Source organism: Haemaphysalis longicornis, unplaced genomic scaffold (assembly GCF_048455015.1).
Source record: "Haemaphysalis longicornis isolate Haplotype H1 unplaced genomic scaffold, Haemaphysalis longicornis Haplotype H1 scaffold_2, whole genome shotgun sequence".
Taxonomy (NCBI): domain Eukaryota; kingdom Metazoa; phylum Arthropoda; class Arachnida; order Ixodida; family Ixodidae; genus Haemaphysalis; species Haemaphysalis longicornis.
Window position 1 is genome coordinate 39,892,849 of NW_027526295.1, and position 72,089 is coordinate 39,964,937.

At 47.3% G+C, this 72,089-nt stretch overlaps 1 protein-coding gene across 1 annotated transcript; it reads right to left on the minus strand.

The window, feature by feature from the left end:
• Positions 1–20,728: 20,728 nt before the first annotated feature.
• LOC144167069 (uncharacterized) lies at positions 20,729–51,014 on the minus strand. Its single transcript, XM_077696461.1, has 6 exons — positions 50,836–51,014; positions 46,606–46,688; positions 31,533–31,646; positions 27,382–27,420; positions 24,122–24,166; positions 20,729–21,186 (listed from the first exon to the last, which is right to left on the minus strand). Exons 1-6 carry the CDS (start codon positions 50,975–50,977, stop codon positions 21,142–21,144), a joined length of 468 nt encoding a protein of 155 aa, XP_077552587.1. The 5' UTR covers positions 50,978–51,014; the 3' UTR covers positions 20,729–21,141.
• Between the last annotated feature and the right edge of the window lie 21,075 nt (positions 51,015–72,089).

Sequence of the window (72,089 nt, forward strand, 5' to 3'; positions counted from 1 at the left end):
GTCTAGGGAGGAAACGAATTCGGCACCCTGAAGACAATCGAGAGCGTCATCGATCCGAGGCAAGAGATACACGTCTTTACGGGTAACCTTGTTAAGGCGTCGATAGTCGACAGAGTACCTTAGGGACCAATCTTTTTTGTAACCAAAACTACTGGCCACGACCAGGGGCTTTGTGACGGACGAATGACGTCGCGTTGCAGCATGTGTTCGACGTGTTCATTTATAATACCGCGTTCTGACTCCGACACTGTGTAGGGTCGCTGCCTAAAAGGTGCTTGCGTCCCAGTGTCGATATGGTGCACTACCGTTGACGTTCCACCCAAGGGAGCTTGTTGACAGTCAAATGAAGAGCGGAACGCGCGCAAAAGGTTCAGTAGCTCCTTGCGCTGGGTAGAATCCAAAGCGATGTCGAGAGAATTCGTGAACACGTCGTCCGATAGAAGCTGGTCGGTGAGACGGGATGATGTCAGGGCGGTTAGCGGCAGGGTAGGCGGGTCATTGCAAATGTCGAAGCTGAGAATGGAGGAAGTAGGTTCAATTTGGCAAATCGACTCGCTGCGAAGCAGACTGACAGGGTTGACTGTGAGGTTGGTAATGAACATCGTGGTGTGTTCAGCACGCAGCGTAAGGACGGCGAATGGAAGAAATAAATTCTTTCGGCGAACAAATAGTCGGATGGCGTAAATAGAACATGGCCATCCGGCAGGGTACCACAAGAAAGAACCACTAACACTGAACTTCGCGGCGGAATATCGACGTCTTCGGAAAGTACGAGTTTTGTGTCACCAGAGACGTCACACTGTGGAAAAAGGTACACTTCCGCTCGGGGACAGTCGATAACTGCGTGATCCCATGAGAGGAAATCCCAGCCAAGGATGACATCATGGGAGCACGAAAATAAGACAACAAATTCAATGGGATAGCAGGTGCCTTGAATACTCACTCGAGTAGTACAGGCTGCTATCGGGGACACGTGTGCTGCACTTGCAGTCCGAAGCGAAAGTCCAGAAACCGGCGTCATTACTTTTTTCAGCGAGCGGCAGAGTGTAGCACTTATAACAGATATGGCGGCACCGTTGTCGACTAGAGCGAGGGCAGGGACTCCTTCAACAACTACATCTATAATGTTTGGTGGATAGGCACGAGGACTTTGAATTTTCGCTGAGTACGCAGTTCTTGCCTCTGAAACTGTGGGCATTAGTTTCCCACTTCCGGAGGAGCAGGCTGACGGCACATAGGCGACAGGGAGCGGCGGCGGGGAGAAGGCGATCGGCGACTGGTGAACGTCGGCTGGTCGGACTCAAATGGCGTTGGGGATGGCCTCGAGGATACGCGATGCTGAACGTTCCTAGGTGTGTATCCTGGAGTGTTGAAAGCTGCGCAGGATGCGGCACCACACGGCGGCAATAACGGGCGACATGTCCGGCGTATCCACATGAGTAGCATATAGGGCGATTGTCTGCCGTGCGCCACGGATTCGATTGCTGCGCGACCACTTGCAATGGACGTTGAAACTGGGAGACTTGCTGATAGCTTGACGGCACAGTCGCTGGGATGGTTGGTTCGAACGAATCGGTAAACGGTCGGGGAGGCTGTGTGACACATTGAGCGTACGTCAGGGGACAGGTTAATGCAGCCGGTGAAGCCCGGGGAAGAGCAACAGTAGCTACCTGGGGAACAGTAAGGGTAGCAGGAGCTGCTACCACTTGGCGAGTAGTTGGCAGGGCCTCGATGACCTGTTCCCGGATGGTGCGCTGAAGAGACGGAGGAAGGCATGAAGGCGGTACCTCCGTCCGGTTGCGTGGCTCTTGAACGAACGGCACAATCGATAGTTGGCGTGCTACTTCCTCACGGACGAAGTCCTTTATCTGCGTATCAAGTGAAGAGTGCTCGTAGGTGAAAGTCAAACCGGAGAGTTCTGCATTTGTCCGCAGAGATCGCCAAACCAGGCCTCGTTGCCTGCGCAGCTCATCAAAGCTTTGGCAGAGGCTCACGACCTCCGTCACGGTCTTCGGGTCCTTGGCAAGCAACATAGTGAACTTATCATCATCGATGCCTTTTAAAATATGCTTCACGCTATCTGCTTCAGACATGGCCACGTCGACGCGCCTGCACAGGTCTACAACGTCTTCGATGTAGCTGATGAAATTCTCCCCCTGCGTCTGAGCTCTTCCGCGGAGGCGTTGTTCTGCTTGTAGTCTGCGTACGGCCGTGCTGCCGAATGCTTGAAAGAAGCGGGTCTTAAAATCGCCCCATATTTTGAAGTCACGTGCCGTGTTCAAAAACCACGTGTGAGCCAATTGCGTGAGATAGAACTCGACGTTGCTTAACTTGGCGGGATCATCCCACTTGTTGTGAGCAGTCACCCGCTCGTATGTCGACAGCCAATCCTCAGCATCATGATCGCCCTCGCCATTGAAGAATGGGGGATCGCGCTGACAGATGGAACCAGCGGAGAGGATCTGTGGCATCGCTGGTGCTTGATGATCAACAGCGTCAACGGGGGTAGGGAGCATTGGGAGCCTGCGCCTTCGAAGCTCCATGATTCATGCTGGTTGATGTTGAAACCGCACCTCCATCACTTCCAATGGTGTTTAATTCCATCAGTTGTCCAAGCGACAGGCGGGGAAGAGCAGTCTCTTCAAAAAACGGCGAAGCCAGAGATAAACTTGCAAGACGCACAGACAGGCACTAATGATGACTATCGCAGGTCCGAAGCTCATACCCGCGCGTAGATTGGCCATGGTTCCGCACATACCACCGTTCCCTGCTGCAATTGTTCATTACAATATATATATATATATATGTGTGTGTGTGTGTACTCTGAAAAGATAAAAACTCACACAGAGCGCGAAAAAAATAAGGTTAGTAGAGACAGAGACAAACGATACAGACGTATTAAATAGAAATAAGTTTACTAAATATTTCAGAGAGAGGACTCCATTTCTTCAGAGTACTCTGAAGGGTACTCTGAAGAAAGGGAGCCCTCTCCCTGAAACGTCAGTAAACTTATTTTTAGTTTCTACGTTGTTCTCGATTGTCTCTGTCTCTACTAACCTTATATATATATATATATATATACATATATATATATATATATATATATATATATATATATATATATATATATATATATATATATATATATATATATATATATATACAGAAAGAAATGCCGGCAGTCTACAACGCCAAAGAAGGCATAGGGGAATGATTATTAATTACGTGAGAAGAAACAAAGAAAAACACGCGCCCAGAGTGGGGACCGAACCCACGCCTTTCGATTAGATCTCGAATGCCTTACCAATTCGGCTATCTGGGCGACTGTGCTATATATATATATATATATATATATATTTATATAGATGGAGAGAGAGAGAGAGAGAGAGAGAGAGAGAGGGAGAGAGAGAGAGAGAGAGAGAGATAGAAAATATAACAGCGAATACGGAAGCGACTGCCCGCTGTGTGTACAGACGCGTAGTGACCCACTCTCCTCACACGAAGGTCATCGTGTGGAGAGGGCGCTGCGCAAAGGACGCTTCAAACTTGTCACCAGGTTAACGTCGGACAGGTACATGTGATACGTCATGAGGAGCTGAACAACCCAGGCTTTTTTATTCCTATTGGGTAAAACTGTGAAAGTTAAAAAATGGCAATATTCAGTAGCTCGGCCATCAGCACAAAGTATAATTTGCTGTATGTGTACTGTGATGTTTCAGTCAAAATATTTTAGGCGAGGAAGAACGCTTTAATTTGGCAAAATAGCGAAAAAAATAAGTTACCAAGAATGCCTAAGAAAATTAGTATTTTAACCATCGCAAAATAAGCCCCTAAATTTGGACCTTCAGGCTGCATATGTTGCCCTACCATGTTTTGCTAGTCCCCGTTCCGTTTCACAAGGTTTCAGACAAGAGTCTAAACTGTAAAGTAGTTAAAATCCGTAAAAAACAAACCTACAAAACAATTTCAATTCAACTCACTTCATTTTTTATTTTCCAGAAAAAGATTGTCTGGTTGGTCGCCAGGTCTAAAAGCTGAAAACGAACACTCAGTCCTAACGCAAATAATTTTTTTATTTCCTTATTTCTTATTCAATTCCTCAGCATCATCGTGATCATCAACCTACTTAGGCCTACTGCAAGACGAAGGCCTCTCGCATTGACCTCCAACCGCTCCTGTCCGGCGCTGCTCAAGCCGACAGTTTACCATGAATTTCTTTATTTCGTCCCTCCATCGAGTTTGTAGCCCTCCCCTTATTCTAGATCCATCTCTTCGTATCCACTCCGTTACCCTAATTGTCCGCCGGGGTTCGGATCGTCTCACTACATGGCCAGCCCAAGTCCATTTCTTTTAGATGCAAAGCATCTCTTGCTCCCTGCTCTGTCATCCGCCGCCCGTCGTCCCTCCATCCACCGGCCCAGAAAGACACCAGCAACTCTTCCGCTCCAGGAGCCCCTTAAGGGGAAGCGTGCTCGTCTCGTGCCGGCCCAGGAAGACACCGGCAACACTGTCGCTGCAGCATCTCATGGTCGGGGCTTTAAGGGAGGCGTGCTCGTCTCGTGCCGGCACAGGAAAACAGCGGCAACACTGTCGCTCCAGAATCTCATGGTCGGGGCTATGTCACTCCCTTGTAGTGGCGCCGTCCACACAACCCACTGCGCATGCTCGGCTCATCTCGGGCCGGCCCAGGAAGACGCCGGTAACACTGTCGCTCCAGGAGCCATTAAAGGGTAAGACACCACCGGGCGCTCAGCAAGCCGAGCATGCGCAGTGGGGGTGTGGACGGCGCAACAACGACAAGGGAGGCACATAGCCCCGTCGCATCTAATAAAATTACACCATCTTCCCGTAGGCGAACCCTGAGTAGTATGCGAAGCAGCCATGGACTCAACGCAATTTCCTATTTCGTAGTTCCGGTAAGTGAAAAGTGTGGTAGTTACCATGGAAACCAAAATAAATATAACGGTAGCTACTTACCTCAACCTAACGGAAACGACGAACTGAAAACTAATGGGCACTTGAATCGACCTCATGGCTGCTTTGCATACTACTCAGGGTTCCCCTACTTGAAGATGGTGTATTTTTTTTCTTTATTTGAACTACGATATCTCCTACCCTAGTTTGCTCTCTGATCCACGTAGCTCGCCTCCTGTCCCTGAGTGTTATTCCTCACATTATTCAAGCCCTGGCCCGTTGCGCCGACCTAAGTTTCCTTTCTAGTAGTTGTTTAGCGAGCTGCCAAAATTGAGCTCCGTATGTCATCACCATCAGTATGCACTGGTTATAGATTTTTCTTTTGAGTGACAGGTACCTTAATTTTCATTACTTGGGAGTGCTTGCGGAGTGCTCTCGAACCCATACCTATTCTGAGCCGGATTTCTTTATCGTGGTGGGGCTCAGCCCTCAACATCTGTCCGAGGTAGTTATAGTGTTTTACTTCTGCTGGCGTTTCGGTTCTTAAGCTGAAGAGGGCGTTTTTGGCATGCTTATTACTCATTACTTTAGAGTTATTCAGGTTTATTTTTAGCATCTACGGCCTTACGTTCTTATTATAGTTCCTTGCGCATTGTTCGCAGGCGTTCTTCACCCTCACCCAGCAAGGCTGTGCCGTCAGCTAATCATGCAGTGCTCAAGTATTTCCCGTTTCTCCTAAATCCTCTATTTTCCCAGTCAAGCTTGATAACACCCCCTCCAGACATGCTGTGAATAGATTTGGCGAAATGGTATCTGCCTTTCTTAGTCTCCTTCGGATCGCAAATTTATCGCTTAGTTTGTGGAGGATTACCGTGCCCGTGAATTGCGTGTATATGTCTTGTAGAAGTCTTGTGTACGTTTCCTTTATGTCCTGGTCTTTTAGTGATTCTAGCATGGCTGTGGTTAGTACGGAATCAAACGCTTTCTCATAATCCATAAATGACACGGGAAGGGGTCCAGTTACTCTGTGGATTTTTTTTATTACTTGATGGACGACATGGATCCGTGGTTGCGTACCCTTTTCTAAACCCAGCCTGCTCTCTCGGTTGTTTGCAATCCAGGCTGTCACGTATGCTGCTAATTATAACTTTTGTAACCAGTTTCTAAACAACTGAGACTACGCTGATGGATCGGTAATTTTTGGGAGCCTTGGTATCTCCTTTCTTATGAATCGGAATAATGCTGGCGTTTTTCCAGCGTATGGGCACTTTTTGAATTTTCAAACATTCCAAAAACAGTACGACAAGCTTTTCAGGTAAAATATATCCCCCCTTCTTCAAAACATTCACGGATATGCCGTCATAAAGTTACAGCCAAAATCCAAAGTGTAAATAAATTCAATCCCTGCGTGAATATAATTTTGGTATAAATGTCCTAATACCCGTAAGGTTGGGTTGATTCTCAAGACCTCTGTGTCAGAGTACGTCGCCGCGGATTTTATCTCTGCCAACGACAGTCATGTGTACACTCTCGACCAAAAACAACTACTGAGGTGTGTTTTAAATTTGGCACATATAAAGAATCATCAGATTGTTCGAAACTTATTCTGTAGTCGCGGCAGGTCAAAGAACAGGTGTAGTATTATCGTGTAAAATGAAAATTTCTGATCTAAGCCCATTCGTCGGAGCTTAGTATTTAACTGTTTCTAATGTGTATCGCTTCAGATGTCGGTTGTCCCAGCTGCAGTACCAGGTGACGCGTTGCCTACGTGGGCAAAGCCACGCGCCCGGACGTGTTCCTAGACTGATTCAACACAAGCGTATACGCCACCGGCGAAAAGAAAGAAAATAAAGGGCACGCAAATGTGAACCTTGCGTGACCGTAGGGTGATGATTACCCACCCACCAAAAGGGATGACCGTGGCACGTTTAGACATGTTTCCGGCCGTGGTTTATTGAGAAACAGCCGAACATAAAATTCCAAACAACAACTCCAGCCTGGCGCGAATGTATTTCGGGCGTCCGCCTAAAATGGCGAAAACTCGCATTCTGAAACTGCTCCTAGTTACTGGGCGTCAAGGGTGACCTAATTTTAAAGAAAGTACAATTAAATGGTGCAAAGCACACAAACATAAGACCTGGATTTTCTTAGATAGCTGCCGCGGGAGAGTCCTGTTTCCACCCGTCACCCATTTGTGCTCAACATCATGACTGTGATTATTGCCTGTCAACTAAAGCCGTAACTGAATCACTCATGCCAAGAACCATTCTACTGTAATGTTATCACCTACAACCCCCCCCTTCAATTCCGTGATCACTATTCCATTCGAAGGTGATTTACACTTTAAAGCTAATTATCTCGCCCTCACATCAGCCGTCACTTATCTCCGTAGCACGTACTGTTACGGAAGAATATTTTCGACTGCGGGCAGCATGGTTCACTGAGCAGAATGATGCTGTACCCGACGACACGTTTATTGCGGAGTAGGGGGGTAAGTATAGTAGCGAAGCATACAATAGTGGTCAGGAACAATTAGGCGCCTCACCACCGTCCTTTCCTGCTTTCTTAAAATTGTTTGGGCTACTCTAATCATGAATATCAGTCACTTTGCTGAAAAGATTGTTACCTCACTGAGCTTGTGTAGCAGAAGTATACAAAAACATATAAAAATACATGGCAGCCGTGCGCCTACTGGGTGGACAGCTTAGACATTCTAGCACATTCTAGGATTATAAAAGAATTAAAATACACGATATTATATATAATAAGGGATTCTGGCACTTTTCTATTTGTTATAAAAAAGCTCAAATACTATTGCATATGAGAGTCTTGTAGTTCATAGCAGACGTACGTCAATATTTAGGACGAAATGTCTGCTCACCCACAGGTAAATCATTATGGGACGGGCTGCAAAGCACAGTTACTCTGAACTACTTTTCAGCGTATAGGTTAATGACGGTAAAAATGTAAAAACAACCACTGAGTTACCATTTCTGTTGACGGCGCGACATGACCTTTTCTTACACCGGCGTCAAATTTAACTTTAAAGAACGAATACTGCCCCTACTGAAATCAGTAAATGAACTATGTGCACACTGCTCCATTTTATAAAACAATAATAAAGCTATTTTGTCTGCTCAAGACGAAAATGTACCGACTTCTCATATCATTAGGTACAACTCACCAATGGAGCCCCTCACTGCGAACAAACATTCGGAGTAATCCTCACAGAAGAATTCATTGGAATGGAGTGTACGTCTCATGATACTTGTGCTATAAAGAAACGTCTGAATAACTTCGTTTACACGAGGGTATTGCAGACTTCATTCAAAATCCTTGGCTCTGAACCGTTATTTCCTCCGCATTTTGTAATTACCATCGTTTGTGCCACAACACAGGTCTTACATATACGCACACTCTCCTCTCTTAAATTAAAGTACTTGAATAAATTTTCCTAATGTCGCTTTTTATGACACCTCCACCGAGCTATTTTCTAAAACATAACTCGAGAGAAGACAATTCAAGAAAGCTTGGAATCACCGCAAGACTAGAATGGCGACGCTGTTGTAGGTGAGAATTGCCGGACACGTGCTTAAGTTTCAGTATCAGTGTTTATTTGCATACTAGCAGTGTTAGTAATTGTCGTAATATGCATCGCAGAGGTCGTCGTCATCTCCGCGGCAAGTGCTAGATGCAGAATCGTCCTCAGCATTGTAGACTTCCACCAGCTATTGGTCATCGACTCGAGAAAGCGTTGACGGGATCTGTCAGTAGTCTCGGAAAGGGATGGCGCACACGTAGCCGTTTGTCCAATTATATATAATGGCTTTTAGAGAATGCGGAGGCCGCGTCAACCTCTCTCAAGCAGGGAGTCATTTATACGCTGCCCCGCGCGAGCTCTTCCATGGCACCGAGTGCAGGCTTACGACGGCACGAGGACGAATGAACGAAGGGCGTACAATGTAGCTTGTCTTTGTCGTTCCGAGCAAGCGCTGCCACGATTACGGCTAACGCTGAAGGTTTTCGTTTTTTTATTTTTAAAGCCGCTAGTCTTTCTTCGGCTACCTAAACCCAGAAATTTTCGTCTGTCTGTCTGTCTGTAACTCGATTGAGCAACCCGGCCAAAGTAAAATGCTTACTCCTCAATAGGCTTATATACTCACAGCCAAATGTAAACGTCCAAGCCCGGTTTATATGTTCATACATTCACAGGAGACGAAAGATCTAATTAGGAAACGGCAAACCATGACAATCTCTACCGCAGCTGACAGAATAGAACTAGCGGAGCTTTCGAAGTTTATCAATAAGCGTAAGACAGCTGACATACGAAAGTATAATATGGAGCGAATCGAATACGCTGTAAAGAACGGAGGTATAGCCTGAAAGCAGTAAAGAGGCGTCTTGGCGTGGGGAAAAATCAGATTTATGCACTTAAAGATAAGCAAGGCAAGGTCATCACAAATAGGGATAAAATAGTCACAGTGGCCGAGGAGTTCTACAGGGATGTGCACAGTAGCCGGGACATCTAGGATAATGCCGAACGAGACAGTAGTTCAGAGGAGATAGACATCCCACCAGCAACGACCGAAGAAGTAAGGAAGGCTTTCAAAGAAATGAAAGGGGGCAAAGCACCTGGTGAGGATCAGATAACAGCAGACCTCTTGCAAGATGGCGGAGAAATTGTACTTGAAAAACTGGCAAGCCTGTATACGCGATGCCTAATGACCGCAATCGTACTGAAATCTTGGAAGAACGCGAACATCATCCTAATCTATAAGAAAGGTGACATGAAGGACCTGAAAAATTACAGGCCGATCAGCTTGCTGTTTGTCGTCTACAAGGTACTTACCAAGAAAATCGCTAACCGAATCTCTGCAACCTGAGATTTCAGTCAACCTAAAGAACCAGCAGGGTTCCGTAAAGGTCCTTCAACAATGGACCATATTCACACAATCAATCAGGTGATAGAGAAGTGAGCTGAGTATACTGAACCCCTATATATAGCCTTCATAGACTATGAGAAAGCATTTGACTCGGTCGAAACCCTAGCAGTCATTCAGGCATTACGGAACCAGGGGGCAGGTGAGTATTATGTAAGAATACTAGAGGATATCTACAATGTGTCTAGAGCTACCAGCATCCTCCATAGGGAGAGCAGTAAAATACCTATAAGGAAGGGTGTCAGACAAGGAGACACAATCTCTCCAATGTTATTCACAGCATGTTTACAAGAAGTATTCAGAACGTTGGATTGGGAACAGTTGGGAGTAAGGGTTAATGCAGAATACCTCAGTAACCTCAGATTTGCTGATGACGTTGCCTTGCTAAGTAACTCGGGCGACGAATTGCAAAGCATGCTTTCCGCACTGGACGAACAGAGTAGAACCGTGGGCTTGAAAATTAATACGCAGAAAACTAAAGTAATGATCAATAACCTCGGGACAGCACAGGGGTTTCAGATAGGTGGCGAGGCAGTGGAAGTGGTAAGCGAATATATCTACTTAGGCCAAGTTGTGTCCCCAGAACCCAACCTTGAGGCAGAGATAATTATAAGGATCAGAATGGGGTGGGGTGCATATGGGAGACATTCTCAGATAATGAATAGCAGCCTACCATTGTCGCTGAAGAAGAAAGTGTATGACAGCTGCATCTTACCGGTACTCACCTACGGGGCAGAAACCTGGAGGCTCACTAAGAGGGTTCAACTTAAATTGAGAACGACTCCGCGTGCAATGGAGCGGAAAATGATAGGTGTAACATGAAGGGACAAGAAGAGAGCGGAGTGGGTCAGGGAACAAACACGTGTTAAAGACATATTAGTAGAGATTAAGAAAAAGAAATGGACGTGGGCAGGGCATGTAATGCGAAGGCAAGATAACCGCTGGTCATTAAGGGTAACAGAGTGGATCCCTAGAGAAGGCAAGCGTTGCAGGGGCGGCAGAAAGTTACATGGGCGGATGAGATCAAGAAGTTTGCGGGGATAAATTGGTCACAGTTGGCACAGGATCAAGGTAATTCGAGAATAATGGGAGAGGCCTTTGCCCTGCAGTGGGCGTGGATAGGATGATGATGATGATGATGATGATGATGACTTGTCAACTTTGTTGAACAAGAAAAGACATTGCGCAAATATAAGGCAGGAAATTATAAACAAAAATATTTACAGTGTTCCTTTATTAATAAATTACTGGATGCTTGGTTTTTCGATAGCAAACCATATTCTACATCTACTGCAGAACAATGCGTACCGCTTGCTGTTGCCTGTGCCACCTCCGGGCAGCATATGAGAAATCACGTGGCAACAGCACAGAAAGGTTCCACTAGCTTGGCTTCACGTTCTGCTTCGAACGCACGTGGAATACGGGAACGCGGTTATATAAACCTTGAAGTCGGCGCCTCGATTCTCTCGCGTTGCCGCCGTACTGCAGAGTTGGCATCGTGGCCTCGAGGACCCCGGCCTGTAGCAGTGGAACGCGGTAAATTCAAATCGCCTTGAGCAAACCTTTAGTGTGTTTACCTTGGGATGACCGCGACGGAACAGAAACAGCATGAGAGGTGAGCGGAAAGCGAAGGGGGGCATTTCCTTGGCAAATCTCTACAAAGGAGTATTGTCTTTTGACGACATTTGCAACGAAAGGAGCAGATACGAGGCCAATTTTTTGCTAAAGGGACTGGGGAGCCGGGGACCCTGCGTCCTCCGCTACGCAAGCACTGACGACCGCTCGGCATTGTGTCTCTCCTTATGAATTTTTCCAGTTTTATTTTTTTTTCTAAAGCGCCGGGGACGCTAGGCGGTCGCCGCGAGGCTTGTGCTCGAAAGCGCTCTGCGTTTTCTTGGTACTGTTTCCTCCAGCTCTGAAATTACGGCCAGTAACAACAGCTCCCCTGGTAAAAACTCGCAATGTTCAACAACCTAAGCTCGTTTTTAGAATAGCCTATAGAATGCATGCCTTTTATGCTCCCTGTGCTAAAAGACCCAATTCTTTGTTAGCGTGCTCCGTTCCTTCCAAGAAATCTGGCTGTGTACTACAAAGTCTGATCGTCTGATCTCCGCCAAAGCGCCGATGACGCGTGACGAATCGCGTGGACACCCCGTCACTTTCAGCAGTAGAAGCAAACTATCGCCTAACTGGCAAGATTCCTTTGTCATTCCTAAAGACCCCTCGAAGGACTTGACAGCCATCGCTTCTCTACCAGATCGGCAGGTTTCTTTGCTGCTCGCGTGCGCCGGTGGTGTCGTTCAGGTGGTGTTTGAATGGAAGTAGCCGCGGAAATGGCCAGGCGCAGCAGAGGAGACTAGAAAAGGGCAGTGGCACCGTGGCCCATAGAGTTTCTTACTATATACACAGGAGAGGAATCTGGCGCAAGCGTGTAGGCGTCTCACATCGAGGCCGTCTGTGTCGACATGAGCCTCCATTAAGCCCCACGTTAGCGTCAGCTTTGTCACTGGCTAGGATTGAATCGTTTTTGTGGCTGTAGATACAAATACAATGACACAAAGACGTAAAGAAGAGTGAAGAGTGTGTAGTTATCTAATTTAAAATAAAACACGCTTTTTAATTATAAGACAATAAAAATTAAAGCGTGTTGCTTTTACTGATAATCTGCCACAAGGGTTATGCTTACTACTCGGCAGACGAAGCTGGTAGTAAGCAATAATGTAAAACTTAGGGAGAAACTTATCAAAGTCCCTTATTTTACAAACATCTCAAAACTAAATTGTTTGAAAAGCTCAAAGAGGCTTTAGGCGCGCTCTGATGAAAACATTGCCTTGGTTGTTTTTAGGGGCGAAGCTCCTCTATCTCGGACCCTGTCCCAGGTCGTACACGGCACATTGTACAGAGAACATTGATGATGATTGTGTCAGGATCCCTCTAGGGATTGGCCAACCAAAGATTGGTCGAAGAGGTGATAACGTTCAACGGGTTTGTTGCTACCCAACTAGGAGGAGAGGAAGAAGAAGAGGTTGTCGTTCGTCGCCTGCGAGCTGAAGACACGTACCGGGGGTACGCGGCACAAGACGCTCTGCAGAAGGTGACGGCCAAGGTGGCTAAAATGTCACACACCGAATTCGCCAACGTACTTATGGAGATTCTCATCGTCCCAAACAAGTCCTGCATAATCACCACAAACATCGATGTCGTCGACGGGCTGGTCAACGGAGTGGCGGAAAGCTTGACGTGTCGAGCCTTTATATAATATATGGGCAAATGTTTCACGGTTGTACCGATAAGCATTTGAGCTTCGCCCCTCTCATTATCATTCACTTTGTGGAGATGGCGGGATTTTTTTTTTCGTTAGTGTTTTCGGAAAAGACCATCTTCTAAAATATTTTTAGAGGGAAATTACCCGCTGAGTTAAGGTGACTGGGCGCTGTTAACATATGTAATGGTACTCCAAAAAAGTACCGGGAAGTGAACTCTCCTTACAGAAATTAACGAGTATATATTGCGGGTTTGTACTTTTGTAAATATGTACCGATCAGAACTCGCCGGATATAGTCTTCCGACTTGCATACAATGAAGCACAGCTGTGTTAACATGAACGAATGGAGCGAATATAGAGTTTCGAAGCGAAACTAGAGAAGCGAATCAAGTTGTGGCCATTTTGGGCGGAGCGGCTACCTCCTAGTCATAGGAACGCGCAGTGAAGGAAGCACACTAAAAAAAGACGCGTAACAATGCGATAGACATGACAAGCCAGTAGCTCTGGTTTTTCCCATAAGGCAATGACCAGTGAGGTTCTTTACTGAGGTGAAACATTCCCATTTCTAGGCTCAAGAATTCCCTATTTCCAGCATTTTGCCCGCAAGTTTGTCAAGAATTTATTGCGAAATTCCTTTCATTTTCCTTCAGCAGCTTATACGTCTTTACATGGCTTCCTATTCTGTTTTGGGCAGTAGCCTGCGAACTTGTGTCTACTTTACGTAGCCTCGGGCGCAGACGCTGTTTAAATGAAAGATTTTAAGCGTGAACGATATTCTACTGCATATAAAGCGCAGCAGCATTTTACTATGCATTTCGCGTTTTGTACCCATAAGCATGTTCACTTTAGATGCTAAAGTTTCAAGTTAAAACTGCCAGTGTGAAAAGAAGAAGACGTGCTAGGAAATTGAGGTAACTAGCTCACCGCCGGGATCACTGGCGCCGTCTTTTGTTGACACCGTGCACAGTATACGCACACCCAAAATACGTTTTTGTATATTGCACAGGAATATCTGCAAATAGGCTTCAGTCCTTCAGCCGCTGCCGCTTCACGCAGTACTGGCTAGTTGTCATGGAGTATTTTTTTCCCATACCCTTCCTACTGTTTTATTAACTAGATTTGAAGCAGACTGGGATGCTTGTGGCTTGCGTGAGCACGACTGGGATATTTCAATATGAAACCGACGGAGGGTTAAGGGATCCTTTTAAAAGAAAACAAAGTAATATATGGTGCGACCTTCTCTACAGTCTTTATTTTACCTTTTGTTTCCACGACCCCTAAAGTTTTCTGTATTAGTTAAAGATTCCTTTTTTTCTTTCGGCTAAAACTACAGCCGGAAATTCCGCGAAAAAACTTCTCTGCACGGAACATCACTGGCCGTGACCTGCCTCCTCCTCACGCTCCCTCACCTTAACCAACTGAATTGCCAGCGAAGTTTCCTCTCAAATATACTTACTAAGAAACTCCATGGTTTTGCCATCGTGACAATGCTCGAGCGGCTACAGAAAAAGGGACGTCAGGGCCTTCCCGACAATTCTGTCCTCTATGGGTTGGGCTAATATGCTGCCTGGCGAGCTCGAGCGATGACGCAATTCGGAACGCCCCTTTGCGTGCGGCAAACCACGGATGACCGGCAGAACTAGGCGCACCTTCTTCAGCGCTATTCCAGAAGGCCCGAATTCAGCCCGCGGCCGTGTTTCCACCTGCTTGGCTTGAGGAAGTACTTTAAACCTGACCTAACGAAGTCGACAAAAAATTGCAATTTTTCGTTACATGCAGGTTTTTGTAATATTCAGGTTTCCAGTTAAGGCGGGCGTGAATGCAGCACAAATAAAACCAAAATTCTACCCATCAGTGACCGTGAACACACACTTCAAGGATTTGTTTTTCAGTAAAAAACTGCGTGATTTGTGCCAGCTGCTTTCACACAAACTTAGTCACTACACGGTACTCCTTAGAAGGAAGGTCAATTACCCCCGTAACCACAGAGGTAACTTAAGTATCACTTTTGCCTTTTGCCGCTTTTTGGTGCCTTAACCCGTTTTCAGGACGAAACTTAAACTGAAAGACTTTGCAAACATCACGCTCTTTGCCAGACCCGAATTTGTTGAGGGGGTGCTAGCTGGGATACTGTGTTGGGCGGTGGCGTAATTCTTTCTCGCCGGCGGAGACGGCATTTAAAACTGAGAGCTTGCCTTCAAACGTTTTCTTGAAGCGAAACTTCCAGAAACCGACGAACAGACGAACTGACACCACAGATCGACGACAAGACGTTCGACTACACGCCGACAACCAGAGCTAGTAGCTAACCGACACCGCACTCACACTGAAAACACACGCTGGTTGGCGGTTCGGTCGAAGTTCGCAAAATTTGTGGATTGTTCCTGCATATCTCTCAGAAAAAGTTCACAAAACAATTGCTCATCAGGGTAGCGAATTCGTTACATCAAGGCTAACAGTCGCAACACCTTCGTTACATAGACGTTGCAAACAGATGGGTTTCAATTGAGCTGGCTATGGGGAATTGAAAAACTTCATTAAATCGAGAAATTCGTTACATACAGGGTCGTTACATCCAGGCTTAACACAGTGATAGTGGAGCACCTTACTAACTTCGAGCGAAACAGGCGAAATCACGCGAATCACTCTTGGCATATTCAACGCGGCCCATGGGTGCTCTCTACTTTGAGAAAGTACGGCTTGTGATAACATCCGCATGCAGCGCCACATGAAATTGAGGAGCAGAATTCACAAAGTAGATAACCCCACTTTTTCTTTCAAAGCTCCATCCTGGCTGTAGGCCACACCCGGCACGGGTCAGTCCATTTTTCTCGGTGTTCTGTTCTTGCAGTGAATTATGTTTGCTACGTAACTTGAGGGTAATTCCAGTGCAGCTTTGTTCCAGAAAAAACGAAGCAAAGGCATTTACTGTAGCGAAGGGAAGGCTCCCTTTTACAGACTGTCGAATATGGTGTTTGTTTACACTTTTGGTGAGGGGGCACGACGGGTGTTTATGAGAAATCATCCCAATTCAGCGTGTCAAGAGCATGCTTGAGCATAGACAAGTTCATTTCAGAAGCAGTCGTGTCATCTGTCATTTACTGTGTTTTCACGGTGTATGACGAAGGCTTCGGTGAGAAAATCTTGTCGGCTTAGCCGCTTCTGCCTACGAGGACTAGAGTGAACTCCACTTCGGACCGGACACCCCGCGACTGAGGCATCTTTTGCTCACGGTGGCCTGGAGACTTGGTCTTATTTGGCGCTGAGTCCTTGTTGTTGGTACCACGTCACATTAAATCATTTTATTTCTTTAAATACCCCTCGAGGGGGTATTGATAAGGGGAGGATTGAAAATATAATTTTTTTGCTAGAGGTTTTCCTTGTGAAACATAAGTAGATAATGTAGATAAGGTACCATGAACTAAATGAAAGAAACGTCGTGGCTACGACACTACCCCATCGACAATATTGTCCTCATGGTTGGGAAGGGCTTCAGGACTACACCGCACCCACAAATTAGCCGGGTGTGTTTAATTGGCACTATGTAACTCAGAATAAACTCGTGAATAGTTTTGCGCGGCCGTGTTGACGTCGTGACTCTGGTATCGCATCGAATCACACTTGTGTATCACATATAATATACATGGGATATTTCTCGTCTACTTGGCCATCGCTCAGTCATCGCTCCTATCATAACGAATTAAACATATGTTTTTATTTACAGTACACTAGAGGGTTTTACAGTAGCGGGTGTCGTCTTCACCCGAAAATAATACCTACATCAACAGCACCGGTTTTTTGCAGAATGGGGCACCTACGCTTTCGCCTTCAAAGCCATTTGTCTTCACGTGGTACTTAAACGTGCATACCTGGAGTAGGAGCTTAGTGCGTTACCACCACCTTACTCCCAGGTCGTATCAATTGTTCAAGAAAAGTTGTTGTCGTTGCTGTTCTTTTCATCGTGGCAGACACCCATTTGTACTACCGGAACCTCACCCCTGGCACCTCACCGACCGGCCAGTGACAACGATCAAGGCACTCATGTGGCCCTCGACCCAACGCAGAATCATTGTCACAGAGTTGGCCTAGCGTCCGCTAGCACCGCTGGCACTGGAGCCATGCGTGGGCCGTGGTTGTTATAGCAGCACCAGAACGACGCTCATTGTGCAGAGATGCAACGCTGCAACGCGATAATATGGACGCTGAAGCGACTGCTGCTTACCCGGTCCAATGGAGGACGAGTCTATTGCTTCTGGGGCTCATGGTGGTTCAACTGACAGTACGAAGCGAATAAGGTACCAATCATACGGCCAAAACACTCTACTTTATCGAAAACCTTGGAAAATATTTTGCATAGAAAACCTATTAAATATATGAAGAAACACAAGCTGATCACACCATACCAATTTGGATAGGGAAAAAGGAAGTCTATCGAGCTCACCCTACTAGAACAAAAGGAACACATTCTGACACTTTTTGAAAATAGAGCCGTTCTTTTTGCAAAAGTCGTAGATTTTAAGGCCTTTAGATTGGTGAACTATGAGTTACTTCTACAGAACCTAGAGTAAAACGGAAATCGTGGCAAAGCTGCATTACTCACAACGTCCTGTTTAGTTAAAAGAAAACACACCGTCAGTAAAAACAACACATTAGAAATAAGACTGGATTCTGCTGGCGTCCCACAAGGAAACGTGCTTGGTGTGCTGCTATTTAATATTTACCCTAATGACATTTTAGGTATCAACCACGATGCAAGATTTATTGTTGATGCTGATGATGACAGTATTTGCTTTGGTGGAGATGCTCATGGTCTGATACATGCCTGTAATACACTGATCATCGACTAATTCCACGCGGGTAAATAAAAAAAAGACAAATGCGATAATATTTCACCCGAAAAACAAATCTGTGCTCACCCAAGCCGTCTCTCAATTTTTTTTCTTGGCTTGCTACCACCCCATTAGAAACATAAGAAATATAACAGATGGACACGACAAAAAAGGGAGAAGCATAGTTAAAGCGGCATTAAAGAAAAAATACAATTTTACTCAGCGCGAAAGAACTGGCCTATTGTATATCACGCAGCTTCACCGCATTCGCAAAAGACGTTTTGTAGCCAGAAAAAGATGAAACAAATATACACAAACTGAAATTTCGCCGACAGGGACGTGCAATAGGCAGGAGTGACGCAGTGCTGGTCAACAATAAAAACCTTCTTGTGAGTACGTTAACTGCTTGGTAATAGGAATAAGCATAACTAGACGCCGCACTTCAATTAACCAGTCATGTTTCTTGGCGGTTGCTTATGTCATTGGCCGCCAATCGCGCACAGAAGATCCTGCGAAGTCATAACAAAATCGCCCGGAAGTTGCTAAGGAGTGCCCACTGGTTTGACTCAGTTCATTCATATCTTAGTTTTTCTACGACGTTTGATATAAACTTCCTGTTCTGGTTATCCGGAATGAGGAGGAGGGAAAACTTTATTTGGTCTTGCAAGTAGTGATAATGAACCACTAAGCGGGCGCTCCCACGTCGCGACCGAAAGGCCAAGCCTCACAGCCACGTTGTGAGCTTGCTGGACATCCCATAATTGATCGTAATGCAACGTTTTATAAAACCAAACTTATTTCTTCAGAATGGACCCTTTAAACAGTGATGATAAAGCAGTGGAAAAGCTGTGTTCTCACGAAAGCAAAAAGAAATTGCCTGCAATTATTAGTCGTGTTAGGAGAAGTTATCGGCATCCGTTGCAAACTGTTTCTAAAGGAACGACAATTTCTTTATATACGGTTTATATGCGGTTCACGGAAGAGAACAATGAGCAGTAAAGACATTAATCGTTACTCGATTAGATTGCTACAAAATGTCATGCATTCAGATCGGACAATGTCAACCTGTAACAAGCAAAATACGCATTGATTCCGTATGAAGGAGCCGCATGGGTTGACGCGGTAAGAACTAAAAGCAACACGTGAATCCAAATTCAGGTACACGCAACAGGGGCTTTGTTTAATCCAGCAAAGACATACATACTCACAGTGCAGCAAAAGGGAAAAGTTGAGTTCCGGACAATGTCCCATAAACAGAAATGTGTGCTCCTTTCACAAGATATCCTGTGGTTGAAGCGGCCAGGACATTTTTCACCTTTTAAAGTCGCTCTAGTATAGCGTCCGCGGCGATCACTCACTGGCTAAGGCGTTGTGCTGGTGTGTGCAACATCGAGGGTTTGATCCTGGGTGCTGTGTCTGCTTTTCTGATGGAGCTGAAAGGTGGAAACACTTGGTTGTCGAGATTTCGGAGCAAGGTAAAGGTCCCAAGGCGGTCAAAAAACGGAAGGGATTGAGCTCAGCTAACGTTGGATATGCAAATCAAAAGCTTGGCTTTTGTGGTTGAGTCTTGGTATCGCTCGGTTAACCTTAGATATAGCTGTAATGCCGACCACGGCTCAAAGCCGTTCGGTCCCCGTGCAACGGTCACACAAGGAGGCCCGGCCTCGCTTTCATTCTCAGCAAACTCAGCGTTTTTTTTTTTTTTTCACGGGTAACGCGGCGCCAGATGGGTGACATCGCCCGAGACGTCCCAGCGGCGCATGCGTGAAGGCTGCGGATTTGGTCGGCTGTCGATCACTTGAGCGGCCGTTCCGTCGCCACCGCGACGGGAGCGGCCGCGATGCGAGCAGAAATACTTAAAATGGGGCCTTGTGCGCAGTGCCGACAGCGGGTTCTCGGAATCACGGGACGCGCTTCGAGGGGTGCGTCGCCGCGGGTTTCTCCGGTCAAAAGTTTAACTTTAGCATCCTCCGCGAACCGCCGGGCAAAATTAATAAAGCTTTGTTTTAAAAATCCGGATCTTTCCACTACGGCGCGCCGCGTGGCCCAGGTCTAGCTTCGGCGTGTTAAACACCGAAATCAATCACGATTGGTGTAGTAAAGCTTGTGCTATTGCGCCTATATTAAAGCCGCGAACGCATTAAGCCTCGTGGCACAGGTCTAGCTTCGGCGTCTTACACACAACAATCAATCACTATTTGTGTAGCACAATTTCTGTTTTGCGCCTCCGTTAGAGCCGCGAACGCATTAGGAGTAATTGTCAATGCATTAAGAGCTCTTGGTAATGTATGCAGTGCATGCGTTTCTTGGGATGCTTTATGGGTGCAGAGTGAGTTCTTTCTAGCTTGTATCAAAATCTGGCGAAAGCTGACGAAGATTTATGTGCAAGGAGGCACACTCCTTCCGCCATACAGTGTTCGGAAAGCCCAGTGGACCAGTTCCGCATGCCACTATTTTGATAATCGTAGCCCATTAAGAGGAAGAGGAAAGTTTTTATTTGATGGGGTGTTCGGCTGGAGTGTCTTCTCAATTATGGTCTATGTTCCGCTTGCGCCGACGCCTCCCTATACCAGAAGAGCGTCGTAAGGAAGGCGCGAGCTTCACAGCGTGCTCTCCCACTACTTGGGCATGGAGGTAATTACGCGAATTAGAAAAATGACAACACACCACCGCTGCGTGGTGTGCCGTCCGGCTGCGTCCATTCTTTGCAGCGTTTGGCCTATAACCTTTGTGAAGAACGCGATTGAAACAATAAAGCAAATAAACATAAGACGCCCAAAAAACAGGATAACTGTGAAGTTTATTGCTTGCAACCGACAAAAGCAATTCAAGCAATTCCAGTGCACGTGCCCTCAAAGAAATGCAACATTCGCTTATCGCGGCGTGCTTCAATTTAATCAGCTTGATTTCATCCGCAGCGTTATGATGAATGGGTGCCTCGAGACGTTGTGCAGTTTTAATAAAAAGCAAGTACAGTATCACGTTCAGGCCTAAAATGTAGCAGAGCCAGGTCTTCAAAACACTTTTCCAATGGACTGCAACTGTCGCGCGGTACTTGAGCAAAATACAATGCATGCGCCAAACGTCGGGGAAGCTTCGGAAGTGTAAACACCCCACGCGCTATCACCAATGCTGGTGGGACCATCGAGTTACCCTGTAGGCCCGTGTGCAGAGGAAAAATATTGCCGCTGAGCTAGGCTTTCTTGTGAGCAATCTTCATCGCGTCCGCCAAGCATTTCTGAAAAGATTGGACCAATCGTCAGACACTGCTGATAGAGCATTCTTAAAAAAAGATGCCTTAAGAACTGGTGAACATTGCCTGAGTAACTGATATGTTTCACAAGTATTGGGCCGGAATCGCGACTTAAAGAATTATGATACCTGAGCGGAACAATACCAAACGCTGCACATTATTGCTTCTTGTCATTTTTTTATAAGCACTGAGCTGAAATATGTGGTAGTAGACGTTGTAATTGTAGCGAACGCTTTTCCTTCCATTCGGCGCTCGCGTGCTGCGCACTATAGGGGTCGCTCAATGCGATTAATGATGTCTGTCCATCGGAACATCACTCCTTTACCCACTGCAAACAGTTGCGTTGAAACGGAGTAGGTCAGCTGGTTAGTTTCTGCAGGCAACGATGACGTTAGATTTCAGCACACAACTGCCATTAGCAGATATAAAGCGTCACAGTAAAACAAAATAAACAAAAGCGCCTGACGATTATATACACCCTAATGCGAAATTTGGGCGCAGCACAAACTCCAGTCTTCTCGGTAATGGCGCGTAGCTGCTGCGTCTTAGGAAGCGATCACGTGAGTAGCGAGTGCACGGCGGCGCGCGGTACTCTTCAGTAACCCCGAAGCACGTCGTCACCTCTGAGCATGTCGTTGCTAGTTCTCTTTGGACCTCCCGCTTAAAATCACCTGTTTCGGATGAGCCACGCAACGCGGCACATGTCTCACTCCCTCCCCCTTACAATTTTGCCAAGCGCAACAGCCGACGTCACGTTTCGAGTGGGCTCAGCAGGCTGCCCTTTCCCTCACACTTTCACCGCACTTTCCTCTGTTGTTTTCTTTCCGGCTTCGCTCGATAAAATTTGAAAAGTTATGGAAGTGCCCTTCACGTGGTCTTTTGCGGTGGGAAGTTTCCCAGCGCTCGCTCTATGTCACTGGAAAGTCTGTGTGTGCAGATATGACCGGAACCTTCATAATCAAAATTGGTTCGTCGAAGCACAACTGCCTAGTAGGTGTTTCATTCCCTTCGCAGCACTTGATAAACCCTGAATACAGCATTTTTACAGTATACCACTCGGCAGGGGCGTTGTGTCATCTCGGGAAGGACGCGCCGGTCATTAAAAGAGTTGGCTAGCGTGATTACTGATGGTTTACCGTTCGATCTGTTTTACCACCCGCCTAGGGAACGATTTAAAAATTTACATAATCAAACTATCGGCGTGTCGTCGCTTGAAGCTTGGTGCGAGTATTTTTTTCTTTTAACAAAACAATCAGGAGTGATCGACGCCGTCGAAGTCACAGTCGCGCTGCTCCCCATTTAAAGCGTTTTTTGATAAGTCACAGTACAAGTAGATTACTGGATTCTTCTCATAAATAAGATATTTGTGAAGACAATTGTTATTGCGGATGATAAAAAAACACTCGCTTTTTTTATATGGGCTGTGCCCGTAAAGCAGGAAATAATTTCTTGCCTTCCTGGAACTATGTGTTTCTATCCCTTACCCAGGAGGACTTTATGTATTGATATAGCTTTCTCCATTCTGCCGATGAAGCGTAAATACCTCTTGATGGGGGGTAATATTGTTGAATAAAATTTTCATCACACAGTTTTATAAATTAGACACAGCGTGTGGCTGCTGGAAACCAGTAAAGAAATTGTACCTCCTTACTGTATCCAAACGATTGAAACATTGCTTCGGAATTCTAACCCGCGAATCAGTATCGGCTGGTTTTGTTTCTATCTACCAGTGTTTTCAGTATTGTCACCTGCAGCTTCCGAAAGAAGCTTTAAAAGAACAAGGCAAGGCATAAAACAAATTCACAGTGTGCTACCCACGTCAGACATCTATTGTAATGGCTAGGTGTGAATGGACGTGCCTGCGCGCAGCCAATTGCATGTGAAATGTGAGGTAATGGACATGGTTTCTCCAAATCACAAAGTACCCTCACGGTATCGTGCGAGCAAACAGCGTTGGGAATCTGAGCCCAAATGAACTGACAGCGTGCATGCACGTGTGCGCTATTCACGCAGCAAAGAAACGGTCATCGCCAGCGGCCGGTTTTAACGACAGATTAGACATAGTTCAGCGAATGAAAAATACTTTAAGGCTGTACCTTCGTAGCCCTGTGTTTTCTGTAAGTACGTAATCTTCAGGGAAATATAACCATAACGATATTATCGTTTCTTAAGACGACTACCATCTGCAACGTGTAATTTCTGATATGTATACATAGCTGTGTAAGCGTTGAGGGAAACTGAAGGGGGTCCGCCATGTGTTAAACTAGTTGTATTTTGGATGAGTTGATATATACTTATCCAAAATAAAACTCGTCTAACACATGGCGGATGCTTACATGACTATGTGTACATATCAGGAGTTGATATACACTTGCAAGGGTTTAAAAGTATTGCGGAAAGACGAGTGACTAAAACATAGCTATAAAAGCGCTGTCACTATGCTTTGTTCGTGGGCTGGTCTCTCGTCTTCGTGCGCTGCTTTATAGTTCTCCCGCGAAAAACTGCAAGATTTGTCAAGCAATGCAACCTTTGATAGCGAATACGTTCTATTACTGGTTTTCTCTTTGCCATGGCAATAAAACACGGCGTTAAAATCTCTACAATGCTACAGGTGAACGTCGCCAGCGAACGTACAGGGTCCAACGTTTCTGTCGCTAGCCGATCATCTTCAGAGTGAGTTTTTCCTCTTGCTACACTGGGGCGCCTCCGTCTACGCCCTTTGAGAAAAATGCCTAATGCTCCAGAACCACGGAGCCGTTTTGGAGCTTGTTCTTCTTTTGTTACAACAATATGCTGTGCCGATCTGCTAAATAATAGGGCTGCCATGCAAAGCTGGGCTCTGATTTACAGTTGCTGTATTGCTGTATTTCCAGTGAAGCAGCAAGTGAGGTGGAATAGCATTTGTAGTATTTTATCTCACCTTGTAGGCTCTGCTGGACAGGTGTGGTGCAAGGCCCTTCGCGAGCTGCAAAAAAGAAGAGTGGTCAGGTTTTGCAAATAATTTCCTGTGGGGCACAAATAATTGCGCTTTATTCTGGTTAAGTAGCTAGACAACCAAATTTATTAAATGGGCACTTAAAAAACTACGAATTGCTCCAAATGTTTTGGTGTTCTCGAATAAACCATTCATACAATGCTTGCTGCGGCGTCTATTCACTGCAGTAAATGTGCAGTTACTATAGTGAAATGATAAGAAATTTGGAGGACCTTTTTGCCGTTACGCGCGGCGTCTTGACAGCGCTAGTGATGGCAGAATCGTCAATTTATGATCGGTTGCCCGATTCAGTGTCTCCTATTCGAGGTAGAGAACTGAGATTAGTAGGCAGTGCGCCACTCTGGTGTTCTTATAGACGAAGATGGACTTGTACACACCACTGCCACCATAAGCGCGCTTTACCCTCTTTGTTCTACTTATGACCTGCGAGGCGAAACCGCACTGCCTAACCTCAGTTGTGCTTCACAATACTCGTACTATATCGAGTTTTGTTTGTGGTTACTTGAACGCCATTTACTCAGCGTTCAGCACGCTGCTTATACCCGCATGTTCTTGCCTCGCCAAATTAACTACCGGGCACGGTATAGGTGCGCCCTGAATCCCACTGAACTGTAACTGTAACCATATGCTGAACAAAAAAAAAGTCATGGAGTTCTTGAGTTTTAACTAGTTGTGAAGTATAAGCTGTCCATATCCTTCAGTCATGGACTCGTGAAGAAAAAAGGCTCGTGAATGTTGTATACACCGGCTGAATCCTTCACTTATATTGGTAACACAATGAGGATGAGTAAGCTGAACAGCTGAAAAGGCTGCTGATCCACCGTTTTACATTAAAATACGGGTACTACTTCAGATTTATTTGTGTGTGGCGACTTCTGCTTCATTAATCGAGCGTTCATCTCGAAGCGTATAATCGTGTGCTCTTGTCTAAGCACATCAGCTTCCTGGGAGGCTACGCAAGGTCTGAGTGCCGCTGAACTTCTCTTGAAACTTTTGCTGCATGCTCAGCGCAGGAAACGTAGCAGCATCCTCTGTTTTTGTGAGCCGACCGTCATCCCATACGTGCAGGTAGCGCATGTAGCTGGCAGTTTTTGTAATTCTTGTCTTACAATAGAGTCCAATGTCTACCCCACTTGTGGCATAAAGCTGCAATTGCGTAAACCTGTGTTCAAACAAAAACCTACTCAAATAATCGCCGCTTTCTAAAGGTGCTGCTTATTCAATATTTTGTTCCAATGATGAAACATTTATTAAGCCTGTCTCGGGGGCTTCGTGAAGTCCAGGTGGTGGGAAAAAAAATGTGTCATATCAAGTTTACGTGCACTTGCTTGTTCTTATGGGTGAAGGCAAATGCCTAGCCAAAATTTCCAAATAAAATATCACTATCGACATCACGTCCAGGAAGCGAGGGAAATCCTTGATACCTATTATATCGATTGCCAGCACCTCCTCACATAATTTGCTCTAATTGTTTTATTTGAGAAAAAATAATTTTGGTACCACGGCGGGGAGTAACTTTCTGGCCATGGTTATTTAGTGTTATTTATTTTGCTCACTCTTCTGCGGCGTTTAAAATCGGTCTCTATGAATAAATTTTCTCAGGGTTGTTATCTGTCAGGTCTTAGACATTCCTCGTGTACGTCGCCTTACCCCACTAGGGCAAATTGGACAGTACTGATTGTATGAGCGGGAGGTTTGCTTTCTACTGTGTCGGCTTCCCGAAATGGTGCATTGTAAGCAGCGTTAGCGACATTGTTGGTTCTAAAGCCATGTGGGGAGGTGTTCCAGAGCTGCTAAAGACTATTGGCCGTACCTACTGGCGCCCGTTCATAGCAAGGTAGTGGGTGGAGATTACAGGTTGAACTAAAGCAGGAATATTTAAGGAATGTTAGCTCGTAAGGGCAGTACTGCTCACAATGTTAAAGATAAAAATACAGAAAGGCCTTTTGGAAACATAGAGAATCTGTGGTCTGAGGGAAGAAGCAATATGAAAACGTACTGTAGGCCCGTATATCTGCTCACGTGCTCGGAAAGTAAAACTCTGGGGATGCGTAATAAGCATCTATTTCCTGGTATATCGTATTTCATGCTTTTCATCTGCTTATTTTATTTGTTTTCTGGGGCAAATTACTTTGGTGGGCTCCTTTTCATCAAAAGCGCATTTGCATCTTGTTCTTCGCTTTTCTTTCTTCGGATTATGGCGCGAAATATGATAGCAACCAAAATAGCACGCACCACAGCTACACTCGAAACAGGCCTTTGCGTGCCTCTTGTACACGTGTTCTATTCACGTGCCATGGTGTTCAAGGGTCGCGCGTCACGGGCAATTCCACAACTTTTGCGTTTCCGATTCATAGTTTAGTAAATATTCTGAAGCAGCACATTGGCCCCTGAAAGCTCCTGCAACGTATACCCCAAAGGGGTATACGTTGCAAGAAAAAAAGAACAACGTTTGCTCTATTGTCACCAACGTGCGCTAAAGATGCTTGCGCGAGAAAGAAAAGTCTATTCGTTGGTCCGCAAATTGCCACTTATGTAATCAACGTGGCTTTCCTTTGTGCCCGGATGCGGTATTTTTTTTGGGGGGGACGTCTTGCAACCGTTTAAAAAACAAGACGTAGATATTTCCGCCGATTCAATTAGGTTCTTCTTTTTTCGAGATAGTACTGAAGATCATCATAATATATTTGTTGCACTGGGAATGTATGGTTTTTGGGGATTGCCGCTTGCCTGACCGGCATTGGGAACTCCCTTGTGTAACGAAATTCATTTTTTTCGGAGCAGGGAGCATTGGTGCGGAGTATTAGGAGGCAGAAAGTGACGTGCGAGAGTGTCTGCGTCGGTTGGACGCGTACGTCTGCTGGCTGTAGTTAGGACGGGCGCCAAATTTTAGCTTTAGTGATGCGCTTCTTCTTCGGTGACTGCTAACTGGTGCATCGTTTAAGAATAGCAAATTTTATACATCGAAGAAAGTGAGGGAATGGCACAGGGGCAGCTCATCGGGATGCTGCTGTGGATATTCGGGTTCAAATTCCACCCGTTCCCAGACACCTTTTGTTTGCAGTTTACAGTGGCGGCCATTTTCTTGACCCGGTGACAAGTACGACAACAACCACAACATCGACGGTTTTTCGCGGAAAGGTCACTTGGGATTTTCACCCCAAAATACGAAGCTATATACGAACCATGTGGGCCTTGCGTTCCGTGAAGAAGCAGTCGTACACCTAAAGGAGCCACGAGGGGAAAAAGGTTCACCTTAGTTTAGCAGCAGCTCAGCATTCATTCACGGGATATTTTGATATCTTTAGAGCATTTTCAAGTGACTTTAACATTTCAACCCGCATGCAATGCGCAGTCATGAGATATAAATTTAAAGTTTTGAAGAAGCAACCGTTCAGCTAAGGATCACATGAAAAAAAATATATACTGACTGCTTCCTTCTTCAAATATTTCTGAGTGGCATGACCGGGGAAATCAAAGACGCATTCTCCGAAAAATGGCGCAGCTTGCACTATTGGTGTGACGCTCGAAAGTCAGCGGGGCTGGGGTCGACCTCGCTTCTTTTGGTTTTGCTAGATTTTGCTACGCTTTGCGCTGTTTTGTGAGATTTATTGACGTTCTTGCTAGGCTAGGATAAGTGTTCAGTGGTGAGGCGAAGTTTAGCCGCCATTTAAGGGGTCGCTTGTGTCGGTCCATTCATTGACAGAGGATCCGAGGAGAGAAGAAAGTAGCTAAAAAGCCCAAACTGTAGAGGGAGGAAACATAGCTCAAATTACCCTTTTCGGCCCGAGTGTCCACATTTCACAACATCACGCAAAATATCCTCTAGTGCCTTGAGAACAAAACGAAAATTGCTAGGTTTCTTAGAAAGGGTGCTTCAGTCCATCTCCGCTGCGTCTCCAGCCTTGTCAAACTACTGCAAGCTGCGCCAATATTTTCACATTTTAGTCGTCCAAGAAACACTATCAGCTTTCAGATGGTAAACTAAAAAGTGCGCATACGTAGATGAACCTGGTGTTGAAACTTGAGCAGCCGCCAAGGCTGGCGTCACTGTTATATTACCCTATCTGCTTTGGGGCACCGTTTATAAGCAACGCAGTTTTTTTCTTGTTAGTTTATTTTGCTGACGCCTCTACACCAAGCTCAAGCTTAAATAGCTGAGCTCTTAAATTTGTAGAGGGTAGAGAATATTACTGAATATGTCCCGACGCCTTGATTTCTCTTAGGGCCTAAGGACAAAGATGCCGACAAAAAAAGACGGGTAGCTTTCGTCGTTCTCTTAATTTAAGTGTCTTTGGTTGACCAACAAATATCGCAACTACTCCTTCTTCTTCACCATAACCCAGCTAATTGTACTTATCATGCCATTGCCTTTCTGCTTATCGCAAGTCTATGGGTCATTTTAATGCACCAATCTCATCAGACAAGTCCATGCCTCACTTCCTAATTCCGTGTATCTTTTTGGAAAATTCACAATGGCCGTCAGTGTGAATGCGGCTGTATTCTCAACCCCTACTACCTTATCTTCTCTGTATTTTGTGAGAGATTGGGGACTATCCTAGTCTTCAGTGGAATTCCTCAATTTAGCTACTGCAAGCCTGCAAAGGCACAACTGCTTTTGGTAAAGAAGAAATCTGCACATGTCGTTGCGTTCTCAGGGTCCAATTAAGTATTTTAATACATACCGGGATCACCAGTTACAACATAGCCCCAAATGGGGTCAGTTAATCTGTTGTGTTACAACAACGCAACAGAAGTTACAAGCAAGTGCTCATCTTTTACGTTTGTCTTTCATGTGACGTTTTTTACACATTTTGACTTCGCAATTTTCGGTGAATTCGGCATGTTGGCTTACGTCAGACGTCGGCGACGTATCCGAGCAGACGCCTCACGAAACGGTAAGTAATTTTGACTCCCAGGGCAAAATTACAGAAAAGCTATGCAATATTGTAACCAAACCTCAAATTGCAATGCGCATCTGCAATTAATAATATTTCATGAGACAAATTTGCTTGAAAAAACTATTACCAATATATATACGTCGACGAAGCAGCCAAACAAAATTCCGGCATCGTTCAAGAACCGGTGAATCAAACGGCATTGTTTCGCGTGCGCGTGTTTAGTATTCGGCCATGGTCTTTAAGGAAACCCACTGTCGTGGTACGACGTTGTGCCTGTAAGCCCAAGGAACCCTGTGCGATCCCTACCGCGGTAGACTTTTGTCTCACGGAGCCTCAAAGCAAGATTTTGACCGTGTTGTGTATTCAGGGCACGCTAAATATAACCAGGCAGCATAGAGGCCCTGAATGAAAACTGGCGCCCATCATTAATAAAACCATAAAGAGAAGAGCCACTTGCGTGCGACAAATACAGCAGCTTTAAAATAAAATGCGAATCAAAATGGTCAATCCATGTTTACTTGTCCTTGTCATACGCCTAACTTTGAGGGTTCCTTTACCCTCAACGTTAAGCGTATGGCAAAGGCAATTATTCACTTTAATAATTGATTTAATGGTAGGGTTTACGCGCAGAAAGAAGGCAAGCGGAAGGGATGAACGTGCTGTAGTGGAGGGCTCCAGATTAATTTTGACCACCTGGCGACCTATAACGAGCGCCAAATCTTGTACACACGAGTAAAGTAAATATGAAATTAGAACAGAAGTACGTCAACGGGAGCCGACAATTATGTCAATTCGTCTTGTGATACAGCAGAGAAAAGGGGCTGCCAACAGTCGACGCTGAAATTAGAGGATGACAAACCCCCCTTCAATGACGTGGTTAGCGCGAAAACAAGATTGGGCTCGCGCCACAAACACAGTGCAACCCCTTTATTTCGAGCTTCAATTATTCGAATTTATGAATAGTTTGAACTGTACAATTGGGTCCGGCCAAGCTCGCATAGACGCTTATGTACAAAACAAAGCCCGTTAATTATGAGCGGGCTCTCTCGCGGGCAATTGGAACTACGTGCCTCCTAGCCGGTTTCTTGGTGAGTTCTGCACGGCCACACACCCTATGCCTACGCATGGCGGTGCCTCACCTCCGGAACGTAGTGAAAAACGGAAGAAAAAGGAAAATTATATTAAATCACTTCAAACGCTCATTGCGGATGCTTTCGGAGAGGTCTTCTGTGCGGACTACAACGGTATAAAAGCGAGTGCAGCGCTTTGAGGTACGCTGACATGAGGATACCAGTTCTGAGTTAAATGCAAAACCTCTCGGTGCAGCGCCAGCGCGCCCGTACGGGCGAAGTTGTGATGTCTTCTTTCATTTCAAAAGAAAAGACCTCGAGAAATATTGCGCAAAGGGTCAGCCGTTGCCGTATAACTTCAACAATGGGTGGAAATTACTAAGTTTTGAAAATTAATTTTTGACATGTCGTACTGCTTCCCTATCGCGGTGCACTGCTGTTCTTCAAATGCGTTAGTTAATACCTTGATTAATTCTACCACAGACGGCGTCCCCTTGCGGTTGAAATTAACGAGCTTTTACTGTACTGCTGACTTGCTAGAGCTATACGGCCACCTAGGTAACGTGCGAGATTGTACCACCTGGCACGTGGTCTCATGTACAGTTATCCACCATATTAGCTGGCGCGACACTTTCCGCACCTATTGTCTTCTCATGTTTTCACGTAAGCACAATTTGCTACAAATAATGCATATCTGTCAAGTTCAAGGGTAAACTGAGGTCCTACGTACTCGTTTAAACACAGTTTCTTCAGTTTTTTTGTGATATGCATGCTAAAGTCAAATCGGCGGTTCCAGCTAAGCCTGTTGGAAACTGTACCTCACGGATAAACGTGATCCTCACTCTAAGTAAACATCGTCGGAGTTCTCCTTGTACTCCTTGAAATAAAGTATGAATAAAAGATTTTGTAACCTACACTGTATCCACGATGCTTAAACTTAAGAATGTTTGAACAAGAGGCAGACCAGTAGAAGTTATGGCTGACATTTTTATGTTCTTGCGCCCCTGCAGTTAAATAGGGTCCTATCCGTCACGTTATCATAACCAGCCCAGCACATAATAGCGGTACGCCATGGTGACGCAAAGGAGGCCGCCATCTCACTTGCTCAAAATGTACCTAAGCGCAGGCGCGGCTGAATTCTGCCTCAATAAACGTTGCATTATCTATCGTTTGTGCTCTGTATCAATCCCATAGCGCCAACTCAGAAGAGAAATCGCTTTCCTCACTGGAGTTAGTGTGTTTTTCCACAAAACCAAACAAAGCATTGGGATTTCCTCAGGACAGCGAACTTTAGGAGTATTTTCAACGACACGGAAGTCTAGCTGCTAAAAACCCTGCAGCCCATGAAATGTAGCATATGCTCACCTCTTTGCGGTAGTGATCGTCCTGGTAGAGCCTCTCAATGAATTCGACGGCGGACATATCCCGGGCGTGCTCAGCGGTGCAGTTGATGTACGCTGACCACTCGGCTTTGCGGACCTTTTCAGGGAACAAATATAAGGCACATTTAGGTGCACGCATTTCTTCACAAATTTGTTGTTGGGCCATCACTGGTTCATCTAAGGATATGTTTCATATTGCACTAATTAACCCTGGCGTGGCGAGGTGTTCAGGCAGCAGCGTCCCACGCACTAGGTAACTGCAGCGAGCGCCCGTTCACCTGTGGGTAGAATCCTGACACTCCCTGTACTGAAACAGCGTCATCTTATCCTTCCCTTCGAGAATTTCCGGTATTCTTTTGAGCAACTGCTACAAAACTCTCTGTTCGAGTTCAACTGTATTCGGTAATGAACAAAGGATCAGTAGCCTGGAGAGTAGAATCACGGGTTTTGTCGCGAACGAACTGACTTCGAGCTCTAGCATCGCCAATATTTTTGCAACAGCCGTAATTTGTAACTGTAAAATGTCCTTTTGGATAATTATCCGCATTCGCTTTGCCATTATTGGTGGTTTGGCGTCCTTTACGTTGGACTACGGGTGGTGCACTGCCAATCAACGTTCTCCATCGCACCGGAAGTGCCTGCCTTGTAAACACCTCGGAACGGAACACCAAGTGACCCCATTGGTTTGTGGCTACCATAAGCGAGGTGTGTAGCTGATCTACAAATAAGTTCCTGGAGCACCGCTCCTCTGCTCATAATTGCAACTACCCATATGCGGGGTGATCGTACCGCCAATTTATATCACAGAATAATGGCTGCGACTCATTTCTTCATTTGCAAAGAACTCGGATGTTGTGCACCACCGTACCAGTCCTTAGTTATGGTACAAACTTCGCGAGCACTAACCGTTTCTTTGGAAAAACAGCATCGATTGAGTGCACTTCATCCACTAACAATCAGGCAACCCGGCGGCGACGGCTGCGCTATATTTAGATATAGTAGTGTAAAAACAATGCTTTATGCAAATGAAAATACTTTCATCCCTTTGCGGTTGCATTTTTGCAGTCGTATTTTTGTTTTATTGCATTCGTCTTTAAAAATTCTGCCGCTTGTTGGAAATTCCGCTATTCTAGTGGCTACTGCTTGAGCACTGCCATTGTCGTGGCTTCGCTGCGTTTGTGCGCGTATAAATGAAGGGCTTCCAAAGCTGCCTACCACGCTGTTTGGAGGTACGTTTTACCTATTGTTGTCTGCGCTCAACTTCATTTATTGTCACCCTCATTGTGACAGCTGCTAACCGAATGGAAATGATACACTAAACTTTTTTGTGCATAAGGGCAGTTATCTTTGTTCGGATTACATTATGATAATAATTTTTGTGTTGGTTATTTCCGCACAGGTATTGTAGTGTTAATATTTCCGCGAACGGTTTGTTTATTTATCGTTTGTTTTGAATGCCCGGCCGCGCCCGGATCTGTTATCTGTGTCCCATGCGAAGCGGGTGTTCCATTCTTTATTTTTATGCCGCACGGGCTATCTCATTCAGATAAGCAGAGTGTTTTTTCCTAACGCCGCTAGCCCAAAATAATCTTCTGTGATCTACAATGCTCTGGAAGTGGATCGACGGTTCCAGAAACTCTCGCGCAGAAAGATAAAAGCCTGCAAAGCAGACGCCGTGGCATTCAATTCTGCTACGCTCACCGACGCAAGTCACTTTGTTGACCGCTGCTTCGCCGCCCCTGTATTCTTTTGAGTTGTTAGGGGAGCACAAAGTTCGCTCCAATAAACTTGTTTCTCCTTCAAGACAACTGCGTCGTCCTTGGCTTCGTGACATCTGGTGGAGGTGCTGGGTACGCACCCTTTATGACGACATCTGCAAGCCGCCAGCCCAGTCCAACTAGAGCCAGCCTCCGACTGCAAGGATTGCCACCCGAGCTCGGTCTTCTGCCAGAAGGGCCCAAGCAAAGGAACGCTGCAACCAACACCATGGTGCAAGAACGAGCGTCGCCAATCGTCCTGCAGCAGCCCCGGGAACCACCATCGTTCCGTGGATCCCCCGTAGAAGATCCTGAGGACTAGTTTGAGAAAGTGGAGCGTGTCCGCATCTTTAACAGGTGGGATGACGAAGAAACCTTCCGCCATGTTTTTTTCTATCTAGAAGATACGGCCCGAACGTGGTTTGAGAACCATGAAAGCTCCCTAACCAACTGGACTCTCTTTAGGAGCGAATTCCTCAAAACATTCGCTACCGTCGTGCGAAAAGAACCAGCCGCCCTCTTCTTGGAAACACGCACGCAACACCCCAACGAAGGGGTTGTGATCTTCGTTGAGGAGATAAAGCAACTATTCGCCGCGCGGACCCCGATATGACGGAAGAAAAGAAGCTACGCCTTTTAATGCGCGGTGTAAAGGAGGAGCTGTTTGCTGGACTTGTCCGAAACACGCCAAAACTGTCGCCGAATTCGTGACCGAAGCCACTACAATTGAGAAGGCCCTCGAAATGCGTGCTAAGCAGTACGAGCGGAATTTTGTTGGCGCGGCTAATGCGAGCTACATCGACAACATGCGGATTCCGGCTGAAAGCCTACGCGAGACTATCCGCGCAGTAGTGAGAGACGAGCTGCGGAAATTTCTCCCCACGCCGCCATAGCCCCAAGTCGCTACCCTTACCGACGTGATTAGAGAAGAAGTGCAACAAGCGTTGGGAACTTCTGCGCCATCCGAAGTACCGCGAGAGCCACAAGCTATGACATACTCCGCGGCTGTTCGTCGACCCCGCCCTGCTCCCACACGCCTTCAAGAGGCCCCGCCGTACCGCCACCCACTGTCACCCGCCCGACCACCGGAAGCCCGAAACCAGACGCCGAGGAATACGGACGTATGGCGAACTCCCGATAATCGTCCTCTGTGCTACCACTGCGGAGAGGCCGACCATATCTACCGTCGCTACCCATACAAGAGACTCAGACTGCGTGGTTTCTTCGTCGACGGACCTCGCCCTCTCTCTTGCCAACGACCACGTGAGATCGACAAGTGAGAGATCTGACACCAGCCGTGGCACAGCGCGTTTCAACCGTTCGCCGTCGCCCTACCCATACCAATCGACGAACCGCCGTAGCAACGCTGACTTCGCCCGTGGAAGGTCCCCCAGCCCACGCGGGGGAAACTAAAAGCAGCAACTTCTAGAGGTGAAGTTGCTCTACGGCGAAAAAACGGAAACCCTCCAACAACGCAAGGACGCGCCGAAGATAGTGATTCACGACATGCCCTCATCCCGACGACCCGACCTAACCCTGAGGAGATTTCCGAACACGACGACAGTTATACGGACCGACGCGTACCCGACCTGACCGAGACGTTCGCTGAGAAGACGACGACAACGACGAAGCACAGTGCCCGACCGTCAACACGCACAAGCCGAGATGCGACGCCCCGACGCACCCGGAACTCGAGGAAGGCGGCATCCGACGTCAAGGTGTCTATCGACGGCTTTGATGTAGTCGCCCTCGTAGACACGGGAGCCAACTACTCCGTAATGAGAAGACCATTTGCGTCTAAGCTGAAAAAAGGTATGACCAGATGGGATGGTCCGCAAATACGCACAGCAGGAGGCCACCTCGTGACGCCAAGCGGAACGTGCACATCGCGCGTCACCATAGACGGCATGACGTACCCTGCAGTGTTCGTCGTTTTGCCCAACTGCTCTCGCGACATAATTTTCGGAATGGACTTTTTGACAGACAACGGCGCAGTGATTGATCTGCAGACCAAGTCGATAACGTTTTTTTCCGATCACTCTATGACGCAGGAACCGAACCCCGAACACCGTTCAGCTGTAAGGATCGCCGATGATCATGTCACCCTGCCACCCCGCGCAAGCTTGATGATCACCGTCTACTGTGAAGGTGCTGCTCCTGATGCCGACGCTATCGTGGAGAGTGACCAAAGGTTCCTTCTCGACCGCGCAGTGTCTGTCGCAAGAGGCGTTGTGCGGTTTAAGCAACGCAAATCCCACGTTTTGGTGTCCAATTTCACCGCGGAGGACAAGCATATAAACAAGGGCGCTGCAATTGCATTCCTCGAAGAAACGCAACAAGCAAGTGACGTGATCGCAGTCGCCGACTTTGAACGCGCACCCGAAGATACCTTCAAGTTTCCGCATTCCTTCGACGCGAATTCGGCGCTACCGCAAGAACAACGGAACAAACTATTGACTTTGCTGCGTCGCTACAGCGAGTGTTTTTCGTAGAACTCGAAACTACGTCAGACACCTCTAGCGAAGCACCGAATAATAATCGAAGATGGAGCCCGACCTAACCGACAGTCACCGTACCGCGTCTCTTCCCACGAGCGGGAAGCCATCCGGACTCAAGTCGGCGACATGCTCGGCGACGACATAATACAGCCATCGAAAAGTCCGTGGGCTGCGCCGGTCGTACTCGTGAAGAAAAAGGACGGCACTTTAAGGTTCTGCGTTGACTACCGGAGACTGAACAAAATCACCAAAAAGGACGTGTACCCCCTGCCACGAATCGACGACGCCCTCTACCACCTCTGCCACGCGAAGTACTTCTCATCGATGGATCTGAAGACCGGCTACTGGCAAATTGAAGTGGACGAGAGAGACCGAGAGAAGACTGCATTTATAACTTTACAATGATGGTGATAGTGTAGGGCAGCTGCTAATAGCCACCTCTTCTTCTTTTAATATTTTTAACATCCTCCCGGCCGGCCGATAAGTGGAAGGAGGTTAACTTAATATGAGGAGTTAACTTTTCAGCTGTAGCCAACGCAAAAAACACCATTCTTCATGTTCACTAAACAGTCTGTTGTGATCAGAAACGATGTCAAGTCCGTGTTAGCCGCACAATAATTGTTCATTCTTCTGCTTCCACCTATGTTTCCATCTTCTGTGGCACACGCGTATTGTTGACTTGGGCCGGGGACGCGGCTTGTCTTGACCATAGTCTTTCCTGGATGAGCTGGCAGTGTTCGTGCATGCTTCGTGTGGCATGAGCGTAGGATCGTTTTTCGTGTCGAGTTATTGACGTACTGGCTCACTCTTTCCATATGTAGAATGATCCGTGTTCGTGATGCTTGTCTTTTCTTTTTCCTTTTACCGACCAGTCGGCCTTTCGTCACCTGCTTTGGTGAAGCCGCGTTTGGGGAATTTTCGCCTGCACATCGTAGGGCATTTCGGTTATGCCGTTTGCGCAGCCTTCGTTTGAACGTAGGGGTTTTCAGATGCTTGTTACGTTCTACCTTGGTAAACAAAATGCCCCCTAAAGGCGTGCTGCTGTGATGGCATCTATTAGGCGTCTCCATAGGTGAGCCAGAGTTTTTGTGGCGTCGATAACTCTGCTGTGCTTCGGCATTAACTTGTGGTTTTGCTGGTCCTTCATTAGGTCCTTCCTTGTGCCTTGATCTTCTTTGCTTGCGGCTAGAACCTTGCACACAAGATGGCTCTGCAGGTTCCCGCACAGCGTTCTCGTTGATCGAGTTACTCGTCCTTTCTGTTGTCGGTACTCGAGAACTTTCGTCGTTGGGGTTGCAGTCATCTGAGCGAGCAACAGGAACGGGTGCCTCCACTCTGTTATTCCTTGAACTAGTCCCTTGCTTGAAGGAAACAGCTTGTTTCCTGACTTCTGGCTGATGATGAAGTTCTTTCAGAGGCGTCGTCAAATTGCTGTTTTCGTTCCTAAGGTGACTGTTTTCCAAGGCCGATTCACTGATATTTACGACACCATGCTGCCTTTTCAGGGCTATTGTGACAGTTTAATCGGTAGAATACTTTTCGAATTCCGGGAACAATAGCTCCATTCTTAATTTCGTGATAGGAAAAGATCTTCGAATTCATAGGCGGCTTCATATTCTTTTTCTAAATCATCCCGTTCGACAAGCTCTTCGATTTCGCTGTCCAGTTTCTTTAGTATTTCATATTTTTCCATCACGCTCTTCTTGAGGAAAATTAGCTTACCGATTGATGGTGCCTCGGCATTTTTCCGTGATTTTATGTCGTCGATCAGTGTGGTGGCGTCGTTTCGGATTAGGTTTCTTCGTTCTCACAGGGCCTCCATGTCGCTGCTCGGCGTCGTTAATATCTTTAGGTCGCTGAGAAGAGTAATGATAGGCGAGAAACCGAAGCCGTTGATTCCGTTCGTCCCCGCAAGCGTCCGTTCGGTAGCGTTGGTGAGGGCGCCTGGTCGTTAGTTGCTTGGTGAGCCCTCAATTGATCCGTGCTCGTGTACCTCGACGACGTTGTGGTACTCGCCCGGACTTTCGATGAACACCTCGCAAGGTTGGAGTCTGCGATCGAGGCTATTCGCTCGTCGGGGTTAACGCTGAAGCCCGAAAAGTGCCGCTTCGCTTACGAGGAACTCAAGTTTTTGGGACACGTCGTCAACGCCACAGGTGTTCTGCCTGACCCGGCGAAAAAATCAGCCATAGCGAACTTCCCACGACGGAGAGACAAAAAGAGCGTGCGAAGATTTCTCGGACTGTGCGCATACTACCGGCGCTTCGTCGCAAGCTTCGCACGCATCGCAGAGCCACCCACGCGCCTGACAAATGATAGCACCCCTTTCACCTCGGAAAACGCTCAAGAAAAAGCATTCTGTGAGCTGAAACAACGCCTGCAAAACCCGCCCGCGCTCGCTCATTTCGCCGAAAATGCCGAAACGGAAATGCAGACGGACGCCAGCGATATAGGTTTGGGGGCCGTCCTAGTCCAAAAGCAAAGCGGGTGCGAAAAGGTAATCGCCTATGCAAGCCGTGGTCTGTCGAAGGAGGAGAAAAACTACTCTGCCTCCGAAAAAGAGTGTCTGGCAAACATGCGGGCAATTTCAAAATTTCGCCCATACGTGTATGGTAGACCGTTCAAGGTTGTGACAGACCACCATGCGCTGTGTTGGCTCGCCAATTTGAAGGACCCCCTCTGGCCGTCTTGGGCGGTGGAGTTTGCGCCAGCAAGAGTTCGACGTTACAATTGTCTACAAATCCGGCAGGAAACACTCCGACGCCGACTGCCTGTCCCGCGCCCCTGTCGACCCACCACCACAAGACTCCGACGAAGACAGCGCGTTCTTTGGGGTTGTTACGGAGAGCGACCTAGCCGCCCAGCAGCGTGCCGACCCCGACGTGCGCGTAATGATCGACTGCCTCGAAGGAAGAAACGTCGCCGTGCCTACAGTGTTCAAGCGGAACATACCACCATTCAGCCTCAAAACCTCCGTCCTCATGAAGAAGAATTTCAGCCCCGGAACTAGAACGAACAATCTACTGTTCATCCCCGCAGAACTTCGTGACAAAATTTTGGAAGCGTCCCACGACGACCCGTCTTCCGGACATCTCGGCACAGCTCGCACTATTGCAAAAATTAGGGCGAAGTACTTCTGGCCCCGCCTTACATCCGACGTCACCCACTACGTTCGGAGTTGCCGTGACTGCAAGCGACGAAAAACGCCGCCGACAAGACCCGCCGGATTTCTGCAACCGATCGCCGTCCCGTCGAGGCCCTTTCAACAGATTGGAATAGACCTTCTAGGCCCGTTCCCTACGTCACGATCAGAGAACAAGTGGATTGTCGTAGTGACAGACTACATGACGCGCTACGCAGAGACCGCCGGTATTCCGAGGGGGACTGCACAAGAAGTCGCCAAGTTCTTTATAAACCAAGTTGTGCTGCGACATAGAGTCCCTGAAGTCCTAATCACGGACCACGGAACGGCCTTTACCGCGGAGCTGATGGAAGGAATCTTACGCTACAGCAACACGGATCACCGAAGAACGACGGCATACCACCCCCAAACGAACGAACTAACGGAAGGTCTGAACAAAACGATTGCGGATATGCTGTCCATGTACGTTGACGTTGAACTTAAGAATTGGGACGAAGTCCTCCCGTATGCTATGTTTGCGTACAATACAGCGCCGCATGAAACTACGCAGATTACACCATTCGAGCTTGTCTACGGAAGACGGTCGACTACGATGCTCGACGCCATGCTTCCGCGTGTAGAAGACGACGACCTCAACGCCGACGTCCAAGGATACCTTCAACGTGCGGAGGAGGCCCGCCAGCTCGCTCGAGTTCGTATAACGCACCAGCAGCTGGTGGATGCCGGCCGCTACAACCTCCGACGCCGAGACGCCGAGTACCAACCAGGGGATCGTGTGTGGGTTTGGACTCCCATTCGACGACGAAGCTTCTGCGACGGTATTTCGGAACCTACCAGATTATACGACGTATTGGCCAATTAACCTACGAAGTGATCCCCAGTTGTGATTACGGCACATCACGACGACGCACGCGACGCGAAGTCGTCCACGTGGTTCGCCTCAAACCGTACTTCGCAAGATGACGAACTTTTTCGTTGTTGTTTTTTTGTTGCTGTTCGTTCGGACCGTCGTTTTATTTTAGCATCGGGTCGATGCTTAGAGGGGAGTAATGCCGCGAACCATATACGGGTGTTTATTTATCGTTTGTTTTGAATGCCCGGCCGCGCCCGGATCTGTTATCTGTGTCCCATGCGAAGCGCGTGTTCCATTCTTTAATTTTATGCCGCACGGGCTATCTCATTCAGATAAGCAGAGTGTTTCGCCCTAACACCGCTAGCCCAGAATACTCTTCTGTGATCTACAATGTTCTGGATGTGAATCGACGGTTCCAGAAACTCTCGCGCCGAAAGATAAAAGCCTGCACAGCAGACGTCGCGGCATTCAATTCTGCGACGCTCGCCGACGCACGTCAATTTGTTGACCGCTGCTTCGCCGCCCCTGTATTCTTTTGAGTTGTTAGGGGAGCACAAGTTCGCTCCAATATTGTAACTTGTGTTGCAACTTGTAACTGATGGTGTGTTGGTAGTGAAAGTTTTTGTGTTGTTTTTATTGTAACTGGTATAATGGAAATGAACTAATGTAAACTCTGTATTATGAACTTGCTTACTGTTTATCCTTTGAACCATCTTAGAGTTTACGCTTGGTGATTTATTGCTCGGCAATGTTATCGTCAACAGCCTCTACCAGATTGAATAATATGCCAATAGTTGCGTTGATGTTGACAATTTCCTATTCGGATTTGGGTAAGCTTACTTTAAACAATTTGCTTAGTTCTTCGCGCTCCTTTTTGTTATTTTGCTAGTTTGTCCACATCTGTAGGAAATATTATCGCTAATCTAGAATTTATTGAAAAAGGAACAAAAAGGTGCCGTGACCTTATATCGCTTGTGTCGTGTAGCAACTGGAGAGGACATTTGGTGGTTTAATTTTTACGTGTTTTCCCACTAATAACCTGCGGTTTACCCGCACGGTTAATTTCATATTTTGTTCCATTTATAGACACACAGGTGCACTATGCCCCTGTAGTTACAAATCAGTGAACCCGTTATGAAGAGTTTGAAATTTACTAATATTGACGGCTTGCTTCCCTGATTCGTCAGCTATGTCGTTAGGAAGAACGGCAACGTGTGCTTTGGTGTAAGCTAAAATTAAGTCATGGGTGCCTTTGACTTTCCCTTTTCGACCTTGATTTGTTGGATGGTAATATTTAGGTTGTTTGTCTTTTTTCGCCCCATCATTGTAGAAAGCATGTCCGATATTATTTGGTATTTCCCTCACGGGCCTTCATTTGTTTGTATTTTTGTGCCTCCATTGGCCACAGCTTCGGCTTGAGAGTTACTTCAATACTGAGCAAGTTTAAGTAATTTGGTAGGCATTAGTCTGCTTTGGTAGCGCAACCTACATAAGCTGACTGGAATTTTTAGTGCACAGCACTTTGGCAGCCGCCACTTTAGTTTTGCGGCGGCGACGGCGACGGCCATGGGCACAGGCACTGCGACGGCGTTGTAACCGAGTAGCAACGACAGAAAGAAAACTTAGGAGGAAACTGTGGCGAACGGTTCGAGGAAGGGCAGTTTGCTGTACCAGCAGAAGATGGTGGTCTGTGTAGCGCTTGGCAAAAGGGTGAGGTGGAGGCGTGCGCATGACGACGATGTGCGTTCACTTCCAAAGACACAGTTCGGGGCCCTTTCCTGAGACGGACTTCGCGCCGCCTAAACAAAGGCTCACCGTCGCTGCCGTCGAGAGAGCCCACGAGAGAGTGCTGCCTCAGCAACGATGTGCGTTCGGTTCCTACGGCTCAGTTTAGCTGCGCATAAATTTCGCAGTAAGGAATATCGTAATCGCCAGCCACATTTTTTGCTTTTTCTTTGGACTTACAGTCATCAGTGTGAATGCTTTTGCTTGGTTTTTAAATAGTTAATCTGAAATCATGTCCCAACCTTTGGGAAGGCTTTCTTTTCCAAATATCTACTTTAAAAGCTACATTATTGGTGGAGTACACGGCGCCTTGCCAATATAAAGTCCTTCGAGCCTTCTAATATTTGGAAAGTTTTTTTTACATGCGACGGCATCTCATTCACTCGCCTTGTCCCTCCATACGGCGTTGTGGTTATTTGTCCACACCCCTCCCCAATTCTCCTCGCCACGCGAGCTGCGCTCTCCGCCGCTCCACTCACCTCCTCTCCTCTCCGATAGCGAACACTCTCTCGCGAGCGGCATTGGATTGGATTCGATTGGCTTGGCTTGGATTGGCTTGGAGTATATTGGATTGGATTGGATTGGATTAAAGTGGATTGTGTTGCGTCATAGCTGCGGCAGGGGGTTCACGGCACGTTTCACGCGATGGGAGAATCAACCTACCGGAAACAACAACGAAACCCCTATGCGTCGCGTCTACACAGGGGTTCCCGCGAGGGGAGGTGGGAGTAATTTTTATCTGTGCAAATTTGATAGAGAGCAAATTGCATGCGATGTTTGGGCTATGTCGGAAATTATCTTGGAAGCTTTGCTGATTTTTAACAAAGGAGTTCATTCTATTGCTCTCTGTTCACCCTTTAAGGCGGTCCTATCAGAATACCGTATTGGGGAGCCATATATACGTATTCCTTCTAGTGCTGTAGTGTACATAACTCTCAGGTGTTTTGGTGACATACCGCACTGGCCTGAGAACCCAGAAATGGTGATGGTTGAATTATTATTTTTTACAATCTTCAGATATGCGAAACAGAAAAGCCTTGAGTTAAATGTTACTCCGAATATTTTAAGCGCTTTTATATTCTTTAGAGATGTGTTGCCAAGTTATATGGCCAGTGACGTTTTCTGATCCTTTTTACCTCTCACTAAGAACTGGCACTTGTTTTACACCTAATTAAGTATTTTCTTTGCTCCATTCTTCCATCGACCTAATCGTTTCATTGGCGATATTCTATTGTTCTTGCTGAGTGTTTTCCCGTATTAAAGTAGTCAGGCCACCAGAAAATATTAATATTTGCTCCAACTGGCAGGTGATGTCTTAGAAATTGTGATATACTTAACTTCCACAAAAGGGGGCCTAAATGATCACCTTGAGGAGTTCTCGGACGTCACATACCTGGGATCTCTTGTGATCAAATTTGGTAAGTAGTTGTTCCGCTTTGAGGTGAATTTACAATAAGACTTCTGATGTTTTCGGTTTGGTTGGCTTTTGTAAAGGCCTGTGAAATATTTGATCACTTTTATAGAGACCAATGCCTTTTTAATATCTAGAAATATTAAAACGACTTTTTTGGCCGTTCAAAGTTTCCCTTTAGTAGTTTCAATTGGAGAAACGCTGTGATAGCCGAAGTATTGTGTTCAAATCAATACTGGTGTGGAGGTAAACCATTTTTAACAAAATGAGCATTTTTTGTGTTTATACGTTTTTGAAGTACATTTTTAGAATTGAATTTCTGGATATTGGGCGATAGCCGTCCGGGGTATATCGAAGTCACTCCATTAGCAGGCACCTAGGGGTTGTCTGGCCATTGCTACGACTCGCTGCGATGTTCTCCAATTGGCAATGTACACGTGGTTTCTTTTGTACGTTGTAAATTGGGTGGCAGGAGTGTGGTAACTACATTTGGTTCTGAGAGCCCATTTACATGTTTATATTTCTTTCTAATGGAAGCTACCCTTTTCCCGTACACGGTGTAAATTGGCTTCATGAAGGCACTCAAGCAGTTATAGTTTCTTTATGTGAGCCTGAATGTTTCCTAATGAATGATATTTAAAGTTAAATAAAGAAAACAGTTGGTTTTATGGGGCTTGCCGCGTGCGTAGTTTTCGGTTGAATGCATTTACGCTGTTACAAAAAAATGCCCTCAGAAGATATAAAACAGCCGTTTGACCCCGTTCCGCGTGACCCAACAATGTACTTTGAAGGCCCATGGCATGGTGTATTGTGTCCCGTAAAAAGATGATTGCCCCAGATTTTATAAAACCCTTTTTTAAGCTTCGTTCCAGTTTACTTCTGCTGAAAGCATGAATGGAGAAAATAAATTGGTCGTGCCGTGAAGGACAGAGTTTTCTGTGTAGTTAGGCTAAAACGATCGAGTGCATTTTGATGGACTTCTGGGTGGATGTCATCTTTTTGTGGGAAACTCGAAGATGACATAAATAAAGACTTGCAGACGACCCCACATTGCTTTTGTTTAATATTTTGATAAACTAGAAGTACTGTTCTACGTATTGATAATGATTTCGGGCCCACACACTTAATGGTGATTTTCTATGGTGCTGGCAAACGGAATGTCTCGACAGTAAGGAAGTTCGTACGTGAGAAGTTGTTTGTATGTGAGAAAATGCAAGTTTATACTATTCAACAGATTTTGCGTTTCATTGCACCGTCAACTCTTGTCGGAAAAAAACGGCACTTTATTACAAACATATTATCCTTCTTCAATTTGCGTTGCATTTTACTGGCCTCAGCCATTGCAATGAGCTGCCCATTGAACGTCATACATTTAGTGAAGAAAAGTAGCTGCTTGGTCTCTCGTTTCCTCAATATGTATTTTATATGTGTGAAGTTTCCGCTGAAAGTGTTGTCGTAGTTACTTGAGCAAGACGGGCTCTTTAATGGCCCGACTTTAATTTTGTCTTTATGGACTCTTTGAAGAACGTTTTACATGCAATGCCCGGAACTTGAGTGGGTGCTCGTTTGTCAGAATTTTTTCAAGGTCAAGGTAATTATTAGATTTTTCCCACCGAATTTTATTTGGCCGTTTTTAAACACACTCTGACAACTTGCCTGTGTGTTTATGGCAGAACAGAATCCAAAAGTAGATACAAGAAAATCGTTTGGCCACTTGTAACCAGATGTTACTGGGTTCTATTTTTACTACTGACATGTTTTTTTTTTATTTAAAGGCACGTGCTGCTCCACGGTCCTCCCCTCATCACAATGCCATGTTTTTCGCCTCAGCGGACACATATTAGTCCTTCAGTAAACGTTATTGGTTTGTAACGCAAATATATTTGACTCTCCTAGTGATGCACTCGTTTCAATCTGCAATAAGAAGCTTCATGTTCTGCTTCATAACCTACAATTTGTCTTGTTGAAGTGACGTCGTATTTTGTGGTGCAAATAATAGCATTTCAGATGTTATCGGCTTCCCGGTAGATATTCACTGTGCGTAGATATGCTGGTTAATTTTGTGGGCGAAACTGTCTGGTTAAAAATGCAAATGACCGCTCATCATTAATCACGTACTAGCACCAACAAAACAGATATTAATATTTGTCTAGAGCCTGTACTCTTCTACACGCCCTACTTTTCTACATCATTTAAAATGATATTGAACTCCCGGCAGATATTCACTGTGCCTAGAAATGCTGTTAGATTTTAGGCGCGACAATGATTGTTTAACAAAAGCAAATATACGTACATTAGCAATCACATAATAAACCAACGAAAGGAATAATAATATTTGTCTACAGTCTCTTCTACACGCCGCAATGAACAGGCGCCTCAATGAAATGCCTCCGAGGATAGCCGAAGACGCCCCGATCTACAGCTGTAATATATTCATGTCAGTCTGGGGGAATAAGATAGAAGAGACATGAATGTATATTGCATGCATGTTTCTATGGTATCCCGCTATACCCAGATGCATTTATTACAGCTGAAGCCAGTGGCGCCTTCGGCACTCTTTGACGATACTTTATTGAGGCGCCTGTTCTTCTCAAAATAGTATTTCGGAACGTATTTTTTGTTCGTGATAAACTAACATAAAGAGACTCGTGTTGGAACCACCTTATATAATTACTGATAGTAATGTTGGAACCAAGGGAAATATGCGCACCGCGGTTCGTTCTATCTAGTCATTTCAGATCAATAAAAATACCTGCTTTCGTTACCCATCTTATAAATTGAGTGGTTTGGGAAGATTTCACAGACCTTTGGCTGCGCCAATGTCGCAGAAGTTCCTGTGACAACGCCTTACTTACGAAAAAATTGCTAGCTCGGCTATCATGTCCTTGCATTCGCCTTGATCATCAGAAATTGGGAGATTTATGCTCTTATACATAATGTTTTCACGGCTATTTTTGCTGAATACGCCGACATGGTGAACCACCTTCGTCACAATTTTGTTGATCTTACTGACGCTGACTTGTGTACACGTGTCTTCACTAAAATCTTTTTGTCAGTTGGTCCTTGATATGCAGTAAAAGATAATTAATTTGAGCCGCAAGGATACGCCGTCTCAGTTCGAAATAAGAACCTTTCTAAGTAACGAAAGTGATTACTAAGAAAAGCACATGGCGATAAGGAAGGTGTACGACGTCAATTATTTACTTCTGTTGGAACTGAATAATTTACGCCTGCTTTTGCCATATAAGGCGACAGCGAGCCCTTCTTACTCTAAGTAGAGTATAGGGTGGTGGGCGTAACCTTCGGTTTTTTTGGAACTATAGAACAGAGGGGCGGTATTCCACCCGGCAACGACATTCGAGCAAACGGCTTACTGGTGCGGCGTTTTCATCTTTGTGTCGTCTCTGGCGGCTACAGGTTTTCCATTCCTTAACAACGAAATGGTGTTGTCATCTCTCAGCGTTCCGCACAGCAGTGCACTTGCGTTTATGCCGTTGCAATCCGCAAAGAATACATCTTCCAAAGTTACCTCGCCGGGGGTTTAAATTTGTTGTCGCCCAATTTCACCTTCTCAGTGAAAGATCATGGCTGGCGCCAGCGATCGCCTTACCTTTTTTTCTTCGCTCTTCGTCGGGGCGTGATATTTTACCCTGCATTCTCGCAAACGCTTGCGAGTGTGATCTTCGTGTCTGCCTGCAAGAACAAAATTGAGGAGTTATGAAGTGCCCCTGTAAGATAGAATGTTCCTGTATAAATGATCTTTTTTTTTGTTTCCGAGCACTCTCCTTCCATAATAAATGAGTAAGAACACTGTACCCCAAGAACACTGTATATTGTTAACACCAAGGACACTGTACACTGTGCGCATGCGTGAGCATGCGCACTCATGCGCAGTTCGTTTGCAACGAGGCTATGTGATGCGCGTGCGAAGTTACCCGGAACGCCCACAGGCGGCTCCTGCGCACGGAAAGACAGGCGCTCCCGTGTTCACCCTAACTGTGATCAAGATAGTACTTCCCAGTTTACACCGTACTTATTTTTGAGCCAGGTTAGATCGGAACTGTGGAGTTCTGGAAAAGTGGATTGGGGAGCTGAAAATATAGTAGCCCATGTAAACATTAAAAAAATATTGATGGACTACACAGCATACATGCCGCGAAGTCACAAAAATAAAGCTGTTTTTAAAACAGTAATAGCTAACCTTTGTGATTAAGCTTCTGTCACTCTACAAGAGGTGTCGGCAAGCTAAGGTCTATGATAATTCTTATCAATAAGACTACTGTAGCCACATTGCTTTTGGTGGAGATTATATAGCGTTTAGGTTATCGAAGGCGTCTATATTTGTTTAGTTTTACTCTTAAAGAACGGTTTGAGTAGATGATAGTTGCGGTAGTGATGAAAAATATTTGATCTATGGACTTCAGTTCAAGCGCACCTGCTAAGGGGTGGGGGGGGGGGGTAGGTCGGGGCACACATCTTGTGGGGAGCGATGGTGCTGAAGAAAGAGAACTGAAATGCTCGTGCATCGCAGTAGTTCACCCTGCTGATTGTTTCTCGGCTGCTAACTTGTAACACTGAGGAAATGAGATTTCATTTCGTTATAAACCTATATCACCCTGAAGTGCAGTTTGCTTTGCCACTAAGTGGAATCTCGTTGATACGATTCCGCATAACACATTTTTCGGACTAATACGTTTTCCTTTTCCGTCTTTCTTTAGAAATAATACACGTTCATGCGCTTAGTGCGATCAGAATTCTGCCTAAATTTGGCTAACACGACCACGAACGTGAATCTCCACCGAAATTTTTATAAAATTCTGCACTCATTTTCTGGTAAACCCACGTTAAACCCGCGTTCCAACAAGACACGATCTGCACGTTGCCGATTCGCTACGGCCTAACCACGGAATGGGACCAGTTAGACGTGGACATTCCGTCGCGAGAGTTTGTGTGTGCGGATGACGACCTGGGGACCTCTGAACCGCGCACCATGCCAGATATCATTGCGGAGTCCAGCGGTGAGGCGGCAGTTGCAGATGAAGAGGGCGACAACGATCGACCTATTGGAAAATATAGACGGCCATGACAACCGGTGTGAACAGCAAGCAAAGCACTCGAACCCTCGGACAAACTTCGCAGCTTCATCGGAGATAGCAGAGCTGAGTGAGCGAATAGCAGCTTTGGTTGCTTCAGAAGAATTTACTCCTGGACTTTGAAAAGAAGTAACAGCAGCGCAAATTCACCGTCAATTTCAGTATTGCTCAATCAAAGTGCGTTGCTGATGAAGTATGCATATTTTCCTCCTTTTTTAACCTTTTTGGATATACGATTGTCGCACAGTACGTTTTATTTCGCCGTCACCTTTAAAAGCTTATCAAGAACAATTCACTGTATTTAGCCAACATTGCTCTCAAGGCCAGCAACAGGAGAGTGGCAATCCATGATTGCCGGAGGGATCAATGCTCAGTATATTACAGCAAAGCTTTGAATGGCGTGGGTGTTCGTAGGTCTTCGTGTGCGACAAGTAAGTGGAGGCGAAAAGACTGAACGCGGCACCTCCACTAATGTAGCCCAAAGGGTAAGACAACGAAAAAAGCAAGCAAAAATCCCCTCTTGCCCTTCCCCTGTTGGTGATCCTGGAGAAAAAGAACACGGGAACATCTGAAACGCAAGATCTTTAATGGAGGCGACGTGCAACTAAGTTAAAATTAAAACAACCACTCTTTGGTTACTCAGTGACTAAGTGCTATTCCAGCATCGAAAGTCGTTGCTTTACTGGAACAATTGCAAGTAATTTATAAAAGAAACTTATAAAAGCTACTACGTGAGCAACACTCAAGTATTGTATGCGGGGGTGAGCTAACATGTTCCAGCACTAAAACATAGTAATCTATGCCTTTAGTTCACGTTAACAGTTACATGATAGGATCCAAATGGTACTGAGGGCCCCACTTCATCCGCCTTATAATGTTTCTCAGCTCGCAGAAGATTCTTTGTAATCTTAGAGTGATCGTCTGAGAGTCGCTGGGGAGGCGCCACTGGTTTATGTGTTTTCCTCACTATGTCGAAGTTTACAATAAATTTGGTATGGGTGATATCAGGTGAAAGCAGTCTTATAATTATTCGAGACTTTACTGTTTGTCTTAAAACCACTTTGAAAAGCACGCCGCGAGAATGCACTCAGGTTCCAGCTTACGCAGACACCAGTCACCCGGCGGCCATATTCCATAGCGGCGTATTGTAAGCACTCATAACGCTAGGCGTGCTTAAGCAAAACGTCACAGAAAAAGTCGCAGGCAGAGTAATCAGCGGCGTGGCTCGGGAAGCGCCACCCAAGATTATTCCCCCGTAGCAGAGCGCTACCGTTAAGCATTTCCTGCGAAAAATGTCTCTCCCATTGTTGGAGCGAGAGAAATGGCCCGTTCACGGCAATAGGACCGGTCGCGCCACAAAATGGACAATACTGCATGGAGACGGGGTGTGGGGCTGCGAAGATGAGAAACGTTTACGGATAAACTTTAGTTTGAACTACCGATTTCTTCGCAATGTATTCGGACAAGCGTGCAGCATATGGGATCACTTGTGGCACGTGATTGGTTAGCCCAAGATGGTAAGTGGGAAGAACACGTGGAGAAGGAGGGGGCGTTTCAAGCACTGTGAGGTTTTGAAAGGTAACGGTGGTGAAAATGTTTTACGGTGCAGTGCGGGCAGCGTTCGCAACATTCATTTTTATGCCATTTACTTTATCGTCTTTTCGGCATGAAGTCCTGAATAGCTTCGTTGGCCAGCTACTTCTGTAGTATAAGTTGCGTCCTTGATTTTTATTGCACAATGAAAAAAAAAATAAAGACTCTTTAGCGAGTCATTGTCCATATCCCAAAGAAGATTGTTTGCAATATAAAAAAATCATTGGGAGGCGGCAACTTTCATGGAGCATTTTTTACAACGTGGTAGCACAATTTTCATATCGTAGACTATTTACAAAGGGCGCGTAGTTCTGGGTGCGTAGCCCGAGGGTTCGTATAAAAAAAACTAGTGCGCGGAACCATAGGCAATGAAGGGCGTTCCTTGGGCATTTGCCGTTGTGCTCACGCCATGCCATCCTTCGCGTCAACTACTAATTATAGCCAGGGATTTTGGCGCCAGAAGAAACATAGTGAAACATGCGCACACGAAGAAGATCAGTCATGTCAAGACAGCTTTCCAGGACCTGGTATCTTTTCGTGCCATATGCCTATTCAAAAGAAGCACACGTTTTCACGCTCGCCATATATGGCAAATACTGAGATAAAAAACAACAAATGCACGCCGGAACGCTGTGCAGGTGGGCAACAATACAAGCTTTCACGTGAGGCCGGAGTTTACCCGCACTTGATTGAAGTTTTTTGTAATAACGTTGCGTGTGTGTCATATTTTTTTCGTTCCCGTTCGCCCTCGTGGCGTCGCGAGTCGTAAGCGGCTTGATCTCGGAAGCACGTCGAATGCGTGGCGTACGTATTTCGAAGACACATTCGACCTGTGCTTGCCAGTGCCACGTTGACTTTGGACACCCGACACCGACTCCACCCCCGTGCTTTGGTTACTTTTCATCTGCCCTTTAGCATTAGCTTGATGTGCGTGTGCTCGATGCGATGATGATGTACCCATCCACGCACTCTCTCGTCAACTCAAGCTCGTCTCAAACCTGGTTTTTCCACGTATGTTTATACGTATGCGGCGGGAGAGTTTTCTGCGTAGACAGGCCAACCGAATTTTTATTTCGCCTAGCCGTATTGGGAGCTTCGCTTCAAACAGTCCCAAAGATACTTATATAATATCTGACATGAAATATTATACTTACAGTCACAGTGCGGCAAATGGGCGGTCGTTGTTGTGGTGGCCGCGGGGATGGTTGTAACGGCATCGTTTGTGGTGGATGAATCCTCAGATCCAGCAACAAATAGACAAACCAGGCCAAAGAAAATTCCAACACGCAGAGCCATGTTTACAATCTCAAGGCCCAAGGCTGCTGTTTTTGTACTCTGGTGGTCGTGAGAGGCTTCCCCGTTGCTATATCCCCTGCTTTTATACTACCAGAGTTTGTGCGACAGCTGAGTTAACAGGGAAGAGGAATTCAAAATAAGAAAAGCGTAACAGTGACGTGGGAGGGAACTGCCTGCTGTGTCCACCGATGGCTACTCTCTCACTCTCACCAAAATAACGTCACAGTGTGGAGAGGGAGAGCGGTACGTGCTTCTAAATTTTGCCATCAAGTGCACGACAGTCGGCTAGTTTTACTATGAGATTGTCTACACTGCAGCCTCGTTTGTCCCTTTGCGGTCGTTGCAAATCACAAAAGTTGAATGATTGCAATCCCGGGGTGCTCCACCCTCACACAAGCGTCTATGTGACGCTATTAGGACAGTGGGGTATCATTCAAAATATCATGAGCAAGAAATATCGCCTGGCGTCGGGTAGACAACTGAAGCACATTTGTTACACACGCTGCCCAAGAAATCATGCAAACGATAAAATAGAGAATTTTGGCCTTCAGGCTAGTTTCCTTGGGTGGCAGGTTTTTTTTTTTTTGTTGCTGTTCAATTACTGTGCGTTCTCTACTTTTTGATTCTTAAAATTAAATTACGTTGGAAAATTGTAGGTTGTGCTTGAAAAAATATGGAAGCCCGAAAAAAATTCCGGGCCATCTCCACTAACGTGAAGATGGGGGAGGGGTGAAGCATGCAGTGTATTCTTGGCGCCTTGGCGTTTTTGACAATGGGGATGAAACCGTTGGGGGTAGAGGTATACAGCTATGCTGTAAATGTCTCTTGACTTTGAAGTGCGAAGCTCTCTAGCTACGTGCTCTCTAGCTACGTAAACGAGTGTCCCGGTGCGTTTTTTTAGTACGCGTTACGAAGCGCTCCAACACGAGGCGTAAACGAGTGTTTTGGTGTTTTTTTTTCGTAAGTGTTACGTTCTAGCGCGACGCGTAAGCGAGTTTTCCGGTGTTTTAGTTCCGTGATTACATGAGAGGAACGACGATTACGATGACGACGAGAGGAGACGTCAGCAGCGCCAGGCCAAAAGAAGCTGCGCCCCAAAAAAGCGTTCAGCCGACACGACTAGTCTTATTTTCTTATGTCACCAGTGATACTCGGAAGTGTCACTTTGGTGCATTAAACCGCCATGTTGACTGCTTATTGAGGTGTCGCGCGTGGTATCGGTTTCGAAATCAAGCGACAGCCTCGGCGTGCGGAATTCAGGTTTGAAAAACAAGAACGTAGGTGTGCTGATATTTTTGCGAGCGCTATACAACGCTGTCTGCAACGAAAATCTTTCCGTGGCCTTCTACTACTGAAGTTGGTGCTTCGTTCCTCCCAACTGCTTCGTTCCTCCCAAGATTTTAAGAATTCGAGATTTCCACTGTTGCTATTTTATTCATTTCCGATGCAGGTTGTGCCAGCTGCGGTACAGTGCGACGTACGTTGGAAGGGACAGATGACGTAGCTGCTTGTCGTGACAAATGCATTCCGTGTTCCGGTTGGGGGCGTGCATCTCGACTAAATCAACACAACCACTCGGCACTTGCGCGCGAAAGGAGATTGACGAACACGCGCAAATGGGACCTTGGCGTGAACGGAAAATCATGAGAGGCATGATTGCCCTCCCGCTAGCGACCGCGGCGTGACGCATTTAGAAAAGCTCGTGGTCGTAGGAGATGTAGAGATAGTAGAGTATAGAATTGAGAAAAAAACTGCTACCTTTGACGGAATTTCACCTTAGTGCCATTTGGAAAGTCCCTCATTGCGAAAGTATTTGGATTCTCCGGCTTTCCTGTGTATCTAAAAACACGAGGCAACGATGAACTTATTCACGACAGAATACGGCGCAGTAAACTCTTTCGATTGTTAATCGTACTGGTGAAATTTATTCGCCGCCTGCCGCTGCATTTGTGCTAAACAGCAGAAATGAGATCAGTTTCAGCGGTGGGCGACAATATCAGTTTCAGCGGTGGGCGACAATGCATTAGTTCATTAGGGAAGACTGTTGGACAGGTCGACATAATTTATCCTTGAGGGCACTGGAAACCACAGAGCAGACGGCGGGGGGGGGGGGGGGGGGAGGGGGCGGAGACATCCGCTAATGAGTGTCGTTTCCGCCCTTCGCTATCTCTTTTCTCTTTGTATGCGATATCGTTGTTAAGCTCATTTCTCTACCCTCCCGTGGCTGCTAGCCGTCTGTCATAAACCATGCTCAGCAGTCGTCCATGGAAATACCTCATCGGTGCTAAGAGGAATTTGTAAATGAGGCAGCTAGACACGAGGGCTCACTGGAATCAGGAGCACGGAGAAGCGATAAGTAAGGACCCTAATCTCGAGTTTACAAATTCGTGGTGAAGTCGCCATGTTTTTTGTGTAAGCAAAACCTAAGCACTCATTGACGTGATGCACGCACAGCTATAATGACATGCAGTGTATGTTGATGATAAGCTTATAAAGATCACAAACAAGCTATCAAATATTGCGCATAAAAGTTATAAATACACCTGGCGTGCCTAATGAAAATTAAGAGGGAAGCTGAGACTAGCAAAAAAGCATTTTTTAAGGTTAGAAATTAATGGCAACACCACAACGCGATGGAGTAACGTTGATCTAAAAGCGAGCGAAAGGCTGTGTGTTAAGCTAAGCTAAATAACCCCATACAATCTTTTTGCCCTATCTATGTATTTCTTTCAATCGCTTAGTAACGTAGTTGATCACTCTGCTTCAATGCAAGTTTTGTTACGTTATCACCTTCCCGGCCGTCACCGCCGCCACACTGTCGTCTTACAATTTAATGGCGTGATCACGAAAAAATCTGGTCGCCAATAAATTATGCTGTTCGGCTAGTTGGTGCATATCGCTTGATGAAAAAGAGCGCTAAAAACCATGACTTCCCGCCCTGCGAAAGTGGATGTCCAGCATAGCTGTGGTGAAATGGTGATGGAAGAGGGTATAAAATGTTTTTCGTTGTTTCGGCGGGCTTGTCGGTTGCACTTGGCTAGTGTTATTAGATAAGGGTACAGAGAATCGGCACTTGTTCGTCCCATTGTTCCGTACCGCCGCCATGATCGTTGGTCAGTTCTCATTACGTGACATATGCTTACGTGACATTACGTGACATATGACCGCCAATTTCTTGCTACTACGTTTTGGTTGGTCATCTCTGGTAGACTTAGCTTGTAGAGTCATACTCGATTGTAACGAACCCAGATAGAGCGAATTAGGCTATATATCGAACAAAAGCAAATCAGTTACGAAAATGCATGCGAAGCATATTCCTTATTACGAAGTTCACATCGGAGATATCGAATTCGGCGCGCCTACAATTGCCACCGAAATGCGCGGTCTCGGAGCAGCGAATAAGTTTCTGATTGCCAATCATTGAGATGGTCAGCCTTGCTTAAAACGACGTGACTCCCGACACCTTCCGTAACTTTTTCCGACGTACGGGATTCACGACGCAGCCCATCCAGCTAGCGAGTCCGCACCAAGACGTTATCATCGCCGAACTTTGCGAAGAGCTCGCCAACGTTCCAGATGCTGTGCGAAAGGAGTGTCCTCAGAGGATTTCCTGCGTGTTGTACGACGATGCTGCCATCCCTGAGAGCCCCTTGGGGGCACACACCGTCGCCGATGTTATCGCATCTGGTGCTGATGAAAGCACTGAAGAGACTGCGGATGTCACAACGTAAAGCCGACCGTCGCTTTATGAAGGCTTTTGCCAGCCAATATTCTCCGCCAATATTGCTTCGATATTGAAGGACACGGACTTGAACTGGTGCAAACGATGTCTCGTGTAGAGAATGCTGCGCTAGTTGGTGCCGCCAAAATCAAAGTGGCAACAAAAATGACTCCTTTCTTGCGAAGTAGACAGGTAAGGCGGGAAGTCGCGTTATTGGTGGCAATAAATGGATTGTTTTGTGAAAGGTAATGGCATGCTTTGGGTGTTTGTTCTGTATGTGGGAATGCAGGGGAGGTGGAGGGGGGCAACGGGGCCGCGTACTGGGAACTAGGAACAAACAAATTGTTACAGACGGGTTCGGTTGTATCGAAATATTGGGTATATCGAACTAATCAAGGCGGATATTACAGTTCGCTGTTACCGGGTTTAACTGTACTCCTTGCTCTGAGGCTGTGCGCGATTGACTTCGTACCGAATGCGAATGAGATATAACGCGTGTAACAGCATTTCAGCAGCAGAAGTGTGTCCAAAGATGCCGTTTTGCTGCGTCTCTGGTACTGTTGTTAACAAGCGACCCACTCGAAGTTAACGACGAGCCTTTAGATGATACAATGTCATATAACTGATGTGCCACAAAAGGGCCGCCGTTGCTGTCTTGGGTGCCTCAGTGGCGGCACTCGAATACCTTATGTACTAACAGTACGCTCTGCTTCTCTGGTGGCAAATGCGGCGTCCTGCCTACCCTGACGCATACGCTGGGCGTCTTGGGCAAGACCTTCTTTATTTAGTGGTACAAGTCCTGCCTACCCTTCAAAGATAATCTGCAAACATAATGTCTACCAGGAACACAGGGTAGGTTTTTTTTGCCTTCTGCGAAGTCGTTTTTAGGGGTCGCTGTCCTAGAATAGTCTCTTTTGTAAAGGTTGATTGTCCGATCGGCTGAAGTCGGCGGCCAACACGCGTCTTTCTGATGAATACTGGTGGCAACGACAAATCCTATGTTCGATTGTCTCTTCAACCTCACAGGCGTCGCAGGGGTCGCTACTGGCAATCCCGATGAGGAAGGAGTTGGGTTTCATTAAGGCCACTTGCAACCGCAGTCTACAAAGTGAAGCAGACGGTGATCCAGACAGCCACACGGAAGACGGCGCTGAATTAGAGGGTCCTGGTTGTGGAGGCGCGAATGAACAAAGTCTGGTTATTCCATTGAGTAATGGAGGTCTTGCGCGCAAACTGACAAAGCACCCTACCGGCAGTGGTCCTTGAAAGCGGAAGCAAGATGGTTCTTTCACTGTCATCGCCTGTCCGGGCAGCTTCATTAGCCAAAACATTGCCGCTTATTCCACAGCGACTTTGCCGCCAGCCACTGAAATAAAATATTATGGCCCGTCATGACAGCCTGGTGAAATAATTCGCGCATTTCCGTCACCAGTTGGTGGAAGGGCCGTAGCGCAGGGCTGCTCACATACTTACTGGGTGACTTTAAAGTCGGAAAAATATACTATTTTTTGGAAACTTCGATAATGTATTGAAGAGCTTCACGGATGTCTGCAACTGTATCCGTAAAAATCGTGGCATGGGCAACACGAGATCGAATTTGGGTTGATTCTGATGGTATAACCACCGCACATGCCCAGCTAGAGGACGGTACAATTACATCTGCGTATATATGCCTTCGTTCATTGTGTTGTTTTTGCAGTAACTTCATGGAAAACTGTCTGAGAGACAGTAGTGGCAAGTCGGCCTTATTTCCAATGCAGAAGACATGGAGACGAATCTCGGGTTTTCGAGGCACCACAACCGGAGAACGATGTGACAGCAGGCGTGTAACTCGACGGTAATCCAACCTATGCACGTAGACAATGGCGGCGAATGAAGAGCGTGGTTGACTTCGATGGAGCTGCGCAAGTTGGTGATATGGTAGCATCGTGATGAGCCTGATGTGCCCGTGTAGCGTCTCAGTGCTCACATAAGTTGTTATAGGAAAATCTTGGGTAGTGTATATGTTCCCACTGTTGACGCATGGTGCAGCAAACCAAGACACGAGCGGAGAGTCTGCACTTGGATGCTCTGGATCCCCCGAAGGTGATTCGATCATGTACTGTATATCGTCGACAAGCTGTAACCCAACACTCCCAGGAAAATTGCCTGGTAGAGCTGCAGCATTCATCTGACTCATGCGCCCCACGTCTTTCCAGCGAGAAATCTGAAAATGGGGGCGATGGCGGTGAGTTTCTTTTTGTCCCTGTCGATGACCGCGCCAAGAAATTTGTGGTTTAGAGAGTAAGGTATCGACTTTCCGTTGATGGTGATGGGATATCGTGACATGGGTTTGCGGGTAAATGCAACCTCCGTGCTCTTGTCACTAGAAATGCTCAGTCCTTGCTTTTGGAGGTATGCTCTCGTGAAATTGGTCGCCTTTTTGTAGTCGTACTCACAGGTGAGGTCCAATGACAACCGAAACTCAGAGACAGATATCATTGGCCTAAATGCACACAAGGAGAGTCTTCGATAGAGCGCGCAGTACCCCATTTATAGCTAGGTAGAAAAGGGTTGGGTTGAAAACGCAGAGCGTGGGCAAATGCCTTGCGTTAAGTTCTTTGTAATAGAGGTGCATGTACTGCTGTTCTGACAAACAAATGTTGCGGTTACACCAAAAAAATAATTTCTATTTTATTGCGTAACATTATTTTTATGCTCCGTTATTGCTGACTTGAAAGCGGTCAAAAACATTATTTATTTCGCCAGAAAACAATTTTAAACCACGCATCACGAGAAACAGCCTATGCTGCAAATTCACGGCAATTTGGCGGCGCCGAAGGTCGGTGAAATTTTTTGTCCTATTTCACGGCGACCGAAGCTGCCATTTACAAGTTACTTTGAAACATCACGTCCGTCTTACGCGAGCTAAAGTTGCCAACGTGTGACGGATACACGCCCGCCAACTCTTCGTATCCGGACACGTCTTGCAGCCAATCAGAGAAATAACATGAACTAGAAGTCGTATCGTTTTTGAATAGCAAAGCCAGGCCTACGTTGTCATGTGGGCTGCATTTCGTCTAGCTTTCAATGCCGACAAAAGTTATGCGCGTTCAGTAGAGACAAATGAGGCAAACTTTAAAACTGCAGCTAGTAAACGCCATGAAACGTCAAAACGACGGGAGCACAAATCACCGCTTTGTCAGCCGGAAATACATGACCGAAACTGAACGCCAATCAAACAAGGCTTGTCGCGAGTTTATAGATCACGGTGGATTTATGAAGTCGAGAATGGGGCCCTTGATTTTGGAAAGGAGGACAATGATACTACCGCTCCGACGAAAGAAAAGATACGAGATTTTAACAATTACCATGGCTGCGCCTACAGTTTATTCGAAGCTCTATGATTCTGGTCCAACATGGTGTCACCTAGCTAAGAGACTGGCAAAGAAGTAAAGCCGGGCTTTCTGAAATCGACAAAAGATTGTAATATAACCAATAAAGAAATAACGTATGTGTGTCAATGAGAAATAAAACCGAGGACAAGGCATATAATTGCAAAAATTTAAAACACTTTTTAATATTTCTCGGTCCTCCACCACCGCAAGCTGTGTCTGGTGAACGATGAATGGCGCCGTTAGGATACTTTAAAAACTGTAAAAATAGGTTAGCTTCGATAATAGAGAACAGTCTCGTAAGAACACTGGCCATGACCCTACGGAGAAGCGAGAGAGGCGTTCTCACAATTGCCAAAACTCCGCAAATCTTTTAATGTTCGGCCCATATTGTAAAATACCTAATCAGGGCAAAAACAGGAGTGTCACAAGAAAAAAACTTAACTAACCCAGGCACTCATTATGAGCAGGATATCGTACGGCTGCCCCTAACACAAACATGCCCACACAGAATAAAACAATATAAACACCATCGTCAGGACAGCCGTCAACATTCCCATTTTCAAGAACACTACAAAGTCCCTTAAATTCTGGCGAAATTAATTTTGAAGACATCAGAAAGGCCACCGTCTAGCACAAAAGGAGAACATAGAAATAAAATTGGGACCAACCATGCAAGGAAATATAAGCCAACGCAAAAAGACATGGCTCGGCGCCATAATGGATATGTTACCCATCCAGCGACATTTCATAAACTCCCCCCCACCACCGAAGTACATAGATCATAATTTACACAAGCATGGGCGACAGCCTGGGATTACATGCATTAAAGAACAGTTCCAAAACCATTAAAACAGTATACGCCGACAGTGGGTCATCCCAATGTACGGGGAAGCAATTGTAGTTGGCTATCGTGACAATCGCTGGAACTTAATTATAAACTTCTACACACAGCAACGCAAACATCGGGTATGGGAGCCATGCTCTTGGTATTTCCGCCCAGCAGAAGTATCCAATAGATTCTTAAATACCATTACACATGCCAAAAAGGGCTTTAGTGTCTTAGTTTTAGCTAGAGCACCCACTCCCTTGAAAAAGATTTTGCAATCAGCCATTACAAAAGTTCACAGCAATATTAACACTCGGACACAACGGGCGGGAACGAAATGATACAGCGGACAAAGGTTACGGGAATGCGCACCCGCACTCCGTGTTGACAACGGTCATCGCTTCCGCCCCCCCCCCCCGCCCCCCCCGCTAACACTCTAAGTAACGTCTTTCCCTTCTACGCCTAGGGACACCGTCCTTCCGCGAGTCACACGGGGATCTCCACACCAAGAAATCGCAAATTCACCGCAGGATACAAACGAACACAATGCAGATGGGCGAAGATGTTTGGTAGGAAACCTCCGACATTAACTTAAAATACCGTAATTACCCGATTCTAACGCGCACTTTTTTTTTCGGAAAAAAAGGCCGAAAAATCGCATGCGTGTTAGAATCGAATACGAAACCGAAACTGCCGAAGCAGCTGAAATTTCGTCCCACCCATCGCTATCACCATCTCAAGATGGCGCCAAAGCTTTAAGCAACAATTTTTCGGATCTCGGCGCCTAGACTTTTCTATCGGCGTTCACACAAATCGTCAAATTATTCCACTCGCGCGCTTGATAACAGCAATGCCAGCAGCGGCAACGAAGGTGTGCCGCTTCCGCGGCTTGCGAGCGGCTCCCACGCGTTCACAACGAGCGGTTGGCTGAAGCGTGCGCATCTGGAGAAGATCGCGGGATGGGCGTGCGAGGCGTGGGCCACGATCCCATCGACCATGGTGGAACGTTGGTTCAGAAGTGTGGCATCGCGAACGCGCTTGATGGCACCGAGGACGAGATGTCGCGGTCAGCGGAAGGCGACAAGGAGCTCTCGGAGAGCGACGAGGAGTGAGATGCGTGAGATTACTTCGGGAAATAAATGGCCCGTTTCTCTCGCATTCGTTTTTCTTGCTCACAAAGTTCCGTGCCCGTTACAATCGGAGGTGCAAGTTTTTTTTCGGTTTTTTGCCTCGAAAATAGGGTGCGCGTTAGAATCGGGGGCGCGTTAGAATCGGATAAGTATGGTATGCTAAATACGATAGAGCATCCACTCTGCTTTACCAAACCTGGTCATATTCAAGCATATGCTCAGGGGGGAACAACTGAAACAATACATGCTCTACGTGTATGGGGAAACGCGAGGCTGCCCTGCTCAGCTTGTCCCCCCGTGATCAGCGTGAGCTTAATCTGGGGACTTGTATTTGTGGTCCCTTTTTGGAGACTACCTATCTTCACTTCCTGTTCCCAAACTATGAATAAATATTACTCCACACTTGTTTTCCTATATATCTTTTTATATGCGCCTTATAAAACAACCAAAACGTTCAGTAAGAACTGCACGGTAGAGAATAAAGACTTAGACGCTGGCCATGGCGCCTTCTCGCTCAAACTGACAAATAACCCGCAGCCACAACTTTTAGCGCAATCATCCTAATTCAAACAAGCGTAAATGGCCTGTGCCACTCCTGCGCCGCGGTATTTTAACACCGCTGCAGCTAGCCCAGCTCTCGACACTGAAATTCAGTGCTCGGAAAACAAATACGTAAATGCAGCAACTCCGTCTTGAAACGCTTCCACGGCGCCGAACTAATGCCTTTGTGTTATTGATCTTAATACCAAAAAGTAGATGTCGTCTCCGACTTTTTGCTTATTTCATTCTTATTTTATTCCTATACATTTATGCTTACTTTATTGTAAAAAATGTGTTGCTGCGCGGAGTTTGAATAAAAGAAATGGCTGACAATTGTGAACTCCCTGAAGAGATATCTGACGGCAGGGCGAACTTCATTCTTTCCGGCGACAGCTCTGAACTGCTGATTATCAGGAAGTGATGGCGCCATCACCCAACGAATGACGGCGCACGCTATGCGCTGGTGTTCTGCCGTACCGCATTGCCGAAGGGCGTCATGCCTCGCGCCAACATGGCATACTGTCCTCGCCCTCACACACTGCTTATCAGCTTTCCTGCTCGCTTTATCTCTCCTATCTTCTATTTCCTCTCCGTTCGCTTTGTTGCAACACGGCCGACGCCAAGGGACGACGTTAAGCGCCCCAGGCGCTTGAGTGCTCCGAGCTAAAAGATAGACAACAAAAAAATGGGTGAATCTTGCACTAAGTCGCACAAGCCTTGAACCATATCGAAGTTGGAGTATTTATTTCTAGATAAGCAACAAAGGACACAGAAAAACACTGCACCAGGTCTGAAATTGTATTTTCGCAGTGTCTAGAGTGCGGTCCGACAGCACTGCAGATCAGCGCTGCAGGCATTGCTAGTGTGTCGTCCGACGACCTTCGAACTTTTAAGGCTTGGCTGGCGCCGGCTCCATTTTGGATTCCGGATATCAAAGGAGGTGGTTCGAGTCCGGCTCTTGCCTCGCCTATTAGGTTACTTTGCATTTTAAGTTTTCAAGTTTTTCTGGCTTAGTTTATTATTCCCTGTTTTCAGTGATTTTTTTTTGTCCGTTGATATTTTCGGTTACTTCATGTTACGTTACGTTAATAGAGGGGGAAGTAGTGTCCCACGCAGTACTTTTTACTGGGGACGCCGGTGGACGTCGCTTAAGTAGGGTGCTTATACTACCATCGGTTGCTGCACTGGACACAGCCCTGTTTATTTACATGCTCCGCCTTTCGGTGTGGTAGTAGCAGTGATCGTCATATTCATCTATATCGTCTTCTTCATGCATGATTGCGGGCCCTAGATCATTTTGGCTGCAAAATTACACATTATTCCCAAAGTAGAACGCGTCAGCACGTGCTAGAACCGGCAGCAATTGGCTTCGCAAACTGGGCGTCTGTAGCGCGAGCTGCCTCGTGCTCCCCCCCTAGAGACGCATACGCACGTGAACAGTTTTGCTACTTTTTTGCGAATGTCACGCGTAAGCCTTGACGACACCGGGCGCTCCTTATAAGGCGCGTGCTCAGGAACGAGGTAAGCGGCGGGAGTAACCATACATCGGGGTTTTTCGTGACGCCGCGCACATTATTGCCAGCAACATGAACTCCGCGGTTAAACATTCGTCGTGTATTTGCTTGATTTGCTGCAAACGACGTAAAAATTAGAATTTTATTGCTCTTACCGCGAGCACTCTACACTGTACTGAACGGAAGATGAAGGAGGTCAACTGCTACCCATCACATTCGCGCGGTTTGTGGGGCAACACGCGGCCGGTACGTGTTCGCGTCACACCATCACTGCCGTACCCTCCTTCGAAGGGCACCGTGAGGGACCACCACCTCGTCGTCCGGTGGTGGCACACTGAGGGTCTGGAAGGAGAACTCCTTGCGGTAGCACTTGCTTCTCAGAGGGGGTGGTTCCACCCTTGGAATATGATTTGCGAAAGGCACAAGGCGACGCCGGCTTAGTACTCCGATGATACTTTGCCCTGTTTCCACAACATAGCTTTGTGGTAGTTGAGCCTGCCTCAGAACTGTATCCCCAACCTGGTCGGGTTGCACCCCGACACGCTGGGCAGGTCGGAGCGACCACAGGTCCCGAGCTCCATATAGTATTATTCATTATTTTCCGCGGTCTGCTTTTGCTTGTACGCGGCATCATTGCTCCTGCTCTATCTCCTCGATGGCCAGCCACGACGTAGCTGGAAGTTGTCGACACGTTGTCAAACTTTACTACTTGTAAGGCTTCTAGCAGCTTGTAGTCCGAGAATAGACACAGTGAGACACTCGATTACGTAAAAGCGATGAGAGCCCGTTTTCACCAGCTACCGAAGTCGTGCCAAGTATGAGCCTAGCATGAGCAGCAGACCTACGCCGGGTGAGGTACACATGGGGCTGGCGTAGTCGAGCCTGGCAGGCAACGTAGGGAAGTCAGTGGGAACGGCGAGCACATCGGCTCCGTAGTCGACTTGAAGTGCGCCGTGTAGTTGTCAACTCTGTCTTCGAGGAATTTTGCCGCGGCGGGCGCCTCGATGGCGTGCATTTGAATAGAGCGCTTATTCGTCCTCGTGCGGCACACTTCAGCAACATGGTATTTCTTTTTGCACACGTTGCAGGAAGGATTGCGTGCTGGCAGTAAAACGTGGATGAGGCGCTCAGACGCAGCATTCGTAGGTTGACGGCTAGCGGGATCGCACTGCTTTCGGCTGCGTCGAAGGCAGCTTATTCTGGGGTGGCAATAGGCGAACTTGTTATCTCGTGTAGCGTTAAAGTGTGTTCGTGTAAGTGCTCGGTGGGGTTTTGGGACAGAATTCTTACTCTGTCGGTATCTTCCGATTGAGGAGCATGCATCTATGCCCCTTTGAGCGAGCGTCAACTTCGCGTATCGGTAGAGCTGGTCCCAAAGATGCAAGTCGTGGAGGCAACCGACGAATCAGTCGCGTATGACTCTTCGTTGCATCTCAGCCTATTGATACTTGCAGCTCTTCACTATTTAGCACAGTTCGCCGTAAAAGGCTACCACGCGTTCGTCGGGTAAATGAACCCGCCGCTGGAAACGCGATGACTCCTCAACTTTGTATGCCGGCTGCACTACGAAGCGGACGATGAAGTAGACGGCAACCGATTGAAATGAGTTAAGTGATGCGGCCAAGAATGATAACGTCGGAAGAGGGGTGTGTTGCATTCGGGCAGGCGTTCCTGAGCTTGGCTCCATCGCCTCCCTCAAGCGAGCGACCAGCAAATGTTGCTGCCTTGAAGATGACGAGAAGCTTAAGGCAAACTTAACCGGTTTACTGCATGGCGAGAGATGAGCCGAGGCAAGATAGAAACAATGCCCTTCCAGGCGAGGTTACAGTACAGGACACGAGCAGAGTGACAGCATTGATTCACTGCTCAAACTGGAATGAAATTCTGCGCTGCCTCCTCCTGCCTCTCCTCGTATTTATACCCAAAGCACTAATGGTCAAACAAGCCTGGCCTCTGGTTTTTGCACACGACGCAACAAGGTACAGATACACACAACGCTATTTCCAGAGTTCGTGAGGGGTTGGTAGTAGCAGCGCACCCTGAGACCGATAGACGGGAGAGAGAAGGTCCCCGCAATGGCGTCCGCGTCCTTCAGCCGTCGCCGAAGTTTGTATCACGCCGACAGCGAGGCGCCTTTGCAGTGGCCTTTCCAATGCGCATTGCGGCTTGTTGGGATCTGCTGGCTGTCGCTGCAGGCCTCAGTCATCGATACAAAGGCGCCCACTCGAAAGGGGCTTGTAGTATAGGCTCTGCCGCAAAGCAGAAAAGCGCTGTAGGAAGCTTGTAGCTCAGCGGTACGCTGATTTGCAACAGGTGGTACTCCGGCCACATGCAGTATAACAGCGATCTACTTCCATGTTCCCAAACCTTTGGTTCAGACCTGAAACCAAGGCGTAGTCATCGTAGTGGCTGAGCCATGCCAGCCAGGTTCCTGGGTTTGGGAAGTCGAACAGTGCCGGTAGCTGAAAATTGAGGCCAAACATTTTAGATTCGAAGCATCTTATTCTCGGGGCTGTGTCCCTCCCTCGCTTGTCGTTTTTGTCCACCGTCCGCACACCCAGTGCGCATGCCTGGCCAGGCACCGCTGAAAATGATTGTGGCAGGATGCCCTTAGAGATTCGCCAACCAAAGAATCTATCACGAGATAACTTCGCGTTCAACCACCGTCGTCATTTTTCCGTAGGGGAACCTAGAGTAGTATGCGAGGCATTCCTCCTCTCATCACCTCTCCGGCACTCCTCTCCTCTGTAGCATTCCTCCTGTTCTCACCGACGCTCTTCTCCTCTCCGGGATTGCGCAACGAATGGAAACACCTGCGGCTCCGCGCGCGATAATGCGAAGCAGCTTAGGGTTAGAGACGCGATGGTAGCCGCTGCATACGCCGCTGGGGGCGCCACTGTAGCTCCGAGGTATAAATGACGCGCGCGCGCGCTCCGCTTCCATCATTCTCCTCCCGCAACACCGCGATCGAACTGAAAACTAAAGGGAACTTGAGTCGACCACGTGGCTGCTTCGCATACTACTCAGGGTTCTCCTACGGGAAGATGGTGAAATTTTTTCGCAGTGCTGCGGCCTTGTTGGCCATCGCCAGGCCACTTCTGACATCATTTCGCGTGGCTGGTACCGTGGGAGCTTGCGGGTGCACGATCGGTCTGAACCCACTGAGGGAGAGGAGGTACGCGGGTGGTTACCCAACCAAAAAAGAGAAAGCTACTCTTCATTGGGCGCATTATATATGCACAAATCGTAATGTCATGTTCCGCCGCATACTGGTGGCAACTAAATTTAAAGGCTTGGCTGTTGCGACGCCTACACACCAAATGATGATTGTGGCTAGCCGCAAGAAATACCTAACACTCCAGATTCCGCTAAAGTTACTACGCAAGCTAATATTTAAACCACCATATTGCCACGAACCATACATTGGGTTTGTTTATTTGTGTTTTGCTTTTACCGCACGGCTGCGCCGGTCTGTGTTATCTCTGCGCCAAGAGAAGCGCGTGTTCCATTCTTTCTTTCTGTGCCGCATGTGTTATCTGTGGTGATAGGGAGAGCATTCCGATCTAACGTGAACAGCCCAGAATAATCTTCTTGGATCTACTATGTTCTCTATGCGAATTGACGTTTCGAGAACCACGCGCGCCAAAAGATAAAAAGCCTGCAGTTCGGACGCCGGGGCATTCGATTCGACGACACTCGCCTGTGCAAGTCACTTTGTTGACCGCTGCTTCGCCGCCTCTGTATTCTTTTGAGTTATTAGGGGAGCACAAGTTCGCTCCAATAAACGTGTTTCTCATTCAAGACAACTGCATCGTCCTTGTCTTCGTGACATCTGGTGGAGGTGCTGGGTAGCACCCTTCATGCCCACTACAACCTCGGGAAGCCGCCAAGCCAGTCCAACAAGAGCCAGCCTCCGCCTGCAAGATTTACCACCCGAGTTCGGTTTGATGCCAGAAGGGCCCAAGAAAAGGAACGCTGCAACCAACACCATGGTGCAAGAAACAACGTCGCTAATCGTCCTGCAGCAGCCCCGGGAACCGCCATCGTTCCGGGGAGCCCCCGCTGATGACCCCGAAGAATGGTTGGAGAAGCTGGAGCGCGTCCGCATCTTCAACAGGTGGGACGACGAAGAAACTTTCCGGCATGTCTTCATTTACTTAGAAGATGCTGCTCGAACTTGGTTCGAGAACCATGAGAGTTCTTTGACCGACTGGACTCACTTCAAAAGGGAGTTCCTTAAGACATTCACTACAGTTGTGAGAAAAGAGCGAGCTGCACTTATGCTTGAAACTCAGACACAACACCCCAACGAAGGGGTCGTGATCTTCGTTGAGGAGATGAAGCAACTATTTCGCCGCGCGGACCCCGAAATGACGGAAGAAAAGAAGTTACGCTTCTTGATGCGCGGTGTGAAGGAGGAGCTGTTTGCTGGACGTGTCCGCAACCCGCCCAAAACCATCGTTGAATTCGTGACCGAAGCCAGCACGATTGAGAAGGCTCTCGAAATGCGTGCTAAGCAGTATGACCGGAACTTTGTTGGCGCGGCCAGTGTGAACTACGTCGACAACATGCGGATTGCGGCTGATAGCCTACGCGAGACCATCCGCGCAGTAGTGAGAGAGGAGTTGCGGAAACCTTTCCTGACGACGCCGCAACCCCAAGTCGCTTGCCTAACTGACGTGATCCGGGAAGAAGTTCAAAACGCTTTGGGAACTTCTGTGGCATCCGAAGTACGCTGCGAGCCCCAAGCTATGACGTACTCCCCGGCTGTTCACTGACCCCGCCCTGCTCCAACACGTCGTGAAGAGGCACGTCGTCAAGAGGCACGTCGTCAAGAGGCCCCGCCCTACCGCCGCCCACTGTCGCCCGCCCGACCCCCGGTAGCACAAACCCAGACGCCGAGGAAGACTGACGTATGGCGAACACCGGATAATCGTCCTCTCTGCTACCACTGCGGAGAGGCCGACCACATCTACCGTCGCTGCCCATACAAGAGACTCGGACTACGTGGTTTCTCCGTCGACGCACCACGCCCCCGACCCGGCCAGCACCCATCTGAGATTGAAGAATACCTGTCGAACACCAGCCGTGGACCAGCCCGTTTCAACCGTTCGCCGTCGCCCTACCCGTAACAGTCGCCGGCCCGCCGTAGCAGTGCTGACTTCGCACGTGGAAGGTCTCCCAGCCCACTCGGGGGAAACTAAAGGCGGCAACTTTTGGAGGTGAAGTTGCTCTACCGCGAAAAACTGGAAACCCTCCAACGACGTAAGGACGCGCTGAAGACAGGGATTCACGACATGCCCTCATCCCGACGACCCGACCTAACCCTGACGAGACTCCCGAACACGACGACAGCTACACGGCGCGACGCGTACCCGACCTGACCGAGACGTCCGTTAAGAATACGACGACAACGACGATGCACAGTGCCCGACGATCAACACGTACAAGCAGAGATACGACGCCCCGACGAACCCGGAACTCGAGGAAGACTGCATCTGACGTCAAGGTGTCCATCGACGGCTTTGACGTAGTCGCCCTCGTAGACACGGGAGCTGACTATTCAGTAATGAGCGGACCATTTGCGCCTAAACTGAAGAAAGTTATTACCAGATGGGACGGTCCGCACATACGCACAGCAGGAGGCCACCTCGTGACGCCAAGTGGAACGTGCACATCGCGCGTCACCATAGACGGCACAACGTACCCTGCGGCGTTCGTCGTTCTGCCTAACTGCTCCCGCGACGTAATTCTTGGAATGGACTTTTTGATGGACAACGGTGCAATAATCGATCTGCAGACTAAGTCAATAACTTTTTCCCCCCATCACTCCATGACGCCGGAACCGAACCCCGAACGACGTGCTGCTGTAAGGATTGCCGATGATCATGTCACCCTGCCACCCCGCGCAAGCTTGATGGTCGCAGTCTACTGTGAAGATGCTGCTCCTGACGTCGACGCTATCGTAGACACTGATCAAAGGGTGCTTCTCGACCGTGGTGTGTCGGTCGCAAGAGGCATTGCGCGCTTCAAGGAACACCAATCCCACATTTCGTTTACTAGTTTCACCGAGGAGTACCAGCATTTAAACAAGGGTGCGGCAATTGCATTCCTCGATGAAACGCAAGAAGCAAGTGACGTGATCGCGGTCGCCGACTTTGAACGCACACCCGTAGAAACCTTCAAGCTCCCGCAGGCAATCGACGTGAATCCGGCGCTACCGCAAGAACAACGGAAAAAAGTATTGGCTTTGCTGCGTCGCTATAGCGAATGTTTTTCGTCGAGCGCAAAACTACGTCAGACCTCTCCAGCGAAGCACGGAATAATAACCGAAGATGGAGCCCGACCTACCCGACAGTCACCGTACCGCGTCTCTTCACACGAACGGGAAGCCATCCGGACTCAAGTCGACGACATGCTCAGCGACGACATTATACAGCCATCGCAAAGCCCCTGGGCTGCGCCCGTCGTACTCGTAAAGAAAAAAGACGGCACATTAAGGTTTTGCGTTGACTACCGGCGACTGAACAAAATCACGAAAAAGGACGTGTACCCCCTCCCCCGAATCGACGGCGCCCTCGACCACCTCTGCCACGCGAAGTACTTCTCATCGATGGACCTGAAGACCGGCTACTGGAAAATTGAAGTGGACGAGAGAGACCGAGAGAAGACTGCATTTATAACCCCAGACGGCCTATACGAGTTCAAGGTGATGCCGTTTGGGCTGTGCACAGCACCAGCGACGTTTCAAAGAGTCATGGACACTGTGCTAGCTGGCCTTAAGTGGCACACCTGCCTCGTATACCTCGACGACGTAGTGGTATTCTCTCGGACTTTCGACGAACACCTTGCAAGGTTGGAGTCTGTACTCGAGGCCATTCGTACGTCGGGGTTGACGCTGAAGCCTGAAAAGTGCCGTTTCGCATACGGCGAACTCAAGTTTTTGGGCCACGTCGTCAACGCCGCGGGAGTCCCCGCACGGGGCACCTTGAGCAATCTTGGTGACGGTACTGGCAATACCGCGGACCCCGAGCCCCCAAACATACGCTGGATCCAACCGTGGCAATGTGTTTATAGGTGGAGGGTTAGAAACCACGAACGGTTGCCGTCGGAGCCCAGGTCAAGCTCCGGCGGATGGGCTCCCTGTCTGTCTACCAGGCAGGGAGCTCCGGGACCTCTTTGGCTACCAGGGTAAGGTCAAAGAAGAAAGTACCCCAGTCTCCCTGCTTTTCAATGTATCATATGGCATTTTCGAAACCCCCCCCCAGACGTGATCGGCCCCCGAAAAGGGGCCGCACCGAAGTTTCCTTTCCACCCCTACCAACTATCAACGTTCCAAAACATGACAACTATCCCCGTTTTTTGGTCCTCGAATCAATAGACAAATCCAAACCCGTCTCCTCCCAATCTGTATTCCTCGTCTCCAAGTTCCTTGAAGGAATCATTGGCAAATCTTTCGAAGCGAAAAAACTACGAACAGGCGAAGTGTTGGTTGAAGTCAAGACGCAGCAGCAAGCCACAAATCTCCTGACCCAAACCCGCATGGCAGATCTGGACATCACTGTCACACCCCACCGCAGCCTCAACAGCTCGCAGGGGGTGATATCTCAGCCAGATCTGCTATGTGAAACAGAGGCCGACCTTCTGGAAGGCCTGAAGGATCAGGGCGTAACAGCTGTCAGGAGAATCACCATCCGTCGCGACAATGTAGAAATACCAACAAAGCACGTAGTCTTAACATTCAGCAGTTCAAAACTTCCTGAGCACATCAATGCTGGTTTCATTAGGTGTGGTGTACGTCCGTACATTCCTAACCCGCGCCGCTGCTACAAGTGCCAGCGGTTCGGGCACGCTACGACTTCTTGCCGCGGCAGACCTGCGCAAAATGCGCCGCACACGACCACCCCACTGAAAATTGTGACTCCACCACCTTCACCTGCGCAAACTGTCAGGGGCCGCACGCGGCATGGTCCCGCAGCTGTGAGAAGTTTCACCAGGAGAAGAAGATAATTCACGTAAAAGTAACCGAGAACATCTCCTTCCCCGAGGCGCGAAAGAGGTTCGCCTCTTTCCCCCTGGGGAGGTACGCCGACGCAGCTCGCCGGGGGGCGGAGCGGCGTCTTGTTTCGGCGGGGACCCAGTACCGCGAGTCGGACTTGGTCCCGCCCCCGCCCCCCTCTGGGTTGCCTCAGGCAGCCCAACCCGCCTCCGCACCGCTCGCTGAGTCAGCAGCGGCTGTGGTGGCAACCACGTCTCGTGGGGATGCTGCTGCACCCACTGTTTCCTCCTCTCCACCGGCCCGAAGCGCCTGCGAGGGCCCGGAGGAGATGGAGCTGGAGGAAACCGCAGCAGTTCCCACCTCCGCCGCACCGCCTGTGCCACCCGGGCCGCTCCTGACGCCCTCGGCGGTCGCGGCCAAAACGAAGGGCACCGCAAAGGGTGCCCAGTCCAAGTCTAGGGGGCCCAGTCCGCTGGGCACCCCCTTGCCCTCAGATGACGACCTAGACGTCGAGCCGTTCCGGTATGCAACACAGCGGAAGGAATGGGCTCCGGCGTCCAGGTCAGTAGACAAAATGAAAAAGCCCCTTCCAAGAGTACAAGCCCCAAAAGCCGACACGTAAACACACACATACTCCAGTAGATCTAAACTTCAATAATGGGAAGAGAAAATATCATACAATGGAACTGCAGAGGCCTTCTTAAAAATCTTGATGATGTTTATGAGTTACTGCATTCCAATCAGCCAAGTGTCATGTGTGTACAAGAAACACACTTAAATTCCAGACATACAAACTTTTTGAATAGTTACCAGGTATTTAGGAAGGACAGGGTTGGTGGTGGTACATCTTCCGGGGGTGTGGCCATCATTGCCCGAAAGTCCTTGGCGTGTCATTCTATCCTGTTACAGACCGTCCTTGAGGCTGTTGCCATTCGTACCATAATTTTCAATAGGCTAATAACTCTATGCTCAGTTTACATCCCTCCTGATTTCCAGCTCTTGAGCTCGGATTTCGAGGGCCTTATGGATCAGCTACCCACACCTTTCATTCTTTTAGGCGACCTCAACGCACATAACTCTCTTTGGGGCTCTGCTCGCACAGATGCCCGAGGTCGCCTTATCGAAAAATATCTAACATCTTCGGGAGCATGTCTATTCAATACAAACAAGCCTACATACCATAATATAGGACACAATAGTTATTCACACCTTGATTTGGCGATTGGCTCTGCAGTACTCTTTCCATCTCTAGAATGGGACGTTGGCACTAACCCATATGGCAGTGACCACTTCCCAACCACATTAACATACTTAGGTAAAGGCCCGAGCAGTCCATCTTCCCATAACAGGTTCAATGAAGATAGAGCGAACTGGAGTACAATTACAGAAACATCTAAACTATACCACACATCCATTGAACACCTACACGTTGAAGAAGCTACCCAACTCCTCACGGCGCACATCCTCGACGCCGCTGAGAAGTCCATTCCCCACGCCTCTGGTGCTCCGCGCAATCAGAGGAGGCCGTGGTGGAATGAGGACTGTAGGCGGGCGCGAGAGGCCCAGAACAAGGCGTGGGGTATCCTTCGACGGTACCCCACGTCGGGCAACCTTATTTTGTTCAAACGGGCCAAGGCGTTAGGAAAACGTGTGCGCCGTGAGGCAAAACGAGAGAGTTGGCGCACCTTCCTTACATCTATTAACTCGTACACAGACACACACAAAGTCTGGACACGAATACGAAAACTAAAAGGACAACAGACACACAGCCTGCCCCTGGTTAGTACAACAGGGGACACACTGGAAGACCAGGCTAACACACTTGCACAACACTTCCAACACGTTTCCAGCTCTGCACACTACACAAACACTTTCCTGAAACATAAAAATACCTGTGAAAAGAAGTCCCTACATTGCAATAACAGGTCAAAATCTGGTTACAACTCTGAATTTACTCTTTATGAGCTGAAGGCTGCCCTGAGCACATGTAAACCTTCAGCTCCAG

Coding starts and splice junctions, on each gene's coding strand:
- LOC144167069 (XM_077696461.1), bottom strand. CDS start 50,977: ATGGCTCTGCGTGTTGGAATTTTCTTTGGCCTGGTTTGTCTATTTGTT. Junction 46,689..50,835: donor CCATTTGCCGCACTGTGACT/GTAAGTATAATA, acceptor TTGTTCTTGCAG/GCAGACACGAAGATCACACT. Junction 21,187..24,121: donor TGTCCAGCAGAGCCTACAAG/GTGAGATAAAAT, acceptor CAATCTTTTCAG/AAATGCTTGGCGGACGCGAT.